This window comes from Phyllobates terribilis, unplaced genomic scaffold, assembly GCF_046119375.1.
Source record: "Phyllobates terribilis strain yellow unplaced genomic scaffold, ASM4611937v1 Scaffold_5__5_contigs__length_657084704, whole genome shotgun sequence".
Lineage (NCBI taxonomy): Eukaryota > Metazoa > Chordata > Amphibia > Anura > Dendrobatidae > Phyllobates > Phyllobates terribilis.
In genome coordinates this window covers 41,333,344-41,399,849 of record NW_027362765.1, presented here as the reverse complement: position 1 = coordinate 41,399,849, position 66,506 = coordinate 41,333,344, and the positions used below count along the sequence as shown (strand labels likewise).

The 66,506-nt window shown below is 46.6% G+C and overlaps 1 protein-coding gene and 2 long non-coding RNA genes across 4 annotated transcripts; 1 reads left to right on the top strand and 2 right to left on the bottom strand.

Annotated features, from left to right (window-relative positions):
- Window positions 1-16,450: 16,450 nt before the first annotated feature.
- On the bottom strand, window positions 16,451-33,126 carry LOC141270652 (uncharacterized). Its single transcript, XM_073680739.1, has 7 exons — window positions 33,058-33,126; window positions 21,537-21,685; window positions 21,228-21,407; window positions 21,022-21,145; window positions 20,841-20,938; window positions 19,380-19,482; window positions 16,451-17,596 (listed from the first exon to the last, which is right to left on the bottom strand). Exons 2-7 carry the CDS (start codon window positions 21,612-21,614, stop codon window positions 16,533-16,535), a joined length of 1,647 nt encoding a protein of 548 aa, XP_073536840.1. The 5' UTR covers window positions 21,615-21,685; window positions 33,058-33,126; the 3' UTR covers window positions 16,451-16,532.
- A 221-nt stretch (window positions 33,127-33,347) lies between these two features.
- LOC141270707 (uncharacterized) lies at window positions 33,348-54,941 on the top strand. Its single transcript, XR_012321729.1, has 3 exons — window positions 33,348-33,467; window positions 50,804-50,857; window positions 54,110-54,941. It is a non-coding gene; the product is annotated as an uncharacterized lncRNA (long non-coding RNA).
- On the bottom strand, window positions 51,206-63,752 carry LOC141270705 (uncharacterized). Of its 2 annotated transcripts, none has more exons than XR_012321725.1 (4): window positions 63,683-63,752; window positions 51,695-51,820; window positions 51,512-51,607; window positions 51,206-51,406 (listed from the first exon to the last, which is right to left on the bottom strand). It is a non-coding gene; the product is annotated as an uncharacterized lncRNA (long non-coding RNA). The 2 variants fall into 2 exon arrangements; XR_012321726.1 differs by lacking the exon at window positions 63,683-63,752 and adding an exon at window positions 63,153-63,500.
- Between the last annotated feature and the right edge of the window lie 2,754 nt (window positions 63,753-66,506).

The following is a 66,506-nucleotide window of genomic DNA, read 5'->3' as shown; positions in this document are numbered from 1 at the left end:
TCGGCGTCTCTGCCTCCTGCCGGGCAGAGACGCCGTTCCCCTCACCGCCACGGCCCTGTTCTGGCGTCTTCCGGCTTACGTCCTGCAGCTACTGTGGCGCGCTCTGCGCGCAGCTTCCCGGGCACTGTGCTTAGGGCGCGCGCGCGCTCCCTCCCTCTTAAAGGGGCCGCGCACGCCGTCCTAAAAAGTCCCCGGCCAATGGCCGGAGGACTTCCCCTATTTAAAGCACCTCCTCCAATATGGAGGTGCCTGTGCAATGGTTGTTGTTCCGTGTGCTAATACTTGCTTCAGCCCTCAGGTCCCACTGCCTGTCAGTCCTGCCCACCAGTCTGCCTGTCAGTCCTGCTCGCCAGTCTGCCTGTCAGTCCTGTCTGCCTGCCAGTGCTGCTCGCCACTCTGCCTGCCAGTTACCTGCCGTGCTCACCAGCCCGCTTACCTGGAAGCACCTGCCTGTTACCTGTTGTGCTCGCCAGCCTGCTTACCTGGAAGCACCTGCCAGTTACCTGTTGTGCCCGCCTGCCTACCTGGAACACCTGCCTGTTACCTGTCGTGCCCGCTAGCTTGTGTATCCAGACCACCCGTCAGCCTTCCAGCTGTGCTCATCCGCTGTTCCGGACAGTTCCCGCCATCTGACCCGTGGGAATCACCTGCTCTCACTCAAGGTCGGTCCCAGAGTGGCACCTGGTCCCCCTGCTCGGTCCCTCCCTAGTTCACGGAGTCGATTGAGCCGCCGTGCGACTTTGGTCAGGCCAAGTAGATACTTAGTCACGCCCCTCTGGTCTCTCCTTGCACCGAAGCACAGAGGTTCCACCACCTAGACCCGTAACACCTCTTAACACGGTGTCTGATAGGGGAGTGCAATTTGACTCCAAATTCTGGAGTTTTTTGTAGGAAACTGGGGATTGACTTGTCATTTTCCTCTGCCTGCCACTCTGAAACCAATGGTCAGACAGAAAGGACAAATGAATCTTTGGAACAAATTTTAAGGTGTTTCGTTGTGACTCATCATGAGTACTGGTCTTCATTCTCCCTCTTGCTAAGTTCACCTTTCGCAGTTGGGCCAATCAGTCCACTGGAACCTCGCCTTTTCTACTAATTATGGTTTTCATTACCATTTCAGTGAATTTTCTAGGATAAAATTTGAATGTCCTGGGATTGAGCTCGCCATACTAAAATTTGGTGATATCTGGAGGGAGATTCAAAAGAATATTGGGGTTGCTCAGAAATCCCTCTTAAAGGAGTTTGTCCCTTCAATTTTGTCTCCCTCATCCGCGTATCCTCCGGTTTCAGGCAATGACAGTTTAGATTAACAACAAAGTTCCACAACTGGAATCCTGAGAATTATTTTCGGTTATTTAAGTCCATATGTAGTGCCGGCGTCCCTGCCCTCTGCTAGGCAGGGACGCTGCTCCTCTCACCGCTCTGCTCCGTGCCCAGCATCCTCCCCCCGCTCTGCTGTCAGCGCGCGCTCCGTCCCGGCGTCCTCCTCCTGCTCTGCTCTCAGCGCGCGCTCCTTCCCGGCCCCTGTGCTTAGGGCGCGCGCGCGCGCGCTCCCCTCCTCTTAAAGGGGCCGCGCGCGCCGCCCTAAAGAGTCCCCGGCCAATGGCCGGAGGACTTCATCATATATAAGGCACCTCCTCCAAAATGGAGGTGCCCGAGCAATGTTGTTTGCACCTGTGTCTCACCTGTGCTTCAGCCCTCAGGTCCCGTTGCCAGTTACCTGCCAGTTACCTGCCTGATTCCTGCCAGTTACCTGCCTGATTCCTGCCTGAATACTTGTTACCTGTCTGCCAGTCTGAGGTCCGACGGTCTGCCTTACTACTCCTGTCAGTCTGTCTAAGGACCAGCCTGCCCGCTCACCTGGGAGCGCATATCAGCTACCTGCCTGCTTGCCTGAGGTCCGACGGTCTGCCTTACTTCTCCGGTCAGTCTGTCTATGGACCAGCTTGCCCGCTCACCTGGGAGCGCTTCTCCGTTACCTGCCTGCTTGCCAGCCCGGAGGCTCCGTTGTCACGTGCTGTGACCACCAGCTATCTCAGAGACTCTTGCCCGCTCACCTGGGAGCGCATCTCCGTTACCTGCCTGCTTGCCAGCCCGGAGGTCCCGTTGTCACGTGCGGTGACCACCAGCTATTCCAGAGACTCTTGCCCGCTCACCTGGGAGCGCTTCTCCGTTACCTGCCTGCCTGCCAGCCCGGAGGCTCCGCCGTCACGTGCCGTGACCACCTGCTATTCCAGAGACTCTCGCTTGCTCACCTGGGAGCACCAATCTACCATCTGCCTGCTAGCCTACCCGGAGGCTCTGCCATCACAGGTCGTACCTACCCCTCACCCAGAGACTGCCCTGATCACTTGCCGTATCTCCCTGTCCGTTCACCCAGAGACTGCCCTGATCACTTGCCGTATCTCCCTGTCCGTTCATCCAGAGACTGCCACCCGCTCCCTTACAAGGGCCGCCCCCTTGTATAGTAGCTCAGAGGTTCCGCCTCCCGGACCCGTTACAGTTTGCTCGGGCCATGGAACCCGGTGGCACCCAAGCTCCCTCGCTCACGGACCTGTGTCATGAACTATCCCGTCAAAGGTCCCAACAGGAGTCCATCCTGGGTCACCTGCGGAATGTCAATACTCGCCTGGACACTCTGACTGCACTACCTGCAGCCACTGCCAGTACCATGACTCGCAACCCGGCAGCTCCGCTACCCACTAATACCATGGTAACCTATCCCGGACCCCGGCTGTCTGCACCTCCTCGCTTCGGAGGTGACTCCGCCCAGGCTCGGGGCTTCATAAATCAGTGCACCCTGCACTTTGAACTTTTGTCCCATCAGTTTAATTCCGACCGGGCCAAAATTGCCTTTATCATGTCCCATCTCACCGGGGAGGCCCTGGCCTGGCTAAATCCTCTATGGGAGAGAGGAGACCCCCTGGTGTCCAACTTGCCTGCTTTTCTCTCAGCTTTCCGGAAAGTCTTCGACGAACCCGGACGGAAGACCTCATCCGCATCCTCTCTGCTACGCCTCCGTCAGGAGGGTCTCACCGTGGGCCAATATGCCATACGGTTCCGCACCCTTGCCTCGGAGCTGGCCTGGGATAACGACGCTCTGGTATCCGTCTTCTGGGAGGGTCTGTCCGGTCGTATTAAAGATGAACTTGCTGGTCGGGACATTCCTACCTCTCTCGATGATCTAATAACCCTTGCCACCCGGATTGACCTACGGTTCCAGGAGCGTGCCAAAGAGGTCACCCGTGAGAGAAGGATTCCACATTTAGCTCCTACTTTCCAGAAACCCGTCATTCCCTCCGTTTCTCCCCAGGTACACTCTCCTGAGCCTATGCAGGTCGACCAGACCAAGATGGTCAAAACCCGTCAGGACTCACGCCGTGCCGAGGGGAGCTGCTTCTACTGTGGCAGTAAGGAGCACCGGATCCGTGCCTGCCCGGAGAGGTCGGGAAACGCCTGTGTCTAGGTTCGCTCAGAGAGGTCCACCTAGACAAGAATAAATCCTCTCCATCCCTGCTGTTGTCTGTTTCGATCATCTACGGGGAGAACCGTTATTTCGAACTAGCCCAACTTGACTCTGGAGCAGCCGGGAACCTTATTTCACAGTCCCTGGTTGAGAAATACCGCATCCCCACCAAACCTCTGGCTGTACCCTTGTCTGTCGCTGCCGTGGATGGGGGCCTCTTACCTCGCCCCATTCAACTCATCACCGAATCCATTACCCTGCAGGTGGGAATGCTGCATTCTGAAAGTATCTCCTTTCATGTTCTGCCTGGACTCTCTCACGCCCTCTTGCTAGGTCTGCCCTGGCTCCAGAGACATGCACCCGTGCTAGACTGGCAAACCGGAGAGGTCCTTCGCTGGGGACAAGACTGTCATAAAACCTGCCTGGTTCCCGTCCATCCCGTCCGTCCCTCTCCTACCCCAGCTAATCTACCTGGACTTCCGATTCCTTATTGGTCTTATGCAGATGTCTTTAATAAAAAGGAGGCAGAGACATTACCACCACATAGACCATACGACTGTCCCATCGATCTGCTACCCGGTACTACTCCTCCCCGTGGGCGTATCTATCCTTTATCCACTGCTGAGACCCGGTCAATGTCCGAATATATTGAGGAGAATCTGGCCAGAGGATTCATCCGGAAATCTACCTCCCCGGCGGGAGCAGGCTTCTTTTTCGTCAAAAAGAAGGACGGCTCTCTCCGTCCCTGTATAGACTATAGAGGCCTAAACCTGATCACGGTGAAGAATAAGTACCCCCTTCCGCTCATTCCAGAATTATTTGATCGTCTGAGGGGGGCTAGGATCTTCACCAAACTGGACCTTCGTGGGGCGTACAACCTGGTTCGTATTCGTCAGGGGGATGAATGGAAGACGGCATTCAACACCCGGGACGGCCACTATGAATACCTGGTAATGCCCTTTGGTCTCTGTAACGCTCCTGCCGTCTTTCAAGAGTTGGTCAATGACATCTTCCGGGACCTTCTCTACTCCTGCGTAGTGGTGTACCTGGACGACATCTTGGTCTTCTCTCCGGATCTCCAGACTCACCGGAGGGACGTTCGTCAGGTCCTGCTCAGGCTAAGGCAGAACCATCTCTACGCTAAATTTGAGAAGTGCCTCTTTGAGCAGACCTCGCTTCCGTTTCTGGGCTACATTATCTCTCAGACCGGCCTACAAATGGATCCTGAGAAACTGTCTGCCATCGAGAAATGGCCCCGACCGGAGGGGTTGAAGGCCATTCAGCGATTCCTGGGCTTCGCCAACTACTACCGCCTCTTCATACCACACTTCTCTTCCCGGACGGCCCCAATTTCTGCGCTCACCCGTAAAAGTGCTAATCCCAAAGAGTGGCCACCCGAAGCAGAGGAGGCCTTTCTTTCCCTTAAACAGGCCTTCTCTTCCGCCCCGGTGCTGCATCGCCCAGATGGCAACAAGCAGTTCTTCCTGGAAGTTGACGCCTCCTCCTCTGGAGCCGGAGCGGTACTTACTCAAAAATCATCTTCCGGGAGGATGGTAACTTGTGGCTTCTTCTCAAAACTCTTCTCCTCCTCTGAGCGCAACTATTCCATAGGAGACCGAGAGTTATTGGCCATCAAACTGGCATTGGAGGAGTGGCGTTACCTGCTCGAGGGGGCTCTTCACCCGGTAATAATTTACACTGACCACAAGAACTTGGCTTACCTCCAGCATGCCCAGAGACTTAACCCGCGCCAAGCCCGGTGGTCCTTGTTTTTTGCTCGTTTTGATTTTGTCCTTCATTTTCGCCCGGCTGACAAAAACGTCAAGGCGGACGCCTTGTCTCGATCCTTTCTGGTGTCTGATCTCGAGGAGGATCCGAAACACATCATCGATCCCGCCAGAGTAATGCAGGTGGCTCCCGTGAGTCTAAATCGTCTTCCTCCTGGTAAGACGTTCGTACCAGTACCTGATCGGGAGAAGATCCTACACTGGGGTCATTCGTCTAAACTAGCTGGCCACGCCGGTCAGAAAAAGACCCTCCAGCTTATTACCCGGCACTACTGGTGGCCTAACCTGCACAAGGATGTAATTGACTTTGTTTCTGCCTGTGTGTCCTGCGCCCGCAACAAAGTTCCGAGACACCTGCCGGCCGGCCGCCTCCTACCTCTGCCAGTACCTGCTGCCCCCTGGCAGCATATAGCGATGGACTTCATAACTGATCTGCCCGTCTCTGCCGGTTGTACGGTCATTTGGGTGGTCGCTGACCGCTTTTCCAAGATGGCTCACTTCATTCCACTGCCAGGTCTTCCGTCTGCACCCGAGCTGGCTAAAGACTTTATTCGCCACATCTTCCGTCTTCATGGCCTGCCCCGTCACATCGTGTCGGATCGAGGAGTACAGTTCACTTCCCGTTTCTGGAGAGCCACTTGTAAATTGCTGGACGTCACCCTGGACTTCTCCTCCGCTTACCACCCACAGTCTAATGGTCAAGTGGAGCGGATCAATCAGAACCTGACCAGTTACCTTCGGCACTTCGTTAATGCCCACCATTCTGACTGGGTGGATCTCCTGCCATGGGCCGAATTCTCGTACAACAATCACGAGAGCGAGTCTTCCTCCAAATCCCCGTTTTTTGTAGTCTACGGTCAGCATCCTCGGATCCCGTTTCCCATCTCCACCTCGGTGGACAATCCGGCTGCGGAATCTCTTGTTAACAAATTTTCCTCCATATGGGAGAGTACCCGGTCCGCACTCCTTCTGTCATCCGAGCGTATGAAAAGACACGCTGACAAAAAACGTCTGGACCCTCCTCAATTCCGCCCTGGGGATAAAGTCTGGCTCTCGTCCAAATATGTCCGGCTCAAGATCCCTTCCTATAAGTTAGGGCCTCGGTTCATCGGCCCACTGGAGGTCATCAGTCAGATCAACCCGGTGGCCTATAAATTGAAACTCCCGGCCAACTTACGGATCCCTAACTCCTTCCATGTATCTCTCCTCAAACCTGTGGTGCTTAACTCTTTTTCCAAGTCTACAGGTACGCCTCCTGCTCCGGTTTCTGCTGAGGACGAGTTTGAGGTAGAGAACATTCTTGCCACCAAAAGGGTAAGAGGAAAGACCTTTTTCCTGGTAGATTGGAAGGGGTTTGGTCCTGAGGAGAGAACGTGGGAGCCCCGGGAGAACATCCATGCCCCTCTCATCCTAGCTAAATTTCTGTCCGGCCTAAAAAAGGGGGGGCCTAAAGGGGGGGGTACTGTAGTGCCGGCGTCCCTGCCCTCTGCTAGGCAGGGACGCTGCTCCTCTCACCGCTCTGCTCCGTGCCCAGCATCCTCCCCCCGCTCTGCTGTCAGCGCGCGCTCCGTCCCGGCGTCCTCCTCCTGCTCTGCTCTCAGCGCGCGCTCCTTCCCGGCCCCTGTGCTTAGGGCGCGCGCGCGCGCGCTCCCCTCCTCTTAAAGGGGCCGCGCGCGCCGCCCTAAAGAGTCCCCGGTCAATGGCCGGAGGACTTCATCATATATAAGGCACCTCCTCCAAAATGGAGGTGCCCGAGCAATGTTGTTTGCACCTGTGTCTCACCTGTGCTTCAGCCCTCAGGTCCCGTTGCCAGTTACCTGCCTGATTCCTGCCAGTTACCTGCCTGATTCCTGCCTGAATACTTGTTACCTGTCTGCCAGTCTGAGGTCCGACGGTCTGCCTTACTACTCCTGTCAGTCTGTCTAAGGACCAGCCTGCCCGCTCACCTGGGAGCGCATATCAGCTACCTGCCTGCTTGCCTGAGGTCCGACGGTCTGCCTTACTTCTCCGGTCAGTCTGTCTATGGACCAGCTTGCCCGCTCACCTGGGAGCGCTTCTCCGTTACCTGCCTGCTTGCCAGCCCGGAGGCTCCGTTGTCACGTGCTGTGACCACCAGCTATCTCAGAGACTCTTGCCCGCTCACCTGGGAGCGCATCTCCGTTACCTGCCTGCTTGCCAGCCCGGAGGTCCCGTTGTCACGTGCGGTGACCACCAGCTATTCCAGAGACTCTTGCCCGCTCACCTGGGAGCGCTTCTCCGTTACCTGCCTGCCTGCCAGCCCGGAGGCTCCGCCGTCACGTGCCGTGACCACCTGCTATTCCAGAGACTCTCGCTTGCTCACCTGGGAGCACCAATCTACCATCTGCCTGCTAGCCTACCCGGAGGCTCTGCCATCACAGGTCGTACCTACCCCTCACCCAGAGACTGCCCTGATCACTTGCCGTATCTCCCTGTCCGTTCACCCAGAGACTGCCCTGATCACTTGCCGTATCTCCCTGTCCGTTCATCCAGAGACTGCCACCCGCTCCCTTACAAGGGCCGCCCCCTTGTATAGTAGCTCAGAGGTTCCGCCTCCCGGACCCGTTACACCATATACATAGCACATTTCCTCTCTCAAACAGAGGCCAGGGCCCCTAAGAAAAGACTTTGAACGAGTATGTTCAACCGTAAAATCCAATTTTATTAGATTCAAAAATTAAAACATGATAAAAACCAAACACAATGCTTCACTAATATGAGCGGGCTAGTAAATAAGCACATTAAGAAATATATATATATTGTATCCCAATGTCCCAAAGAATAACATAGATTTCTATTTCATAATATATAGTTCACAAAATGTGACCATGCTGCTACCTCATTGAATAAATAAAAACAATATTCGATTAATACCATAAAAATACCTGTATCTGAAAAGCAGCTGTCACTATAAATTGAAATAATTGGATTTTACGGTTGAACATACTTGTTCAAAGTCATTTCTTAGGGGCCCTGGCCTCTGTTTGAGAGAGGAAATGTGCAATGACAGTTTAGAGTATGAGGTACAAAAAATTATGGATTCTCGGAAACTCCATAATTCCCTCCAGTATTTCATCTATTGGAAGCAATACGGACCAGAGGATAGGTCCTGGGTTCCAGCCCGAGCTATGAAGAATGGTCACCTGGTCAGCGTCTTCCATTCTAGGTTTCCTGGGAAACCTAGCGGCCCAGTGGCCTACCCTAGAAGAGGGGGTACTGTTACGATTCCTCCACTCATTGTGGTGAGTGGAAGCTCAGCCGTCCAATCTGGGACAGGGTCGTGCTGATCTTTGTTGCCTGACCTTAGATTTACCTTTGATCATCCATTTGCCTAGCCCCTTTGTCTTGATCCGCTACCTTCTTCGAATCCTGAACCGGGCTGTGACCTGACTACGCCTTTGACTCACCCCTCTGTTTAGGACGTACCCTCTTGGCTTTCAACCTCGGACTCCTTGACTTACTCACCTCATGTCCTGTTCATGAGTAATGACTAGCATCACACTTACCTGCCTGATTGTATTCTAGAAACAGAAAAGTTTGCTCTGGAAGGGATAATGCTATAGAGTTGTCTTTCAGACATTGGTCAAGAACCCTTAGTTCTATTGATGGGAAATCTTGATGAATCAGATCTTCTGCTTTTTACTGACGAGGGGTAAACATCCCAAAACATGTGTCTACAAATGGAATGCCTGGTTTGTCTTCTTGTCCTAAGTCATGTGGTAAAGCTCGTTAAAGGGATTTAAGGATTGTTACATCCAATAGGTGGCTCTAGAGTTCAAGTAATTTTCCTCTCTGAAGAAGCAATTTGCATATTGAGCATACCAATATATTTTGGGCTATTGTATACTACCAACTTTGACTGGGGAAGGCCCTGTTCTGTTTCAGCATTATTGTGCCCCAGTGTACAAAGTAAGGTCTATAAAGCTTAAGCGTACGTAATTTAAAAAAACTTGACTGGCATTCACAGAACCTGGACCTCAACCCCATTGCGATGAACTAGAACAGAGATTTGTGAGTGTCTGACCTCATGAATGCTATTCTGGATGAATGGACAAAAAGTTCCAGAGACACCTGGCAAAGTATTATAGAAACTCTTCTCAGAGGATTAGAAGCTGTATCTGCAAATTAACCAATTCCGTATTAATGCCTATGCATGTAGAATGAGATGTCATAAAACATCCTGTAAATTTAATGTGTAGGTGTCCCAGTACTTCTGTCTGTTTCTATCATATACACTCCCCAAAATTGAAATTGTAACACCAAGAAGAAAAAGTCAAAGAATTATGGAAATCAAAAGATGGACAGACATGTTACTGATCTGCAAATGATGACAAAATGGAAACAACATTTTCATATCATCTCGATTTATTTAGTATGGAGTACACTCCCTGCTAGAAGTTATGTCGCTTATCCATGTTATGTAAATAAGATCTTATAACCGGACGTTAAATTCATCCATTGGTTTTATAAATTACTCTTTTGAAAGCTGAAACCCTCCCAAATGTGGTTTAGGTTAATAAAATAAATTGGCATCAATGCTGAAATATTGATCATTTAATGAACACAGAATGGTCAGATTTTGGCAAGACAAAAGTTTTGTCGCCCACAGAAAGTAATGTGATATTCAAACAAATAATTATTTTAAAATACAAATATATGTTGCATAGCATTGGTGAATGAAGTTGTGGTGCTATTAGAGTCATATTTAATATTTTGTGTGACTTCCATGAGCTTGAAGGACTGCATCCATACGGTTCAACAATGATTCATACAATTTATTAATGAAGTCATCAGGAATAGCAAAGAATGCTATCTTGCATGCCTCCCAGAGTTCATCTAGATTCTTTGGTTTTGTCTTCCAAGCTTCCTCTTTCATCCTACCCCAAACATGCTCAATGATGGTCATGTCCGGTGACTGGGCTGGCCAGTCCTTGAGCACCTTGATCTTTTTTTCCTGGAGGAACTTTGTTGTAGAGATGGATCAAAAACCTTGGTACCAGTGACCACAATATCATTTCATTTTGCTTAATTTCATAATTCGCAAATGAAAAAAAATCAACTTAAAATTGGTGAACCGACTATTGTAGCTATTCAAGCAGTCCCATGCGAGTAAGCCTGTAGGCAGAGTTAAAAGAAGGGTAGGGTTACATGTGTGTAACTTGCCCTTGCCTTGTGGTCGCAAAACTTATTTTAAGCTGTGGTTTTGCTGTAAGCAGAGGTGTAGATAGGGGTTCAGTTCAAGGGGCGAAACATTTGAGTTGATCCCTGACTGGTAACCTTGATTACAACAACGGTGGCACACTGATATTGCCGCCATATGTTGACCATAGAGTGGTAGATATCAGTCCTGCAGAACATACAAGTGATTACAGTACAGTTATAGATGGTAAATTACAGGTGATGTTCTTTCTGATGGAGTCGTTCATTTGTCTAGTCTTTTCCTTCTGGCTCAGACCGATATGACAACTTCTTCCTGCCACGACTTGTCTAAAGATTACAACAAAGTTACATTTTATTTTTCACATTTCAGGCACCGTCCACATCTATTCCCAACCTGCACAAACTCCTCACCCTACTGATACCCCAATACTGAGCCACTGCAGACAAGTGCCCCTATTACTGCATCTGCTGTTTGTCACCTTAACAGTGCTCCTCTTAGTCCCCCACATAGTAATGCCAACTACTGTGCCTCTTATGTAGTAATAAAGGCTCCTTTGTGCCTTCTAGATGGTAAAACTGCTCCCTAGAAAATATTAATGCCCTGTGCAAATGCCCTAGAAAACAGTGTCCACATTTTGCCCCTTTGACGACCACAATACTGAGTGCTCTTATAACAATGCTTCTTAAGTACCCACTTAACATTTAATAATGTCCACTGAGTCCCCCAGTATACAGCTCCTCTATCACAATATGATGGTCCCCATAGCTCCACTATATACAGTATGATGGGCCCACAGCTCCCCTATACACAGTATTATACCCCCATAGCTCCATTATATACAGTACGATGTCCCCACTGCTCCCCCAAAACACAGTATAATGACCTCCACAGAAGCCCTCAGACTGTATAATGGCCCCCACAGTATAAACCTCACTAGCCCTCAAACTGTATAATGGTTCCCACAGTAAGCCCTAAACTTCATAATGGCCACTGCATTAGCATCCAAACTGTATAATGGCCCCCAAATTAGCCCCCAAACTGTATAATGGCCCCTGCATAATGACCCCCCGCATTAGCCCCCAAACTATATAATGACCACTGTATTTTTTATTTTTTTTAATATATAATTTTTATTAACTTTTTCAAAAAGAAACAAAACATACCAGATTAAGGTGATAATCAGATACCTGTTCGCAGACACTGTATAAAGAGATAGTTCTTACATATTTGATTGGTAAAGCAAAACAATATAAGAACTTAATAACAATGTAACTTACATCAGTTTAATTAACATGCAATCCAGTTGATACTCTGATTTATTGAAGGCATCTTGTTAGATTAGACCACCTATGTTAGTATTATTGACCTTCACCAAATGATCCCTCCATTCCACTCTCTCCCCTTCCTCCCCCTCAATCCAGGCGTAATGGACCTAGGCTATCCCCAAGATCTTCCAGAATATACCACGCTGTGGAAGTGAAGGGTTCCACCATTTTCTTTTTTTTTCAATAATGAGCAGCAATTTACAATAAACTGTTTCCATTTTAGAAGAGATTTGCCAGCTTGCGTTTCCTTATTACTAAGGGTGTCTTGTTGCTCTATTCCCATAAAATGTTTCATTTGAGCTGTTAACTCTTCAATGTGGGTGGTGTTGGGTTCTAGCCAATATTTAAGTAATTGGTGTTTTTGCCAGGATAAGTAGGGTGTGGAGCAATTTCGGAGGGTTTCCCCTCTTCCCATCAGGGATTTCTGTGTTGTTCCAAAAATGTAACAAGGCTAGATAAGAGGACCCCATATGGTGTCGATCATAGCTGATACTTGTCCCCAATATGAAACTGAAGCCGGGCATGACCATAGGCCATGCATGAGGTCGGATAGTGGAAGGTGGTATTTAGGGCAAGCTGTTAGCCTGTTTGAAAGCGGGTCTTTTTTAGGTATGTTAAATGCACATATGGTGCCATGTATGATTTTATATTGCGTTTCTCTCCATGCTTCGTTTATAATGTGCTTCTTATTAAATTCCAGCCTGACCTGATCTTATCAGAGATTTCCACATCCTCCAACTGTTGTCTGAAGAAAGTATCTGGGTGAACTCCTAGTTGATTGTATCTCATTACAGAATAAAGGACAGAAATTGAAGGGGTACCCATTGGAGACAACAGAATGACATCGACATTTTGGGAGACCTCAAAGGTCACATCTTTTAAATTGGCCATAATGGATAGTTTGATTTGTTCATATTGGAAATAATGTTGGGGAGGTAGATTCTGTCTAAACACTCGGTATATGTCATCCATCTTTGCTCACTTGAATGGAGAAGATGAGATACGTTGTCTACACCTGCTTGTCGCCATTGTAGAAATAGTTTATTTTCATTACCCTGGGGGAATTCTGGGTTTTGCCATATCGGGAGGTGCTTTGAAATCCTGAAAGACCGTATTTTTTCCTGACTGCCTTCCATGCCGAAATTGTGTCCCTAAGGATTGTTGACTTTTTAACTGCCATTGGGAGGGAGGTAAATCGAGAATGAAGGAGGGCAAGGAGGTCAAGGGGGTATGCATAATCGGTTCCAACGTGTAGTCAGAATATGTGCGACTCTTATGGAACCAGTCTATTATATACCGGAAAAGGCAAGCAAGATTGTAATTTCTGATGCTTGGGAAATTAATGCCTCCGTCGTCTTTGGAAGCCATAAGTTTGCTCATGGGACGTTTTCCTTTCCAAATAAAGTGACTGAAGGCCCTATTGAGTATAGTTACGTCCGTGTGTTTCAGGAGTAGTGGTAAGGTTTGCAGTTGATACATAATCCTGGCTATACTGATCATTTTTACCAAATGTGCCCTACCCATAAAAGATGGAGGCAAATTTTGCCATGACTTTAATTGATTGACGATTTTTTTTTTAAAAGAGGAGGGTAGTTTAAGGTGTATATAGATGAAGGCAAACGGCCTATTTTAATTCCCAGGTAGGTGATATGTGAGGGTGCTAGGGATATACCATTTAAAGACCCATCTGGGCAGAGTTTTGTTCCCTTCTCGGTTAATGGGAGTATTTCACATTTTTTAAGATTGATTTTAAACCCTAAGAGCCAAAATTTGTAAGTAAGTCTAATACTATAGGTAGATGTTGGGAGGGGTCAGACATAAATAAAATGACATCAGCAGCAAAAAAAGCCGCCTGAATTGATTTCCTAGTAAACTGAATGCCTGTGAAAGTGCTTGGATCAGACAAGATGCAGACTAAGGGCTCCAGAGCTAAGTTGAAGAGGAGGGGGGACAACGGACAACCCTGCCTCATTCCTTTCTCAAGGGGGAATGGAGTGGACAAGAAACCCAGAGTGTAAACCCGAGCCCTTAGAGATGAATATAGATTACGAATGTAGTTAAAGAAGGGGCAAGCTAGTGACATTTTTGTTAAGACCATATATGAGGCGCCCCCTGGGCCGTGGGGTACTTGGTAGCTGGGCCGGTCGGTGCTAGGGGATGTCACGGTGGCAGTGACCCGGTCCGTGACCCAGGGCGGTCAATTAAAGGGAAAGTAAAAGGGAATAAAGTTTTCAGAGATAATGTTCGCGATGCCACCTGTGGTATGCGGCTATATGGGGCCGCCGCTGCGGTGCAGATCCACTGGAGCTGATGGTGACACAGCAGAGTTGGTTCAGCTCTCCACAGGCAGAGCTAAGCTCCAGGGCAGTGTAGATGATTTGAAGAGTAAATGTTGTCGGCAGGGACAGTGTCGTGCAGAGCTGAAGATGGCGCAGCAATTATTCAAGGACACAGTGGGGTGCAGTCTTCAGGTTTTACTCACGGTTGTTCAATTCTCCAGGTTACAATGGCCAGTGTGTAACCTCCCACATCGTCCTGTGTCCTCCGGGGTAGGGGTTCAGCAATCTCTCAAGTATCTCAGGAGAACCTTTCCCCTGGGCTTCACAAATGTCAATATGGCGAGAAGAGGCTGGCTGCTTTTGCCCACTACGAAGGAGGTAGCGGTCCATAAACACAAAAGTTGGTATTTAAAAAGATAGCCTTCAACTAGGTGACGACAACAAAGACCTTGAGGGTTCTGAATTTGGGGATCAGATGGTTAATTGGGAAACCATAGGGGAGAACATAAGCAGTTAATTAGAATTCACATGATCAGCGCCTGAACCGGAAGACTTACAGATTCATATTTTGTAGGTTGTTCTTATTTCATGGTCATCAGAGCAAACTGCCTATTGTCCATTTATAGATTTTATGCCACACCGTGGCTGGGTATTATAAGGTAGCAGTAATAAATCATGGATGCAGTACCGGGTTAAGACTGACTATGGTGTTATTTTGCATATATCCACAAGATGACGCCAGAGACTCTGCGATGGTGATATTAGAGAGCTTCAGTATATTAGGAAATGGAGAAAAGGAGCCCACTGCAGCATTTTCATGTGCATCGGCTTTTTTTTTCCACCTATAGAGCAGTATCTATGTGTCTATAGAGGTTTTATAGTGGAAGGGTGATACCACATATAGGACCCGGTTCTATTGGATTGCCCAGTGTGGATTTATTGTGGCCTCTGTCAGAGTCTGTGCTGTTAATAACAAGCTTCTCCTCGAGTTTCACTCTCCCCAAGAGGGCAGGCATTTCTATGGTGAGAAACCCCCTCAGGCAGCAGATGCGGCTCAGGGTCTTACCGGACAGTGACTCAGCAGTCGCAGCGCTTCTCTCCGGTCACAGTCTCTTGTCCTTTGCGAGAGGAGGGAGCCGAGCCCCAACCAATCCTCAGAGCGTCCGCGTGACCACCCCCAGTCAGGACCGCCGGCACCCTCCTGGGCACGCTCCGGGACTGCCCAGCAGGAAAGACCGCGGCTTCAGGGATCCAGGTACGCCCGACCTCAGAAATTGGTACCGCTGCTCTTGGAGGCTCTCCACGGGATGCCTTCCGATCCTGGGTTGTCATCTGAGATGTTAGAACGGTGGATGGACCCAAGAAACTTGTTTTAATTGCTGAAATTGAGAGTTAGACTCGGGGAGCTCCCAGCTTGATGTCCTTCTCCTTCAGCAGCTATACACGCCCCCCTTATGATCACTGTATTAGCCCCTAAATTATTTAATGCGTCCCACCATAATCCGGAATCCTGACGAGTCCTCTAGGTGGCCCAACGCGCTTTCATAGTTCTGACGCACGCACAGGATGTCAGACTCCCAGGGCGGCGTGATGACGTTACCATGCCGGAACTATGGTTATGTTCCCACGATGAGTACCAGCCAGCGGCCTCAATGCTGTGGAATAGTGGCTGGCAGCTTCCGCTCATTATGCAAATGAGCGGCGCCATTTATTTATTTTTTTACATGCGGACTTTCCTATGCATAAGCTCGCAGGGTCAAACCCGCATCGACTCTGGATCGTGTGCACATACCCAAAGACATTCTGTGCCTCGCCAGTTCTGTAGACTGCAGATTTAAAGCGACCTGCAGTCTACAGAATGGACAGCGGTAGTGCAGGGAGACACAACTGAATGAATGAATCGTCTGCGATCCCCTGCTGTATTGTCTTTTGCTTCCTCCCCTGCCCAGGAGCTGTGGTATGTTCCGCACACGGTCAGACACAGCCAATTTTTAAAATGAACTTTTGTTTGTGGGAAAACCCCTTTACCTGTAATGGCACTGAACCCTTTCCCCAACATTCCCAGTAGCTACACTACAGGCTGTAAGTAAAACCAAATTGTTGTGTGCAACTTGCATTGAAGTCTATGGCAAGCATGTTGCTTGCAACTTGTAACCAGCGACAGAAAATCTGTGTAGCCCTAGCCTAATTCTCTCTGTGATTATTGCCTTGAATCTCAGCACTGTCTCAGGAGATAAGTTTAGGGATTATGTCATGAAAAGCTCTACATTTATAAAAGTCAATATATTTAGCTGAAAGCACACAAAATGGAGTATAAAGACATACAAAAGAGTGACCAATCAACAACAAGACATCATTTCTGATGAAGAAAATTTAATTTTCAAATAAACTATTTTAAATTTGAAGATGCTTCTCCACTGTATGAGCTCGTTGATGCTTTACAAGAGTTGTTTTGAAGACAAAACATTTCCCACATTTTAATTATGGATATGGCTTCTACCACATGTGACTGTTTTGATGTGCAAGAAAACTTGCTTTCCTTGTAAAATGTTTCCCACATTTTAAACATGAATATGGCTTTTCCTCTGTGTGAACTCTGTGATGTGTAATAAGACTCGATTTCACTGTAAAACATATCCCACATTCTGAACATGTAAATGGTTTCTCCCCTGTGTGAACTCTCTGATGTACAACAAGATTTGATTTGGTGTTAAAACATTTCCCACATTCTGTACATGAAAATGGCTTCTCCCCTGTGTGAATTCTCTGATGTCTAACAAGATGTGATTTACTTCTACAATACTGGCCACATTCTGAACAAGGATATTGCTTCTCTCCAGTATGACTTCTCACATGGCTATAAAGATCTGATTTCTTCTTAAAACAATTCCCACATTCTGAACATGAAAATGGTTTCTCCCCTGTGTGACTTCTCTGATGTGTAACAAGTTGTGATTTCTGCTTAAAACATTTCCCACATTTTGAACATGAAAATGACTTTTCTCCTATGTGAGTTCTCTGATGTGTAACAAGATATGATTTCTGCTTAAAACATTTCCCACATTCTGAACATGCAAATGCCTTCTCTCTTGTGTGACTTCTCTGATGTGTAACACAATTTGATTTCACTGCAAAACATTTCCCACATTCCAGACATGAATATGGTTTCTCCCCTGTGTGAGTTCTCTCATGTCTAACGAGAGTTGATTTTAGATTAAAGCATTTCCCACATTCTGAACATGAAAATGGCTTCTCCCCTGAGTGACTTCTTTGATGTCTAACAAAATCTGACTTCAGGTTAAAACATTTTTCACATTCAGAACATGAAAATGTATTTTTTCCTGTGTTAGTTTTTTGATTTTTAATATCCTGTATGTGACTTTTATTTTTCTTAATAATCTGTGGTAAATCAGAAGAAAGGAACTGAGTAAAATGATCTTTGCTGTGAAGGGCTGAGGATACAACTGGGATAATGCAATGTTCTTCATGTGCATCCTGTTTGGCCAAAAGATCATCTGATTTCACATCTGAAGTTCCCTTTAATGGCTCAGTAAAATCATCTGCCAAGAATAAAACGTTATTACTTTTTCAATAATATAACCTTAAACATAATATTTTTGTATACAATTTAGTATAACATGTCTATTAAAAATGCAAGTCATGTAGCAAAATGCAATTATTCACTAAGACATTGGTGACAAAACAGTTCCCATTCTTACCGGACGCCACAGAGCAAGGACCAGTATTTTATAATATTAGACTTGACTGCGCTGAGGCCAGCATTCTCATAGGTTCATGTTTCAGTGCCCCTCCACTATTTTGTAGTAAGACACTCAGAGGAGAATTATAAAGGGGCCTGTTAGTAATATTAGGTGGTATTTTTCTAGATCATTCCTTGACAGCTGCATGTACTTTTGTGCAGAATGAAGGAGCAGTATGATCATGGATGAAGAAGTCATGACCTTGGAGAATGTGTAAGACTGGGATACTATTTTTTTAAACCCGTGACTTTCCCAAAGTCAAAAATAGGGTTTTGTCAGAGGATGTGATAAAATACTAAAGCAAGCATTACTTGCCGAATGATGAGCAAGTTATGACTGATCACTGGCCCACCCACACACTTCGATCTCCCCAAATTCCAAAAAAATCAGAGGAATAGATGAATCCACTAACTACTGCTGAATGAATTTATTGTAACAGATGACATACCAGCATCCTGATCAAAGCTGTGGGACATAATATAGTGGTAATAATTGTGTTATTTCCTAATAGTTATGATGACAGAAATTTAAAACCATTATTAAAATATATCTTATAGCCTTCACTTTTCAAAACACTTATAATCCACTCAGTTATAATATGAAAAAAAAATAAATCTGGTTTCCCACTGTGCACAATTATATTACTTAAAAATGTTGGAGGCCCATACGGTCATGGCCGAATGTGTTGGCACACTGGAGTACTGGATGGAAGATTTTGCCTTTATACGCGTAATATTTACCATGCAAAAGTAGCAGTCATAACATGGTTTTGAGGCTCTCGCCACACCACTGGAACTCCAAAGCTGAGACTTTTTCTCTGACCCTTAGTCTACTGTCTTAGGTTTTCAACACGTCCTGTACACTTTATGTGGTGCACAAGGTTTTTCCTGGTCACCGAGTTTAACCCCGAAATAAGCCTGTTAAGCTTTACACACAAAGCCACATAAATTTGTCCCTTGTTTGGGTGTTGTAAAACAACCACAAATGTTAGAATATAATCAGGATCATTCTTGCACCGTCCATGAACTGTTCGCGTGTTGGATGACAAATTCAACAAAAATCTTTCTAACAGAGTTAAATTTGCTGCGACTTGTAAGCCACTTGAACGACTGAAGGCTGCCGCAGGTTCTCACACTGCTTACACAGCTATAAAATTCCCGACTTAAGCAGTTATTAACTGCTTACTAAGAACTCTTCCTATTAGTTAAACAGATTGCATATTCAGCATTTCTTTTTACATATTCAGCATATCTAAATAATATAATTCTTATTATATATAATGAAAAGTTATTACTGTAACAGTTCCATAGTAAACAATTTTTGTGGAAAAACTGGAAGGGACTGGAGGAAACAGATGTGATTTTTGGATTCAGCACACCGAAATTCATAAAAATCACATGTTATCTTGTAGTCAACAAAACTAAGCAGTAGACAAGTGGTAATTATATCCAGATTTAATTGGTATTTTGGCTGGACAAAAGAAAATATACAACTAAAAAATTGAGAGACAACAGCATAAAATTGTAGCATCTGGTGAATGAGACAAATCTGTGACTTCTCTGCATTTGTGGTTACTACTCACCTGGGTAGTCATATGTAGGAATCTCCTCCTGATATTGATCATTGCCAGTCACATATGTCTCTGTAGCATTAATATGGGTCAGATCTTTACCCTGGAGCAAATACTGAAAAAGTCACAGACAGATGGAGAAGTCACATCTATGATCAGCTCTAATCCTGCCATCTCCACCGTTCTCACTACACAAGTATAAAACATACAGGTGCATCTCACTAAATTAGAATATCATCAAAAAGTTCATTTATTTCAGTTCTTCAATACAAAAAGTGAAACTCATATATTATATAGAGTCATTACAGACAGAGTGATCTATTTCAAGTGTTTATTTCTGTTAATGTTGATGATTATGGCTTACAGCCAATGAAATGACAAAAGTCATTATCTCAGTAAATTAGAATAGTTTATTACAACAGCTTGAAAAACGTTTTTTAAAATCCAAAATGTTGGCCTACTGAAATGTATGTTCAGTAAATGCCCTCAACTCTTGGTCGGGGCTCCTTTTGCATCAATTGCTGCATCAATGTGGCGTGGCATGGAAGCGATCAGCCTGTGGCACTGCTGAGGTGTTATGGAAGCCCAGGTTGCTTTGATAGCAGCCTTCAGCTCGTCTTTATTGTTGGGTCTGGTGTCTCTCATCTTCCTCTTGACAATACCCTATAGAGAATCTATGGGGTTAAGGTCAGACGAGTTTGCTGGCCAATCAAGCACAGTGATACTGTTGTTTGTAAACCAGGTATTGGTACTTTTGGTAGTCTGGACAGGTGCCAAGTCCTGCTGGAGAATGAAATTTCCATCTCCAAAAAGCTTGTCGGCAGAGGGAAGCATGAAGTGCTCTACAATTTCCGGGTAGATGGCTGCGCTGACTTTGGTCTTGATAAAGCACAGTGGACCTACACCAGCAGATGACATGGCTCCCCAAACCATCACTGATTGTGGAAACTTCACACTAGGCCTCAAACAGCTTGGATTGTGTGCCTCTCCACTCTTCCTCCAGACTCTGGGACCTTCATTTCCAAGTGGAAATTAAAACTCTGGGACCATGGAGTGTGTCAATGACTGCTTTCTGGACATCTGTCAAGTCAGCAGTCTTCCCCATGATTGTGGAGCATACTGAAACAGACTAAGGGACCTTTTCAAACGCTTAGGAAGCCTTTGCAGGTGTTTTGTGTTAATTATTTTACTGAGATAATGACTTTTGTGTTTTCATTGGCTGTAAGCCATAATCATCAACATTAACAGAAATAAAACACTTGAAATAGATCACTCTGTTTGTAATGACTGTATAGGATATATGAGTTTCACTTTTTGTATTGAAGAACTGATATAAATTAACTTTTTGATGATATTCTAATTTAGTGAGAGGCACCTGTATAAAACTGGTGGATAAAACAAGACTGAGCACAAGACCTTCACAGCCGACTATACATCATAGGGGAGATCTCATGACACCTCCTGTTAATCTACCTGATGATTCTGAGGAATACCGGGATCTTCTTGTTTACAGTCCTGTGGAAGAAGAGGACGGGGACATCTCTCTGGTGTTGTCCTCTTACTGGATACAACTGGAGGAAAAACATACAGGGACTGAATTCATTCTCTACATACAGATAATTATAGGCCATGTGTATTTAGTCCTGTCTATTACCTGGTGGTGTGAGGGGCTGGGGAACCTGTATCATAATCTCCTTGTACAGATCTTTGTGTCCTTCTAAATACTCCCACTCCTCCATGGAGAAATAAACAGTGACATCTTGATATCTTATAGGAACCTGACACAAACAATGATACCATCATCTCCCGATCCCTTCATAGCGTTACTGTATAATGTCCCAGCATTCCCAGCAGTGTCACCTCTCCAGTCAACAGCTCAATCATCTTGTAGGTGAGTTCTAGGATCTTCTGGCCATCGATGTCCTCATATATCAGTGGGTGAGGTGGAGGCCCCATGATTGGTCTATGGGGTCTTCCCCATCCCTCAGACACAGGGGCCTGACAGTGCTCACTAGAGGTCTTCTTCACTACTGTGTAATCCTGGTTATGGAGAGACACATTAATAAATCTCACTGCAGACATTTCCAGAGTCCTCACCTCTCCAGTTCTGTCCATCTGTTATTCCCATAGATAAGAATGATGTAATGTGACGTCATCAGAATCTCTCACCTCTCCAGTAAGCCGGAAGAGGATCTCTAGGGTGAGGTGAAATATCCTCTCCGCCATCTCCTCCCTGTCTCTTTCCATCCTTGACGGGTCAATCAGGAATATTCTCTTATATAGAAGATCTCCACTGAAAAAATCCGATACTGTAGGGACTTGAATGGGAAGAAGATGGTGATGTAACATTATAAAGATCGCATGTAATAATACAATTACTAGAGATAATAAGGGGAAACATGTGAGGAGTTTTAATGTGTAGCTGATTGGCAGCAGCCTTCATACTTCCGTCAAATTGAACTGTGAAGGCTTCACCTCAGCACAGGAAGCACACAGGTGTCAAAGGACAGTCAGGTGAGTGCCAGGAGACACAGACCCAACATCAAGTGGACAAGCCAGTCTGTGAAGTGAGTGTACCTTTTTTTTTATAAAGATTAATTTATCACAACGCAACTTGCAATTTGACAGGGCAACCAATCACAGCGCAGCTTTCACTTTCCCACAGCTGTTCATGAACATCGCTGTTATAACGAGGCCTCGTCTCTCTTCCAATAAATTTCTATCACGGTTTAAAATCCACAATCTGGTCCTATAATGTGACGTCTCTTGTGTTTTCTCCCATACTCTGCTCTACAGTCTTCTCCTCCAGGATAAGTGGCCTCATTACAAAATCACGATGAGGCTGGGGAGCAAGTAGCGCAGATAGGGTTTTATCCATGATAAAAGGATATAAAACAAGGGGTGGTCGCTCACTTTGTTTTGTTGCAATTGCAACAATGAAAACACGTGAACCAGCTGCTGCAACCGCGGGTCATGGACCAGGAAATAGTGGAAGGAGTTTGTCAGCAGCGCAGGAAAAGCCGCCTATGTCCCACAAAAGGACACGGAGAATCAATGAAGATAAAAACGATTATTTATTCCGTGGTGTGGATCTACACGTTTCGAGGTTATCCAACCATTCTGATGTGATTCAATCCTGAAGAAGAGGTTGGAAAACCTCGAAACACGTAGATCCACACCACGGAATAAATAATCGTTTTTATCCTCATTGATTTTCCACATCATTTTGTGGGACATTGCCAGCAACACGGGAAAAGCCGCCTATCTCCTTCCAGTATCTCATTACAGGACCGACGCCACAGACATTTCATGGGAATCACTTTATTCTAAACTATTACAGTCAAAATTAGGGAAATTACAGGTTTTTCATTTCTCCTGATTTCTATGGATATAAAACACCAAGGTTACTTACCGGTAGCCGGTTTTTCCAGAACCCATGACAGCATACCTGAGAGAGGATCCGCCCTTCAAGGACAGGAAACCATCTGAAATAAAAGGGCGGCACCTCTCCTTCAGTTGGTTACAGAGCATTGAGAGGACCTCCATAAAAAAGAGTTAAACACAAATCCAACACCACATCAAATAACACCCAACACACGTGCACACCCATAAGGTGAGAAAGAAGGGGGGAAATATACGGGTGCTGTCATAGGTTCAGGAAAAACCGGCTACCGGTAAGTAACCTTGGTGTTTTCCCTTCACCCATGACAGCACACCTGAGAGAATTTTGGAGAAGAAACACCTTAGGGAGGGACCACCGCTTGTAGCACCCTTCTACCAAAGGTTAAGTCAGATAGGCAGGATAGATCCAAACGGTAGTGTTTGAAAAAGGTAGATGGTGATGACCATGTAGCGGCCTTACAGATTTGATCTATCGATACCTCCGCCTTCTCTGCCCACGAGGTAGCCACGGCCCTGGTGGAGTGAGCTTGGATGCCGTCCGGGATCGGGGTGTTACTTGTAGAGTAGGCTAAGCAAATGGCCTCCCTAATCCATCTGGCTATAGTTGCTTTCATCACCCCATACCCCTTCCTACTCCCCTGGAAGGCTAAAGTCAGGGATTGGCTACGCCTCCACTGGCTAGTTACCTTTATGTATTGTAATAGAGCCCTTCTAACATCAAGGTTATGAAACTTTTGCTCCCCTGGGTTCTTTGGGCTGTTACAAAAGGAGGGCAGAACAATTTCCTGAGATCTATGAAACTTGAGCGCAACCTTAGGAAGGTAGGCTGGATCAGGCCTCAATACTATTCTATCCTCAAATATTTGCGTATATGGAGGATTTATGGATAGGGCCTGTAAATCACTTACTCTACGGGCCGATGTTAAGGCTACCAAAAGAATTGTTTTGAGAGTTATGTATTTTGCGGACAACTCCTGAACTGGTTCAAAGGGTTCCATAGTTAGTGCGTCAAGTACTAAATTTAGGTTCCATGGAGGAACTTTGGGTATGGAGATTGGCCTAGATCTACCGCAGGATTTAATGAACCTTGTAATCCATTTATTGGCTGCAAGGTTATGGTTATATAGCGCACCCAAGGCAGAAACCTGGACCTTAAGTGTACTGGTAGCTAGACCTAACTCAAACCCCTTCTGTAAGAACTCCAGGATGGATTTAATTGGAGGTTTTTGGCTTAATGGCTTTCCTAGAAAATGTAGAAATTTTCTCCATGTTCTACCATAGATTTTGGTGGTTATGGGCTTTCTACTTTTTAATAGAGTAGACACTAAACCTGATGAAAACCCTTTGCCCATCAATATTGCCCTCTCAAATTCCATGCTGCTAGGTGGAAACCCTTCAATGGAATATTGGTCCCTGAGCTAGAAGGTCCAGGGTCTCTGGTAGGATCCATGGGTCTGATTGTGACATCATCCTCAAAAGGGAGAACCATGGTCTCTTTGGCCAGAAGGGGGCTATGAGAATCACTCTCGCTTGATCCTTTCTGATCTTCCTCATCACCAGAGGTATCATAGCTATTGGTGGGAATGCATAGGCCAACTTGAAGCTCCAAGGAATCTGGAGAGCATCTATTGCCAAAGGGTTTCCCCTTGGGTCTAGTGAGCAGAATTTCTTCACTTTCCTGTTGTTTTTGTCGGCGAACAAATCTATCTCTGGTAGACCCCACAGCTGTACTATCTGACGGAATACTCTGGGATTCAGGGCCCATTCCCCTTGTCTCAACTTGTTGCGGTTTAGGAAGTCTGCTTTCGCGTTGTGTATGCCTCGTATGTGTAGCGCTGTGAGAGATAGAAGATTTTTCTCCGCTATTTGAAAAAGCCTGCCTACTGCTTCCAGAAGAGAATAAGATCTTGTTCCCCCCTGGTGGTTTATGTAGGCCACAGTGGTTCTGTTGTCCGACATAACCCGAACATGGCGACCCTGGAGTAAAGGGAGGAAGCCTTCAAAAGCGTTTCTCACCGCCCATAGCTCTTTTAGATTTGATGACCCCTCTTTCTCTAGGAATGACCAAGGCCTTGAATCATGTGATTTTCTAGGTGTGCGCCCCACCCTGAGTTGCTTGCATCGGTCGTGATGATGTCTTGTACTGGTGTGTCCCACTGGACCCCCCCGAGATAAATTTGACCTGTCTGTCCACCACAAGAGGGCATCCCTGGTTCGCAAGGAGAGATGTACCTTTCCTTCTAAATACCCTTTTAACAATCTTTGTGCTGACAAGATTTCCCACTGAAGGTTTCTTGTGTGAAATTGGGCCCACTTGACCGCCGGAATGCAAGATGTTAGAGTACCTAGCAGGGACATAGCCTTCCTTAAGGACATGTCTGGGGTGTGTATGGCTGCTGACACCAAATTTGTGACTTTGTCTATTTTGCTGTCGGGTAGAAGACAAGTCTGACTCTCTGAGTTTAGGGTAAACCCCAGAAAGGCCTGGATCCTTAAGGGCTCTAGACTTGATTTTTGGGCATTGATCATCCAGCCTAAGTTCTGCAAGACAGCCATGACTTGATTCAGTTGTGAAATACAGTGGCTCTCTGAATTCCCCACTATAAGGAAGTCGTCCAGATATGGTATTATAACTGTATTCTGAATGCGGAGAAAGGCTGTTACCTCGGCTATCAGCTTGCTGAATACCCTTGGAGCAGTCAACAACCCGAAGGGAAGAGCTTGGAACTGGAATTGTCTGAGACTTCCTTGAATGTAAAGAGCAACCCTTAGATACTTTTGATGACCTGGGTGAATTGGGACGTGATAGTACGCATCTTTGAGATCTATCACTGCCATAAAGCAATTATGAAAAAGAAGCTTTATTGTTGAGTTTATTGATTCCATTTTGAACGTATGGTTGTTTACAAACCGGTTGAGGCCCTTTAGATTTATAATAGTTCTGAATGAACCGTCCATTTTTTTTATTAAAAAGAGAGGGGAATAAAATCCCCTTCCTTTTTGACTGACCGGAACCTCGCATAGCACTTGCTTGTTCAACAGGTTCAAGATCTCTGATTCTAGGGCCAGTTGTTCGTCTGGGGATTTTCTCAGCGGAGTTATCACAAACGAGCGGTATGGCTGCTGAACGCATTGAATCCTTAGTCCATCTCTCACTATGTTGAGCACTCAGGGACTGGAGGAAATGTTTTCCCAGGCATGAAAAAAATGAGAAAGTCTCCCTCCAACTTGTGGCCTGGCGTCATTGTGGAGGCTTTTTGGAGGCAGCGGAGGGACCCCCGAACATATATCCGGACTCTTTTTTGTTCTTAAAATCCCACTTTCTTTTTTCTCCCGGGGGGCGACCTCTACTAAATTTCCCCCTCAGAAAATAGGTCTTTCTGGCATCCGCCGAAAACCCAGGGAACCTTCCTTTTCTGTCACTTGCTTTCTCAAGGACATAGTCCAATTTTTTGCCAAAGAGAAATTGGCTGTCACAGGGGATAGAACACAGTCTAGACTTTGATTGTAAGTCCCCAGGACATCCCTTGAGCCACAGAGCTAGTCTAGCCGCGTTTGATAACCCAGCCAACCTAGCTGCCAGTTTTACTGAGTCAGCAGAGGTATCTGCTAGGAAGGCAGCTGCACCATGCAACAGGGGGAGGCTGGCTAGAATTTTTTCCCTTGAGGTCTTTTTATTTTTCAGCTGATCTTCCAACTGCTGTAACCATATCATAAGGGAACGAGCGTTACATGTTCCTGCAATGGCCGGCTTTAGACCTCCTGCTGCGGATTCCCAGGAATGTTTTAAAAAGGTATCCGCCTTCTTGTCTAAGGGGTCTCTAAGTACCCCTGAGTTTTCAAGAGGGAGTGCCAATCTTTTTGATGATCTAGACACCGCAGCGTCAATTTTTGGCACCTTGTCCCAGTTCTCAGAGTCCTTTAGGTCAAAGCGATACTTCCTCTTTGAGGATGAAGGCAAGGCTCCTACTTTCTCAGGTTTCCTCCATTCTCTATTGATAAGTGCCTGGACCTTAGCGTTCACCGGGAAAGTGCGTTTTTTCTTTTCTTCTAACCCTGCAAACATGATATCTTCTAGGGACTTAACGGATTTATCTTCCTTTAACCCCATAGTGGTTCTGACAGCCTTTACCAATTTGTCTGTGTCTTCTATAGGGAAGCATGGTCTCCCCCCTCTATCGCTGTCTGAAGAGGAAGAGGATGAGGATGAGGCCCCACTATGATACTGTCCATCCGATAATACAGAGGAGTCAGAGTCAGAAGAAGGATCAGATATGATTTTCCTTCTTTTTTTTCAAAATAGTTTTAAGGGAGCCCTCTACCTCCGATCTGATAACCGATCTGAGGCTGGCTGCAAAATCCGGGGTACCCTCACAAATAGTTTTCTGAATGCAGTCCGAGCAGAGCTCATTCTGCCAGTCTATTGCTAGCGGGCATTTGCATATGGCACATTCTCTGTTCCGCTTCTTGGCGGTTACTTTCCTGGGTTCCTCCTGGTGATTTAAACCCACAGTAGGAGCCCATTAGCAAATATATCTAGTGACATTCACGAAGATCACTCACCCCGCCACTGTGGATACCGGAATTGAAGGCTTTTTCAGGATACGCGACGCATCCCTCCTGGAGACCGTGGAGTCCTGAGAAGCTTTACCCCTCTGACTCGGGACGACTGCTGCTCCTTCCGCTGGACCCTCTAGACCGGCGAGCAGACAGAGGTGGCGATGAAGGCGGTAGCGACGGTGGCCGTGGCGACAGCTGCTGTTGCTCCATGTCAGACATTATGACGAGCAGCGTTCTGACCCCATGTGCTCCTCTTTATAGGGAACCGGGCGAAGTCAGCAACCTCCTGGTCCCTGCGGTCTCCTTAAGGTAATTAGGCCCCTCCCCTGGTGCCATTCTCCCCTTGCAAACGCCGCCAGCATTTTTGCCATGCCGGCTGGCATTATACAGGGCTCCGCCATGTTTTCCTTCGGCGCCGCCCCCGATGTCATCGGGCACGCCCTACCCAGCGTGCCCCGCACCATGACGTCAGAGGCACATGACCGCGTTCACATGGACGGCCGGGGGAGGGCGGCACGGCGGTGTACGCCCAGGACCTCTGCACCGCCTGCGCCAGCACATGCGACAGGTCCCCGGGGAACCTGCGGACGGCTCTACTAGCACCTGAAGGCCGGCGCCACGGACAAAACCGCCCGCTCTTCCAGCGCCAGGAAAGGCCTGGGTAAGTTTTCTTCAGCATAACAGCCGACTGATTATTTCGTGAGGATTCCCATCAAGGACAGGAAACCAACTGAAGCGGGGGAGAGGTGCCGCCCTTTTATTTCAGATGGTTTCCTGTCCTTGAAGGGCGGATCCTCTCTCAGGTGTGCTGTCATGGGTGAAGGGAAAAAACAGACGTTTCCATTCCCTCTAAATCTCCACCCCTGAGAGAAAGCATCATCTGTCCCCAAACCAGAGTAACCTCCCCAGTATACATGATCACATCCAGCGTTATATTACTGTTCATATACACATGGCAGAAATGGGGAGAGGGGCACTATCTCCGGGAATGAAGTTGTTAATGTCCCCTGTATACATGAGCACATCCAGCGTTATATTACTGTACATATACACAAGGCAGAACTGGGGGAAGGGGGCACTATCTCCGGGAATGGAGGGGTTAATGCCCCCTGTATACATGAGCACATCCAGCGTTATATTACTGTACATATACACATGGCAGAACAGGGGGAAGGGGGCACTATCTCCGGGAATGGAGGGGTTAATGTCCCCTGTATACATGAGCACATCCAGCGTTATATTACTGTACATATACACATGGCTGAACTGGGGGAAGGGGGGCACTATCTCCGGGAATGGAGGGGTTAATGTCCCCTGCATACATGAGCACATTCAGCGTTATATTGCTGTATATATACACATGACAGAACTGGGGGAAGGGGGGCACTATCTCCGGGAATGGAGGGGTTAATGTCCCCTGTATACATGAGCACATCCAGCGTTATATTACTGTACATATACACATGGCAGAACTGGGGGAGGGGGTACTATCTCCAGGAATGGAGGGGTTAATGCCCCTGTTTACATGAGCATATCCAGCATTATATTACTGTACATATACACATGGCAGAACTGGGGGAAGGGGGGCACTATCTCCGGGAATGGAGGGGTTAATGCCCCCTGTATACATGAGCACATCCAGCGTTATATTACTGTACATATACACATGGCAGAACTGGGGGAAGGGGGCACTATCTCCGGGAATGGAGGGGTTAATGTCCCCTGTATACATGAGCACATCCAGCGTTATATTACTGTACATATACACATGGCAGAACTGGGGGAGGGGGTACTATCTCCAGGAATGGAGGGGTTAATGCCCCTGTTTACATGAGCATATCCAGCATTATATTACTGTACATATACACATGGCAGAACTGGGGGAAGGGGGGCACTATCTCCGGGAATGGAGGGGTTAATGCCCCCTGTATACATGAGCACATCCAGCGTTATATTACTGTACATATACACATGGCAGAACTGGGGGAAGGGGGCACTATCTCCGGGAATGGACGGGTTAATGTCCCCTGTATACATGAGCACATCCAGCGTTATATTACTGTACATATACACATGGCAGAACTGGGGGAGGGGGTACTATCTCCAGGAATGGAGGGGTTAATGCCCCTGTTTACATGAGCATATCCAGCATTATATTACTGTACATATACACATGGCAGAACTGGGGGAAGGGGGGCACTGTCTCCGGGAATGGAGGGGTTAATGTCCCCTGTATACATGAGCACATCCAGCGTTATATTACTGTACATATACACATGGCAGAACTGGGGGAAGGGGGCACTATCTCCAGGAATGGAGGGGTTAATGCCCCCTGTATACATGAGCACATCCAGCATTATATTACTGTACATATACACATGGCAGAACGGGGGAAGGGGGCACTATCTCCGGGAATGGAGGGGTTAATGCCCCCTGTATACATGAGCACATCCAGGGTTATATTACTGTACATATACACATGGCAGAACTGGGGGAAGGGGGGTACTATCTCCAGGAATGGAGGGGTTAATGTCCCCTGTATACATGAGCACATCCAGCGTTATATTACTGTACATATACACATGGCAGAACTGGGGGAAGGTGGCACTATCTCCGGGAATGGAGGGGTTAATGTCCCCTGTATACATGAGCACATCCAGCGTTATATTACTGCACATATACACATGGCAGAACTGGGGGAAGGGGGGTACTATCTCCAGGAATGGAGGGGTTAATGTCCCCTGTATACATGAGCACATCCAGCGTTATATTACTGTACATATACACATGGCAGAACTGGGGGAAGGGGCCACTATCTCCAGGAATGGAGGGGTTAATGCCCCCTGTATACATGAGCACATCCAGCGTTATATTACTGTACATATACACATGGCAGAACTGGGGGAAGGGGCCACTATCTCCAGGAATGGAGGGGTTAATGCCCCCTGTATACATGATCACATCCAGCGTTATATTACTGTACATATACACATGGCAGAACTGGGGGAGGGGGCACTATCTCCGGGAATGGAGGGGTTAATGTCCCCTGTATACATGAGCACATCCATCGTTATATTACTGTACATATACACATGGCAGAACTGGGGGAAGGTGGCACTATCTCCGGGAATGGAGGGGTTAATGTCCCCTGTATACATGAGCACATCCAGCGTTATATTACTGTACATATACACATGGCAGAACTGGGGGAAGGTGGCACTATCTCCGGAAATGGAGGGGTTAATGTCCCCTGTATACATGAGCACATCCAGCGTTATATTACTGTACATATACACATGGCAGAACTGGGGGAAGGGGCCACTATCTCCAGGAATGGAGGGGTTAATGCCCCCTGTATACATGAGCACATCCAGCGTTATATTACTGTACATATACACATGGCAGAACTGGGGGAAGGGGCCACTATCTCCGGGAATGGAGGGGTTATGCCCCCCTGTATACATGAGCACATCCAATGTTATATTACTGTACATATACACATGGCAGAACTGGGGGAAGGGGGCACTATCTCCGGGAATGGAGGGGTTAATGCCCCCTGTATACATGAGCACATCCAGCGTTATATTACTGTACATATACACATGGCAGAACTGGGGGAAGGGGCCACTATCTCCAGGAATGGAGGGGTTAATGCCCCCTGTATACATGAGCACATCCAGCGTTATATTACTGTACATATACACATGGCAGAACTGGGGGGAGGGGGCACTATCTCCGGGAATGGAGGGGTTATGCCCCCCTGTATACATGAGCACATCCAATGTTACATTACTGTACATATACACATGGCAGAACTGGGGGAAGGGGGCACTATCTCCGGGAATGGAGGGGTTAATGCCCCCTGTATACATGAGCACATCCAGCGTTATATTACTGTACATATACACATGGCAGAACTGGGGGAAGGGGGCACTATCTCCGGGAATGGAGGGGTTAATGCCCCCTGTATACATGAGCACATCCAGCGTTATATTACTGTACATATACACATGGCAGAACTGGGGGGAGGGGGCACTATCTCCGGGAATGGAGGGGTTATGCCCCCTGCATACATGAGCACATCCAGCGTTATATTACTGTACATATACACATGGCAGAACTGGGGGAAGGGGGGCACTATCTCCGGGAATGGAGGGGTTAATGTCCCCTGTATACATGAGCACATCCATCGTTATATTACTGTACATATACACATGGCAGAACTGGGGGAAGGGGGCACTATCTCCGGGAATGGAGGGGTTAATGTCCCCTGTATACATGAGCACATCCAATGTTATATTACTGTACATATACACATGGCAGAACTGGGGGAAGGGGGCACTATCTCCAGGAATGGAGGGGTTAATGCCCCCTGTATACATGAGCACATCCAGCGTTATATTACTGTACATATACACATGGCAGAACTGGGGGAAGGGGGCACTATCTCCAGGAATGGAGGGGTTAATGCCCCCTGTATACATGAGCACATCCAGTGTTATATTACTGTACATATACACATGGCAGTACTGGAGGAAGGGGGCACTATCTCCAGGAATGGAGGGGTTAATGCCCCCTGTATACATGAGCACATCCAGCGTTATATTACTGTACATATACACATGGCAGAACTGGGGGAAGGGGCCACTATCTCCAGGAATGGAGGGGTTAATGCCCCCTGTATACATGAGCACATCCAGCGTTATATTACTGTACATATACACATGGCAGAACTGGGGGAAGGGGCCACTATCTCCAGGAATGGAGGGGTTAATGCCCCCTGTATACATGAGCACATCCAGCGTTATATTACTGTACATATACACATGGCAGAACTGGGGGAAGGGGGCACTATCTCCAGGAATGGAGGGGTTAATGCCCCCTGTATACATGAGCACATCCAGCGTTATATTACTGTACATATACACATGGCAGAACTGGGGGAAGGGGGCACTATCTCCAGGAATGGAGGGGTTAATGCCCCCTGTATACATGAGCACATCCAGCGTTATATTACTGTACATATACACATGGCAGTACTGGAGGAAGGGGGCACTATCTCCAGGAATGGAGGGGTTAATGTCCCCTGTATACATGAGCACATCCAGCGTTATATTACTGTACATATACACATGGCAGAACTGGGGGAAGGGGCCACTATCTCCAGGAATGGAGGGGTTAATGCCCCCTGTATACATGAGCACATCCAGCGTTATATTACTGTACATATACACATGGCAGAACTGGGGGAAGGGGCCACTATCTCCAGGAATGGAGGGGTTAATGCCCCCTGTATACATGATCACATCCAGCGTTATATTACTGTACATATACACATGGCAGAACTGGGGGAAGGGGGCACTATCTCCGGGAATGGAGGGGTTAATGCCCCCTGTATACATGAGCACATCCAATGTTACATTACTGTACATATACACATGGCAGAACTGGGGGGAGGGGGCACTATCTCCGGGAACGGAGGGGTTAATGCCCCCTGTATACATGAGCACATCCAGCGTTATATTACTGTACATATACACATGGCAGAACTGGGGGAAGGGGGGCACTATCTCCGGGAATGGAGGGGTTAATGCCCCCTGTATACATGAGCACATCCAGCGTTATATTACTGTACATATACACATGGCAGAACTGGGGGAAGGGGGCACTATCTCCGGGAATGGACGGGTTAATGCCCCCTGCACCCAGTAATGGGGTCTCCACATACCTCCACCTGCAGAGCCGCCACCACATATATGGCTGTTCTGTGCGCACAGGACCTGTGATGAGGTCACAGGAGGGGAGGAGTCAGGGGTCACATGATCAGGGGCCTCAGTGGATGCAGGACTCTGCTGTGCTGGTTGTCATGGTGCTGGATGAGGTGAAGGTTATGTGTGGGGTCAGGAGGGGTTTACAGTGTGGATGTAGCGGAGCCACCACGGTAGCGTCTAGATTGGAGTTGATTTCTTGAGGGGGAGGAGTGATTTCATTCTATCATGACGTCACCGGAAGGGGCGGGGCGTTCTTAGTCCAGTGGACACTATTCCATCGTGAAGCTGCTGCAGTGCCCTTGTGCCTGGACAGGAGGGCTGGTGGTGATGAGGCTTTCGTGTTCAGTGTTGTGCTGTGAGGACTGAGGTGGGGAGAGCTGACCATGTGAATAAAGCTTGTAGAGGCGTCTAGTGGTGTGCGTGTCTAGTGTGAGCGGGTATTTGGTATGTGGAGGGTCATCCAGGGGGCTGTGTGGCTGGTGTGAGGAGCCATGGGTTATGTAGAGGGGCATCCAGGGGGCTGGTGTGAGGGGAGGCATGCAGAGGGGCATCCTGTGGGCTGTGTTGGTGTGAGGGGGCATGGGGTATGTAGAGGGGCATCCAGGGGGCTGGTGTGAGGGGAGGCATGCAGTGGGGTATCCAGGGAGCTGGTGTGAGGGGTGGCATGGGGCATGCAGAGGGGCATCCAGGGGGCTGGTGTGGGGAGGCAAGGGGCAGGCAGAGGTGTATCCAGGGGGCTGGTGTGTGGGGAGGCATGGGGTATCCAGGTGGCTGGTGTGGGGAGGCATGGGGCATGCAGAGGGCCCTGCAGGCGGCTGGTGTGGGGAGGCAGAGGGGCATCCAGGGGGGCTGGTGTGGGGGGAGCATGGGGCATGTAGCTGGGCATCCAGGGGGCTGTGTGGCTGGTGTGGGGGGACATGGGGTATGTAGCGGGGCATCCACTGAGAAGGGATTATTGCAGAGGGCTTGCACAGGAAAAGGGGTGATGGTGCATGTTGATGTGCTGATGCTGCATGGACAGGGCTGCTTTTTGGGTGTGCTTGCACAGTGAAGGGGGTTATGCAGGTATGTTGCTACATGTTGATGGGTTTGCACTGATGCTGCATGTTGGCGGTTGCATAGGGTATTTGCTGCATGCACAGGGCTGCTCGCAGTGTGGATTGCATAGTCAAGGTGGTGATGCATGATGGCGCTGCATGTTGGGGATTGCAATGGGAAAGGGGTTATGTTGCAACAGGCTAGTCTAAAAAAAAAATAAATAAAAGTGATGTATGGCATTGATCTTGCACAGAGATTGTGCTGATGATGCATGCATAGGGCTTCACTTTGGGGGGCTTTCACACGTAGAGTGATGGTAGTACATGTAAATGTCTGCGTGTAGGGGGGCTTGTGTGACGACTCAGCATCTAGCCGTTTGTGTAGAGTGTGAACGGTTCTTGATTAGGCCAGACTACAAATATTGTTCCTTTGTTTGGTAAATCAAGATATGTTAGCCATTGTTTCATGTCAGATGGACCGAAGTCCTAATTGTGTTAATTTGAGAAAAACCAAAAACAAGCAAAATACCCAAATATCTGGAAATAAATGGATAAATCGCACAGTGCAAAAATGATAATAAATAATAAAGGGTTTTTAGTTAACATAATTTTGATCAAAATAATGTAAAAGCCATCCCACCACGTCACGGTAACCCTTATGGGACAGTTCTAACTCTAATATTAAAACCTTACCATTTGTTAAGTGACATACATATGGATAAGGGCAGAGAGACTGAACCCCTAGTAGAAGTATAGACCTGAGAGGCAGAATGAACTTTTCAGCTCAAAGGGCGGCCACACCCTTATATGTACTAAAGCACACTAAAATACAAAGAGAAAAACTGAGTCTGAACTGAGATGTAAATTGATGTGCATGCAAAATGTAAATGCATATCAATTTACGTTTCAGTTCTGACTCTCAGGTTTTTTTTTTGTATTTTAGTGTGCTTTAGTACATATAAGGGTGTGGCCACCCTTTGTCTGAGTTGAAAGGTTCATTCTGCCTCTCAGGTCTATTCTTCTACTAGGGGTTCAGTCTCTAATTTTTGATCAAAATTATGTTAACTAAATACCCTTTATTTATGTGATGGGAGACCTATCAGGTTCCTGCAGGATGAATATTGGAATGGTCTCTTGCCCAGAGGGATAGACAGGGTACCTGGAGCGGTGAAGTTCCTGCCCTGGTAGGTCCTCTTCTTCCTGCAGACTCCACGGCGGGGCTCATTGGGGGGCACCTCCGTGCGCGTTGCGGTCAGCGTGACATCCCCTCGATGGTCCGCTCCGTGTGTGGAACCGCATGCGGGTAAACCCCCCCCCCCCCCTTCACTAAAAGAGATCGGGGCCGTCCCGGCGGGGAACGTGCAGGCGCGGCCCTGAGACGGCGGGTACTGCTACGTGCAGTGTTCTGCCCACCCCAGGGGGAGGGGGAAAGGTAGGCCCCCCCCTATTCCACACAGGTACCTGCTTGGCCAGTATAAAATAGGCCTGGTTACATGCAGAGGTGCTTCCCAGCCCTTTGTTTTTTTCATGACAATGGGAGATACACAGGAACTTTCACCTCAGCAAGAACAACTGCTGCAGGAGCAGCCCTCTTTGGAGCCCTCACTACGGGCAGTGCAACGTCGTTTCCGGACCGGGTCCAGCCGTTGAGCTAAGAAGCTCACCGCTAAGAGCAGGAAGGAAGGTCCTGTCGTTCGGCGTAATCCTCCGCCGGTTAAGAAGGATTCCTCTGCTTCTACGGTACCGCATATGCCAGGGGGTAAGTGGAATCTTCGTGAAAGTTCTACTAATTGCTTCCCTTTTTCTTCTGTCTATGAAATCCTTTCAGAGCAAGAAATGTTCGTTTAAATCAAAGCATAAAGAATGTGCCCTATGCTGCAGCCTGATGCATATATTAAAAAGTTGTGCCAGCCTTGTATTGACCAGGTGATGACGGAAGAAACCCCAGGGTTTTCTTTGGGTCTAAAACCTCTAATTAAAGAAGAAGTAGGCAAGGCTTTGCGAGGGAATTGTGAGGTCAGGCATTCCCCTCAGGACCCTCGACCAGGCCCAAATTCCGACATCTCAGACATTTCTTCTTCTTCCCTATATTCCTCTGATAGCGAATCTGAGAGACAATGTTTTCCTTTAAATGACGTGGATGCCTTGGTGAAAGCTGTTCGTTCTACTATGGGCATTGTGGACACTAGACCAGAGAAGTCTCTGGAGGATGTTATGTTTGGAGGATTAGGTCAAAAAAAGAAAGGATCCTTCCACATGAATACAAAGATTAAGGATCTCATTGAAAGAGAGTGGCAAAAGCCAGACAGAAAGGGCAGCATCCCTCTCTCTTTCAAAAGGAGGTATCCGTTTGATGATACCGCATGCTCCTCCTGGTCAAAGGCACCAAGGCTTGATGTGGCCGTTGCTAAAACATCAAAGAAGGCTTCCCTCCCCTTCGACGACATGAGAGCTTTAAGAGATCCCCTGGAGAGACGAGCAGATACCTTTTTAAAAGGTACTTGGGAGATCACTACAGGAGCCCTGAAACCAGCAGTGGCTGCCACCTGCACGTCCAGAGCCCCGATGGTCTGGCTGGAACAGCTAGACAACCAATTGAAAGAGGGTGTCCCCAGGAAGGAGATTATTTCTTCTCTCCCCATAGTCCAGGGTGCAGCGGCCTTTCTCGCTGACGCATCTGCAGACTCTGTTAGACTAGCAGCGAAATTGTCAGCTCTTTCAAATGCTGCTCGGCCAGCCCTTTGGCTAAAATGCTGGCCTGGAGATGTACAAACAAAATCTAGACTCTGTACAATTCCTTGTGAGGGTGAATATCTTTTCGGCCAGACCATGGATGATCTGTTTGAAAAAGCAGGAGATCCTAAGAGGGGCTTTCCGTCTGTACCTCTACCCTTTTTAAAAAAAATTCCTTTCGGAAAAAGAAGTTTGTCCGAAGATGATTCTTTAGAAAACAGGAGAAATTCGAGGAAAGAGGTCGCAAAGGTAGAGGCCTACTCTTTGTTCTTCTTCCAGAGATAAGCAGAAGCCAGGGGAATCACAATCCACCCAGGTGGGAGGGAGATTGTTGTTGGTTTTTCTGGCTTGGGAATGTATTTCACATAGCAGTTGGATTTTAGGCCTGATTAGTTTTGGTCTTTAAATTTCAATTTCAAGCCCTTCCTTACAGGAGATTCATAATTATTCCCTCTAGTTCCTCCCCAGACCGGCAGACTGCCCTCATATCGGAAATACAAGACCTAACAAAGAAAAACGTTCTGATTGAGGTTCCGAAAACAGAAGAGGGAGACTTATTCTACTCCACGCTCTTCTTGGTTCCCAAGCCGGATGGGTGTTTCAGGACTATCATAAATTTAAAATCCTTAAATAGGTTTCTTAAAATAAACACCTTCAAAATGCAATCATTAAAAACAATAATAAAATTGCTTTTTCTCCACTGTTGTATGGTAGTCCTGGATCTTAAAGACTCCTATTACCATGTTCCCATTCATATTGATTAACAAAAGTATTTAAGATTAGCCATCGAAATTAAAGGGGTGGTAAAACACTACCAGTATACCGCTCTTCCCTTTGGGTTGGCTATAACCCCGAGAGTTTTTACTAAACTGGTGTCAGAAGTTATGGCCCACATAAGAGCGAAAGATATTTTAATAATCCCTTACCTCGATGATTTCCTGATAGTGGGGAATTCCTTTGCACAATGCGAGGCCCACCTTCAGGTAACAATTTCTGTCCTACAAGACCTAGGTTGGTTTCTAAATCTGGAAAAATCTAGGTTGACTCCACAAAAAGCCCAACAGTTCCTGGGGGTCATTTTAGATTCAGATAGACAGTTATGTCATTTATCAAATGAAAAAATTGCAAAAATCCAGGGATTAGTGAAACATTGTATGGATAGACCCTCCATGACACTGCGCAAAGCCATGTCATTATTAGGGACCCTGACCTCAAGTTTTTCTGCAGTGCGCTGGTCCCAATTTCACTCAAGGGCTCTTCAATGGGATGTGTTATATAATGACTCAATCCTAGATGGACATCTAGACCGGGAGTTTACCTTGGCACCTCGCTCCTTACAATCCCTTCGCTGGTGGTTAGTATACACTAATCTTTCTAGGGGAATCCCTTGGGAAAGTAAACCTACGGCAGTCTTAACTACAGATGCAAGTGCTACTGGTTGGGGAGCCCATTTTGAAAACAGCTTAATTCAGGGAACCTGGTCAGAAAATGAGGTACAGTTTTCCTCAAATGTTAAGGAGCTTTTGGTGGTTGACTATGCGCTCAATGGGTTCATTGTATATTTACAGGGCCAGGATGTCCGTATACTCTCGGACAATCAAGTCTCAGTAGCGTATATAAATAATCAAGGGGGGGGACCCGTTCAAGAGACTTAATGAGAGTAGCAGACAGACTTCTTCAGAAAGCAGAATATCATTTTCTCTCCCTTTCCGCAGTTCATCTAAGAGGAAAAGAAAACATCAGGGCAGATTTTCTCAGCCGCCAATCCTTAAAAGAAGGAGAATGGTCCTTGAACCCTCGAATATTCTCCAAGATTGTGGAAATGTGGGCTCTTGCAGCAGTGTACTTGTTCGCGACGAAGTCCAATCGGAAGGTGACAACATTTTGTTCTCTAAACCCCAGAGGAAAAACCCCTGGCGGTGGACGCCTTCATGATTCCCTGGGAGTTTCCTTTGGCGTACGCTTTCCCTCCTATGGTCCTGCTTCCGTCAGTCCTAAGAAAGATCAGGACAGATGAAGCCAGAATGATCCTCATATGCCCCTTTTGGCCCAAGAGGCCATGGTTCTCTTGTCTCCGCAGGATGTCAATATCAGACCCCTGGATCCTTCCGGAAATCCCGGACCTTCTTACTCGGTCCGGTTTCCCATCCTCCAGCCCCAAATCTCCATTTAACGGCATGGAATTTGAAAGGGCACTGTTAACCAGCAAAGGATTTTCCTCAAATTTAATAAACACTCTATGTAGCAGAAAGCCCGTTACCACCCGCATCTATGCTAGAACTTGGAGAAAGTTCCTGTCCTTTGCAGAATTCAAACTAGAGGATGGGATCCCTATTGGGAAGATACTAGAGTTTCTACAGCGGGGTTTAGAACGGGGCCTAACCACTAGTACTTTGAAGTTTCGGCTTTAGGAGCCTTATTTGCGTTTGATATAGCAGCTAATTATTGGGTAGCACGGTTTTATAAAGGCCTCTTTCAGATGTAGACCTATCATTAAATCCAAACCCTCTCCGTGGGATTTAAACCTAGTCTTAAATGCCTTGACTAACCCCCCCCCCCCCCTCACTTCGAACCTCTAGATTCAGCCACCCATAAAATTATTCTTCTTAAAACAGCCCTGTTAGTGGCCCTAACTTCGGCCAGAAGAGTAAGTGACATACAGGCCTTTTCTATATCCCCACCATTTACCCAAATTATGGATGATATAATTGTGTTAAAGCCTGATCCGGCTTTTCTTCCAAAAGTAGTCTCACAGTTTCATAGAACTCAAGAGGTAAATCTTCCAAACTTTTGTCCCCCCCCCCCCCCCCCCCCTAAAAATCAGAAAGAGGAGAAACTACATACATTAGATGTTAGAAGGTGTGTGCTTAAATATCTGGAGGTTTCACACAGTTTTAGGAAAGATAGTTCCCTATTTATATGCCATCAGGGGGCTAGAAAGTGTTGTAAAGCTTCAAAATCTACAATTGCGAGGTGGATTAGAGAGGCCATCTCCCTCGCCTACTCCTCGGGGGATAGGGAAGTACCTGAAGGGTTGAGGGCACACTCCACCAGAGCAGTAGCAACTTCCTGGGCCGAGAAGACCGAGGTTTACATCGAAGACATATGTAAGGCTGCCACCTGGTCTTCTCCCTCCACCTTCTATAGGCATTATAGATTGGATTTGGGTGACTCTTCTGATCTCACCTTTGGGAGAAGGGTGCTTCAAGCGGTGGTCCCTCCCTAATCTCCTTTCGTCTCTAATTCTCTCGTGGTGCTGTCATGGGAGTACGAATAAAGCCTTAGTTACTTACCGGTAACGGGATTTTTCGGAGCCCATGACAGCACCCTTATATTCCCTCCCTACACTGGTGTTTTTTTGCACTCCCGTAGAGTTATTTTTCTTTTTGCACCTTCGGGGGAAGTTACTTAGAGTAATTGGCTTAAAATGAATTTGTTTTGTTGTTCTTAACCTTGGCGGTCCTCTCATGCTCTGTTAACTAAACTGAGGCGGGAGAGAGGTGACGCCCTTTTTAAGCTGTAGGTCCATGATGGGCGGATCCACTCTCTCGTGGTGCTGTCTTGGGCTCCGAAAAGTCCCGTTACCGGTAAGTAACTAAGGCTTTTTGCACTGTGCGATTTATCCATTTATTTCCAGTTATTTGGCTATTTTGCTTGTCTTTTGGTTTTTCTCTGTCTAGTAGCCTTATGTGAACATGCTTTTACATTTTGCATGCACGTTTCAGTTCAGACTCTCAGGTTTTTTCTTTATGTGTTAATTTGTAGATTGTCTGACACGTAGATTTCCTCAATCCCTCTGCCTATATGTTCACCTTCCATCTTTCTCTTCTTTAAGGCTGCGGATCTCCCCTGTGAAGCCTCCAGCAGTTGTTCCCCCATCATTTTTACATTCCACCTCCTTAACCCCTTCAACCCTGGGATTTTGCGTTTTTGAATTTTCGTTTTTTGCTCCCCTTGTTCCCAGAGCCATAGCGTTTTTATTTTTTGGTCAATATGGCCGTGTGAGGGCTTAGTTTTTTCCGGGACGAGTTGTACTTTTCAACACCATTACTAGTTTTACCATATCGTGTACGGGAAAACGGGGAAAAAAATTCCAAGTGCGGTGAAATTGCAAAAAAAGTGCAATACCACAGATGTGGTTTTTTTACCACGTTCATTGAATGCTAAAACTGACCTGCCATTATTATTCTCCAGGTCATTACGAGTTCGTAGATACCAAACATGTATAGGTTCTTTTATATTTAAGTGTTGAAAAAAATTCCAAAGTTTGGTTTAAAAAAAAAATAGCGCCATTTTCTAAGACCTGTAGCGTCTCCATTTTTCGGGATCTGGGGCTGGGTGAAAGCCTATTTTTTTTTTGCGCACCGAGCTGAAGTTGTTATTGATAACATTTTGGGGTAGATCCGATGTTTTGATAGCCCGTTATTGCATTTTATTGCAATGTTGCGGCGACCAAAAAATGTAATTCTGGCGTTTAGAATTTTTTTCTCGTTACGCCGTTTCCCGATCGGATTAATTCTTCTTTTATATTGATAGATTGGGCGATTCTGAACGCGTCGATACCAAATATGTGTATGTGTTTTGTTTTGTTTTTTATTTTATTTTGAATGGGGCGAAAGTGGGGTGATTTAAACTTTTTTTTTTTTTTTTTCACTTTTTGCTTGCTTCTATAGTCTCCATAGGAGACTAGAAGCAGCAACTGTCCGATCGCCTCTGCTACATACAGATGATCAGCAGATCACCTGTATGTAGCAGAAATGGTCCTGTGCTATGAGCGCCGACCACTATGTGGCGCTCATAGCGACCCGCTTATGACAACCACTGGAGTCTGCTGCAGACTCAGGGTTGTCATGACCACCCATCGGTGACCCGCGATCACGTGACAGAGTCACCGATGGGCGGGGTAAGTGACGCGCTTCCGGCGCGGCGCTGTTAAATGCCGCTGTCAGAGATTGACAGCGGCATTTAACATGTTAACAGCCGCGGGTGGATCGCGATTCCACCCGCGGCTGTTGCGGGCACATGTCAGTTGTAATAATCAGCTGACATGTGCTCGGTTCAGTGCCGGAGCCCTCATTGAACCGGGGGATTACAGCCTGTGCGTACTAATACGGCACAGGCTGTAAAGGGGTTAATATCCTGATGAAATCTTTCTCCTTGCTCTTAGCTAACAGCACCAATGTTTTCAGGAAAGTTGTTCAAATGGGAATGTAAAAAATGTAATGTGGTGGCAGGAGAACTCTTGTGGGATAAAATAAACTTTTGGAAACTGTTCTTGAGTCCAGGTTGCAAAGATGTTCTCGTTGGTCAAACTTTTTTTTGGCTCCAGTGATGAGTCCTATCCCGGTTGTCACATTCACACAAAAAGCATGGGCACTTCGTGTATCCTCCTTGATACCCAAGGAGCAAAGAGAGAACTTACAGATCAACACGTATTGGTCATCCTTTATCCTCTTGGTTAAGGTAAATTTGTCAGTAGGTTTTTCTCATTTAAGCTGCAGCTACCACCGTAAGGCCATATATACCTTATTCCATAAGGCTGTATACAAGTCCCCAGGACGATCTGTATAACTTCAAAAACGGCCTTTATTCTCACTGGAGGGGCAGTCTGGTCTGATGGGCCTTGCTGATCTTGGCACAACGCCTCCTATCTTGTGAATGGCGTCCTCCTCTTCTTCATTTGGATAACGCGTCCTATGTCATACACACAGTCTCCTCCATTGCGCTCCTGCACAGGTGCACTTCTCTCTGCACGGCTGAGGGCAGAGAAAAGTATCGTAATGTGCCGGGAAAGCTGAAAGAAAGCCAGCCTTATCCCAAGATCTATTCATAAAAATGTATTTTGTTTGTGGAAAAAACATTCAAAGCAGATCTTGCCTCCTTGTGTCACCTGATCCATGTGATTTCTCCTCTTACTCCTGCACGCCATGACGCGCAATATAAATTCAGAGTCTTCGTATCTCAGAAGTGCTCCATTGATTGTGGATGCCTGATCCGTGACATCTTAGTGTACTACATATAGACCTCATTCTAATGGCAGTAACTACGATCAACATGTTTTGTGTAATGTTACATTTTTTGTTACGTTTTGTATTTAAAAAAAAAAAAAAGTTTTAAAAAAAAACAGCAGTATCTACACAACTGTCCACAATAATAGATCTGCAATAATGTGGATCTTGTTCCTCCTGCAGACTATTTTATTAGGTCACAGCAGTGTTTCTATGGCAATCTTGGTGCATCACGACCTTCTGTGGTGGTCTTGTGTTCCAGGCGGCCTGTAGAACTAAAGTTTTAGTGGTCATTGTGACGGGGTGTGTGACAGAGCAGGAAGGGACACCAGGCCGATGATCAATCCAACGAGATTTATTTGAACAGGGAAAATGGAACAGCACAAATGAAGGTAATTCTGCTAGTCTGCAATGAGTCCACAACAGCAGAAACAATTTGATATGCTCGACCGATGATGCATTTGAAAACCAGGCTAAGGATCTTACATCACGCTTTATTGAGAGGGGGTACAGTAAGCATTGTATTAAAAATGGATATAGGAGAGCGAGGTCCATCCCCGGAATACACTATTACAGTCTATAACAAAATCGAAAGATGGTCCTGGCCAACTTAGATTCATCTCCACTTATAATCAGGACTATTGGCTTATGAGAACCATTCTTGAGACATTGGTCTGTTACTCACTGAACCGTCACTTGCCTCTCATTTAACAGCATCTCCTCAAATGACACCTAAGCGTTGTAAAAGTATTAAGGATATTTTGGTCAAAAGCCACTATGTTCCACCAAGATCCAATCCATTTGGAACAAGGGGGCTGATAAATGGCTGTTTCCCGTGCGGTCGCTGTGTGGCGTGCGCAAATGTCTCTCGCATCTCCCGAGTTCTCAAAAGCTTCTGGGAGCTGCCAATATACAATCAATTATATTACATGTGGAACATCTAATTTGATATATTATGCCACATGCGGTTGCGGTAAGATCTATGTGGGATTAACATCCAGAGAATTGTGGGTGAGGACTAGAGAGCACGAGAGGGACATTTGCGCCGCGAGGACGGGGGCCGACACATCCTCCTTAAAGACGATACCACGTCATTTTAAAATCTGTCATGGGAAAAATCCTAAAACATTTATGGTACGTGGTATTGATGTCATCCATAGTGACAGTAGGGGTGGAAACGTAAAAAAAACAACTTCTGGCTCAAAGGGAAACCAAATGGATAGTGGAACTGGGAACAATGACGCCAAATGGCCTTAATGAGGCCCTGAGCGTCACCCCATTTCTTTAATAGATATAATCTTTGTGGTATTTTTATACAATTGTATGTGTTGATTTTAATTTGTTTTCTTTCTCATTTGTAACTTTCTCCCTCCATAGTCTATATGTACCATCTATATGGATCACCTACATATGGTTAATCAATATGAGGATACTACGAGCAACAATTAAATTGGCCCAAAAAATAGATTTTCTTACTGACAGAATCGTGTTGCAATTATAGGAAAATGATACTGCTTACTCTAACACATTCTTGCATTATTAAGTAGTTGCGTTACTATACTTGTCTAAATGCGTTGCTGTGTTATTCTCTTTAGCGAGCGCGTGGGTGCTGTGCCACCCCTTGCCTCTGCGTCATGCACGGCATCTGCATGGTGTATGCGCATGTTCGGGGGCCATGGCAACGTGTCCTGGTTCCCTGTCATGCGTGGTTCACCTTGATGGCCGTACGTGACGCAACTGACTCGGGCGGTTCAGCGCGCATGCGCCGATGGACCAGGAGATGATTGGTCCGTTCTGCAGGTCCTGAAGTATATTTAAACATACATGGAAGGTCCTATTAAACAATCCCCCAGAGGAAGCCATAGGATATACCACGCAAAACACTCGTCTGGGTCCTTGTTTATTCTGGGTGCTGACACCTCATCTAATATGGGTAAGAGTGCAATATAATTCTTTAGCATTTTCTCATAGGCCATATGGCACATATCCATAGTGATTAAATATGCCATAGTTTTGTACTAGTGCATAAATGACTTGAATACAAGCACTTCTTGCACTTTGTCCCAATAGTTTAACATATATTATTATGTTGTATATGTGTCACCCAGTTTGGTTGTCTGTGTGTCGTCCTTTTTAATCATGTTTGTCTTTTCTGTATATTGTTTACAATAAAGTTTTTTGATTCTTTGCCATATACTCTGTATTTGGTTCCTTTTTGCTATATAACAGCAGAAATAAGTCCTTGGATGAGTTCAATGGATCCAGCAGATGAGGGACACAACACAATCCCACATAGCAGCTTCTACCAATCCACATACGCCACGAGGATCTGGCCGCAACCTGAGACCCTCCAGGGTTGGGAGTCACCACGCAACTGACTGGGCCAAACATGAGTCTATTGTTCTGTATACTGAGATCAGCCCCTGGATGGGGGAAGGGTTCACACCCACTAGATGCAACAAGAGATGTTGACCTAGGCCTGATTACATTACAGTCCATGGACACAGGCAGGGGAGAGACACACTGTTAAGGCCCCGTCACACTTAGGGACGCTACAATGATCCCGACAATGATACGACCTGTCAGGGAGCGTTGCTGCGTCGCTATGTGATCGCTGGTGAGCTGTCAAACAGGCAGGCTCACCAGCGATCAGGGGAGCAGCGACATCGTGGAAAGAATCTTTCCACGATGTCCTGCTCCTGGTTACCAGCCTGCTGAAGCAGGATCAGGCTGGTAACCATGATAAACAGCGGGTTACTAGGGGCACACGCGCACTTAGTAACCCGCTGTTTATCATGGTTACCACTCTGCTACGGTGAGCGGGAGGTTACCGCTCACCGTAGCAGAGTGGTAACCATGATAAACAGCGGGTTACTAAGTGCGCGTGTGCCCCTAGTAACCCGCTGTTTATCATGGTTACCAGCCTGATCGCTGGTCACACACAGCAATGTGTGCTGACCAGCGGGAGAGCAAAGACCAAAAAATGGTCCAGGACATTTTGCAGCGATCAGTGACCTCACAGCAGGGGCCTGATCGCTGCAAAGTGTCACACATGGCGACATCGCTGGTGAGGTCGCTGTTGCGTCACCAAAACCGTGACACAGCAGCGATCTTGCTAGCGATCTCGCTATGTGAGACAGGGGCTTTAGTCAATATTGCATAAAACATAAGTTGTTGAGGTTAGGACCACCAGGAACCCCAATGTTACTTAGGAAAGACTATGTCCATGTTTAATAAAGTAATTTTCACGTATGCATAGCACAGGTCTGTCCGTCCATTAATGGATTCTGTATGGGACTAATAAAAAATAGGCGAGCGCTGTGATGGCCTATGTCATTTATGTACATAAATGCATACAAAATATTAACTACTCGAGCTAAATTGCTGCATTGTCACCTTAGAGAGCTATGCACCTGATTATTGTCTTGATGAGAGGGCGGAGGTGAAGGACGCAGCTCCTGATTCATTAAGAGACATATTCATCAGAAGCGTCTGATGACTGGACAGCGCCTCCATGCGCTATGCCACTTACTGGAGTAGGATTTGTAGCGACCACCGCTGCTCATGATGAAGTTGCCAAACAGCAGTCATCACAACCCTGCCCACTTACCGATAAAAAATGGCATTAGAAAGCAAAAAGTTGTAACATTTTTACATAGTCTACAGTTGCATCCAAATTATACGATTGAGCATTTTATAACAGAATTCTGGAGTAAACACTATGATGAATAGGGTCCTATGGGTTTGTTCTGTTTAAGCTGAGTTGATGCAGGTCTGTGCTATGACGTCAATTCAAGTTAAGAAACTTTATCTACAGGTGCATCTCACTAAATTAGAATATCATCAAAAAGTTAATTTGTCAGTTCTTCAATACAAAAAGTGAAACATATATAGAGTCATTACGAACAGAGTGATCTATTTCAAGTGTTTTATTTCTGTTAATGTTGATGATTATGGCTTACAGCCAATGAAAACACAAAAGTCATTATCTCAGTAAATTAGAATAGTTTTATAACAGCTTGAAAAATTATTTTAAAATCCAAAATGTTGGCCTACTGAAATGTATGTTCAGTAAATGCACTCAATACTTGGTCGGGGCTCCTTTTGCATCAATTACTGCATCAATGTGGCGTGGCATGGAGGCGATGAGCCTGTGGCACTGCTGAGGTGTTATGGAAGCCCAGGTTGCTGTGATAGCAGCCTTCAGCTCGTCTGCATTGTTGGGTCTGGTGTCTCATCTTCCTCTTGACAATACACCATAGATTCTCTATGGGGTTAAGGGCAGGTGAATTTGCTGGCCAATCAAGCACAGTGATACTGTTGTTTTTAAACCAGGTATTGGTGCTTTTGGCAGTGTGGACAGGGGCCAAGTCCTGCTGGAGAATGAAATATCCATCTCCAAAACGCTTGTCGGCAGAGGGAAGCATGAAGTGCTCTAAAATGTCCTGGTAGACGGCTGAGCTGACTTTGGTCTTGATAAAACACAGTGGACCTACACCAGCAGATAACATGGCTCCCCAAACCATCACTGATTATGGAAACTTCACACTAGACCTCAAGCAGCTTGGATTGTGGCCTCTCCACTCTTCCTCCAGACTCTGGGACCTTTTGGAGTGTGTCAATGACTGCCTTCTGGACATCTGTCAAGTCAGCAGTCTTCCCCATGATTGTGGAGCCTACTGAAACAGACTAAGGGACCTTGTTAAATGCTTAGGAATCCTTTGCTTGTGTTTTTTTTTTGTTAATTATTCCAATTTACTGAGATAATAACTTTTGTATTTTCATTGGCTGTAAGCCATAATCATCAACATTAACAGAAATAAACACTTGAAATAGATCACTCTGTTTGTAATGACTCTATATAATATGAGTTTCACTTTTTGTATTGAAGAACTAAAATAAATGAACTTTTTGATATTCTAATTTAGTGAGATGCACCTGTATTATTAGAATTATCACACCAGTACACCTGTTTTCTCATTTGCAAGATTTAAGTAAACCTTGTATGATATCTTTAACCCATCGATCACTATAAGCCCTCTGTTTTCCATGGATATCCATATTACGGACTGTATATACGTTTCTTATGCCTGGACTGCGTACCCCTCGGTGAAGACAGTGAGTTTTTTTGGGGCAGCTTATGGTCGTCTCAGGATATGAACACCCCCTGATCTGCTTGAAAATATAACTGAAATAAAATGTTGAGAAAAAATTTCAAATATCAAGTTGACCCTTCGAGTCACTGTCTTGTAAATCTTTATCACTTCTCCACAGAATTGGTGATTGGTCTGAAATCACTCAGGGGGTAAAGAGACTCTGTCATCACAGAATAACTAATCAAACCAATCACAGCCCCTCAGTATATCATGGCACCCTGTATTTTGATTGGCAGCAGTAGCTTTTTAGACTCGAGTGGGGGTCTCAAACATTTGGCTACAGAGGCTGCTTCATGCAGCCCGCAGGCACCATACACCTTGAGGATTGTGGCACGTCAGCACCTTTTCAGTGGAACACATTGCAGGCGCTGTGCACAGACAAGTTCTTTGCTCAGCTATACCAATGCCAACTGTGGGTCAATCACAGGCCAGCAGCTAATGTCTGCAGAGGACCAGGATGGGAACAGTACTAGAAGATGAGGATCAGGATCTTGACATTACTACAAAAAGGGGACCAGGAAGGGACACTTTACCATGAGATAGGGAGCCGAATGATGAGATTGCTACAAGAAGGGGCCAGGTTGGAGGATATTTCTACAAGATGGCAATGATGGGGGACAATAAAACAAGATGAGGACCTTGATGGGGGACATAAGCACAAGATAGGGACCCTGAAGGGGACATTACTACAAGATGTTGGCCAAAATTAGTATATGGCGCTAATAGTAAGTTCGTATTACAAAAAGGGGATAAAATGTAAAAGAAAACAAAAAAAACCTAAATATTGGCTTAAATTTTTTAGTGCCAATAAAAATGCTTTTTTATAAATAAACTAAAATAAAGCCAAAAACTTGCACACTTATTATCGGTCATCTGCAATGACCCAAGCTATAAAATTATTATACCCCATAACAGAAAATAAATAAATCTTCAAAAAATATTATAAACAAGTGATCAAAAGGTGTATACAACCCCTGGCAAAAATTATGGAATCACCGGGCTCGGAGGATGTTCATTCAGTTGTTTAATGTTGTTGAAAAAAAGCAGATCACAGACATGGCACAAAACTAAAGTCATTTCAAATGGCAACTTTAGGGCTTTAAGAAACACTAAAATAAATCAAGATTAAAAATGTGGCACTCAGTAAGGGTAATTTTTTTTTCAGACCAAGCAGAGGGAAAAAATTTATGGAATCACTCAATTCTGAGGAAAAAAATATGGAATCATGAAAAACAAACACAAAAAGAACACTCCAATACATCACTCATATTTTGTTGTACCACCTCTGGCTTTAATAACAGCTTGCAGTCTCTGAGGCATGGACTTAATGAATGACAAACAGTACTCTTCATCAATCTGGCTCCAACTTTCTCTGATTGCTGTTGCCAGATCAGCTTTGCAGGTTGGAGCCTTGTCATGGACCATTTTCTTCAACTTCCACCAAAGATTCTCAATTGGATTGAGATCCGGACTATTTGCAGGCCATGACATTGACCTTATGTATCTTCTTTCAAGGAATGTTTTCACAGTTTTTGCTCTATGGCAGGATGCATTATCATCTTGAAAAATGATGTCATCATCCCCAAACATCTTTTCAATTGATGGGATAAGAAAACTGTCCAAAATGTCAATGTAAACTTGGGCATTTATTGAAGATGTAATGACAGCCATCTCCCCAGTGCCTTTACCTGACATGCAGCCCCATATCATCAATGACTGTGGAAATTTTCATGTTCTCTTCATGCAGTCATCTTTATAAATCTCATTGGAACGGCACCAAACAAAAGTTCCAGCATCATCACCTTGCCCAATGCAGATTCGCGATTCATCACTGAATATGACTTTCATCCAGTCATCCACAGCCCAGGATTGCTTTTCCTTAGCCCATTGTAACCTTGTTTTTTTCTGTTTAGGTGTTGATGATGGCTGATGTTTAGCTTTTCTGTATGTAAATCCCATTTCCTTTAGGCGGTTTCTTACAGTTCGGTCACAGACATTGACTCCAGTTTCCTCCCATTCGTTCCTCATTTGTTTTGTTGCGCATTTCCTGTTTTGGAGATAAATCGCTTTAAGTTTCCGGTCTTGACGCTTTGATGTCTTCTTTGGTCTACCAGTATGTTTGCCTTTAACAACCTTCCCATGTTGTTTGTATTTGGTCCAGATTTTAGACACAGCTGACTGTGAACAACCAACATCTTTTGCAACATTGCGTGATGATTTACCTTCTTTTAAGAGTTTGATAATCCTCTACTTTGTTTCAATTGACATCTCTCGTGTTGGAGCCATGATTCATGTCAGTCCACTTGGTGCAACAGCTCTCCAAGATGTAATCACTCTTTTTTAGATGAAGACTAACGAGCAGATCTAACTTGATGCAGGTGTTAATTTTGGAAATGAAAATTTACAGGGTGATTCCATAATTTTTTCCTCAGAATTGAGTGATTCACAATTTTTTTTCCCTCTGCTTGGTCTGAAAAAAATTACCCTTACTGATTACCACATTTTTAATCTTGATTTCTTTTAGTGTTTCTTAAAGCCCTAATGTTGACATTTGAAATGACTTTAGTTTTGTGCCATGTCTGTGATCTGCTTTTTTTCAACAACATTAAACAACTGAATGAACATCCTCCGAGCCCGGTGATGCCATAATTTTCGCCAGGGGTTGTAGAAAAGAAATATGGTGTCCCTAAAAATGGCACTTTGTCTTGCTAAGAATGAAGCACAACCCCCCCTCACCCCACCACACCCAAATTATTGTTTTTTTTCTAGGTGCCGACGATTATACCCCATCAAGTCTCATACACCTGGACTAGAGAAAAGCAAGTATGTGGTAAAGTGCACTGAACTGTTAGGCACAACAAGGGTGCAACGAGTGCCTGTACTTCATTTGAGCAGTCTTTTTTGTTTTTTATGACAGAATTCCTTTGCAGAGTTACTATCATTTAGGCAGAGTGCACGTGGTTATAATAATAGACGAATAAAATAGTGTGTAGGCGCTGGTAGGTGGGCCTGGATATTACCTGCTGCGAGGGATAGACAACCAACCACAGGTTGACAATATTGGAAAAGTCCAATGTATAAAATAAAAATGATTAAAATATCCTGCGCTGGTAAGGTTTAGGCCGTATAAAAGAAGGGGGAGGGTTTTTTAGGACAAGGTGGAAAATAGGAGAAGATGATAAAAAAGTTTTTAATTTGAATATTAAATCTCACATAAAATGACATTAAATCACAGTGGAGGTTAAAATATTAAAATATTAGATAGGGATAGATGGTGGGTCTTTTGGGGTGGAGGCTTTATGTGAGTTCCTTGTAATTGTAGCCTCATGGGTTTCTAGGCCAGTTTTAGAAGGGTTGTAGTCTGGATGGTTCCTGGGTGTAAAAAAGAGAGAGAAAAGGGGAAAGGAGGGGTTAGTGACCAGATTGTTCCCCGTAGGCTTGGAGTGGCTGATCTCACTGGTGGAAGAAGTGATTTACCTGCTGTCGATCTGAGTAGATTTCCAGGTGTGGATGGCTTGTGCTTGGGGTGATGGACATTTCTTGATGTTTAGGCAGCGGGATTAGAGAGTACTGCTAATGGATATAGAGTAAAATTAGTTATGCCTGTGACGCAGTGCAGAGGGTCTAAATGGCACATATGAAGGAATGCAGTTATTTTACCCGTAAAGGAGGGGGGTTCTGTGTAGGTTTCAGGACTGCACTTGATGGTGTCTGCGGTCTTGATATTTGTCCGGTTCCGGGTGACGGACAGCTAGTGTGGATCGCAGTGCTTGAGGCTGCTTGTTGCTGTTGGCGAATAGTAAAAGGGTTTTGTTATACCTGTGGTACAGTGCGGGGGGTCTGAGAGGCACAGGTGAGAGAATATCAACCTCCACTGTGGTTATAATAATAGTCTAGCGAGTCCATTCCGAAGTCATGAGTGATTGTGTGCTTCTCACACATGCCTAACTTAGCTGTTTTTCTGTTTATTTACCCCAATCTGGTCAATAAATGAATGCAGAATAATGTTTACTGCTCATTTCCAAGGGATCTTGGTGCAAGCCCCCCAAAAAATGCTTCTGTGCACAGGCCCGATCATTATTATTTAGATATGTGTTATGATCTGGAACATGTACTAAGGAAAGAATAGTAATTATGGATAAATGCGATTATATTACAGAAATATTTAGACAATTAGAGGATGAATCCACTTACAAAAAACTACCTAGAGATCCCACCTCCCAAATTCAACAAGAAATAGCATTAGTTCTACAGCGTTTCTTACTAGCAGGCATCATTGACACGAAAACATGTGATTTTCTAACCAACAAACACCCCATTATTCCAATATTTTATGTCTTACCTAAAATTCATACAAATCTAACTAAACCTCCAGGTCGACCCATAGTAGCATCCACCGATTCTGTTCTGGCACCTCTGTCAATCTTTTTAGAAAAAATACTTACTCCGTTGACCCAAAAGAGCCCCTCTTATCTATTAGACATTGGAGCCTTTCTTAATGCCCTCATGGAAATCCACCAGATTCCCTCTGAGGCCTTACTAGTCACTTTTGACGTCTCCAGCCTCTACACATCGATCCCCCAGGCTGATGGAATCCGTACAGTTGAAGCCATGCTGAGGGATGCACAACTAGATCCGGCCGTCATTGATCTATCTTTAGAACTACTATCTCTGGTTCTAACAAAAAACTATTTTCTTTTTCAAGATACATTCTTTTTACAAACCACCGGGACTGCAATGGGATCGAACGTAGCCCCCCCTTATGCAAATTGCTATATGGCAGCCTTTGAAGCACAAATCATCTACCCTCATCCCCTCTTCCAGAGACATTCCATACTCTGGAAACTCTATATAGATGATATCTTTTGCATATGGGGGGGGCTCCCAGGACACCCTTACTGAATTCCTTATTCACATGAACTCAGCCTGGCCCAATCTGAATTTCACCATTAATTCACACTCCAAACAGATTAATTTTCTAGACACACTAGTCATCAAGGACGATCAGGGTCTCCTGAAAACCGACATCTACCGGAAGCCGACTGACCGCAATACTCTGTTGCACTTCTCTAGCAACCACCCCAAGTCAGTAAAACGAACCATCCCCAAATCCCAGTTCCAAAGGGTCAAAAGAATCGTTACCGACACAACACTACGGGACCAGCGACTACGTGAGATGTCCACCAAATTCCAAGAACGGGGTATCCACCACAATTACTAAAACAACAACAATACCCACAAGTACGTCCAAAGATGGACAACTCTAATCGCATCCCGTTCGTCCACACGTTTCATCCTACAGCCTACATACTACATAGGACAATCCGCAGACATTGGAATATCCTCAGGACAGGATATCCCACCATCACCGAATCTCAGAAACCCTTTCTACCCTGTTTCAAAAGGGCTCCCAATTTAAAAGATTCCCTAATACGAGCCGACGTGGGTCCAGTCACATCTAGCCCACGCCAGAGACTGTTACAAACACAGAAAAAGGGCACATTTCCCTGTCTTCAGTGTCATCAGTGCAACAACGTCCTGAGAGGTGACACAATCCATCATCCCCATACCGGCAAGAGATATCCGATAAAAGGATTTTTCACATGTGACACAAGCTTTGTGGTTTATCTCATCAAATACCCCTGTGGTTTGGTATATGTAGGCAAGACCACGCAACCCATCAAAGATAGAATATCAAAACATAAATCCACCATCAGATGCAAACAGTTATTACTACCCATTCCTCACCATTTTCACACATTAGGACACAGTGTTGCACAACCTAAGTTTCAGATAATTGAACATATTCCGCAACCCCGTCGCGGCGGCAACCGCATCCAAAAATTAAAACAACGAGAAGCCTCTTGGACCCATGAACTGCAGTCCTTAGCCCCAAGAGGGCTTAATAAGGACTATGACCTTCTGTCATTTATGTGAACTCTCACTCTGAAGACTGGGAATCCTTAGTGATGCTTAATATGACATCATTTGATGCTGTTCCCTTCCCCAATAATGTGACAATATGTTATTCAATTATTCTGTGCTATATACTAATGCGTATTTTCTTTATTACAGATCTGAATCAGGGTCTCCGTCTACCTCTCCCCTGCCTCCTCCCCCTCCTGCTTCACGCGCAGTTCACACCCACAGAAGGTGACATACTCTATTATGCCTGTGTTAGACGCCTCCCGCCCGGTGGAACGCACTGTGACACGCAAGGATCTGCGCATCTGCGTGCTCCAGCCAATCACGCACGCTCTCTGAAGCTCGCAACGTCACTTCCTGTGACGTCAAGGGAAGTCGCGCATTACATTACCGTCCTACTACAGGACACTGGCCTCATCCATCACCCTTAAGCCCGCCCCCTCCCCTATTTCTCTCTGCACGCCACCCTCCTTACCAGCAGACCATTAACCAGCGGTGGATACCGCGACTGTCTGTCTGGAGGCAACTTTTCTCCGTGCACCAGGTATGCAGGATTAACCAGGTAACTTCCACACCCCTCATTACATCTAGTTATACTTACCTTATGTATCATATCCACAGGACATTCCTCCAAGGGCACTGTGCTCCCTATTCCTCCCTCCGCTCCCCTACTTATTAGCATTTGGTATGTTACTATTTTTCCCTTTTTTTGTTATACTATGACTGCTTGTATACCATATCTCTTTATAAAGTTGCTCTGTGATACTGTGAGCTTCCTTGTCCATGCTAAATGTGCATACCAATATAGGCACTTGTTTGACCCAATGTTATATCTCATGTCTTATGTCTATTCTGTGATCTATGTATACTAATGAATTTATGTTATACTTATCTCTTTACCTGCAGTACACTGACGAAGGTCCGTAAAAGGGGCCGAAACGTTTGATGTGGACTGCTTAAATAAAATATTACCTATTATTCAGCTAATGGTGTGCCGAGATTTTTACTACTATGTTCCTAGTGAACAGACCCGCCTTAGTCCTTGGCTAGTCTGAACGAAGTCCTATAGATTTAAGGAAGGGATCCCTAAAAGAACTAAGGACTGGGACAAAAATGGGACACTTCCTAAACAGAAGTTGTTGCAGAACACATAAAGACAAACTGACAAAAAGTACTAGAGGTCCCAGAGGACCAAGCGAACTTGACAGAGAAAGGCACAGAAGCACCAGGCTAGAGAAACAGTAAAACACTGAAGTCCAGAACAGCCAGAAGGGCGGAGCTGGAATATAAAGGCAGATGGTCACGTGACCGCAAACCACAAGATAGAAAAAACAAACAGGAGGGTTCTAACAATATGTCCGTTAGGCAAGCTATACTACTGTGCCCAGAAATCATGTACCTCAGTGCTACAACTCCGATCTAGTTACCTCTGGACTGAGACATCTAAATTGAAGTAACCGTACAGAGGACGTCCTTATACACAGTACAGTGCACAGAAATCATGGACCTCAGTGATGCAACTCCGATCTAGTCACCTCTGTACTGGGACATCTAAATTGAAGTTACCGTACAGAAGACGTCCTTATACACAGTACAGTGCACAGAAATCATGAACCATAGTGCAGCAACTCTAATCTAGTTACCTCTGTAATGAGACATCTAGATTGAGGTTATTGTACAGAGGACGTCCTTATACACAGTACAGTGCACAGAAATCATGGACCTCAGTGCTGCAACTCCGATCTAGTCACCTCTGTACTGAGACATCTAGATTGAAGTTACTGTACAGAGGACGTCCTTATACACAGTACAGTGCACAGAAAGCATGGACCTCAGTGCTACAACTCCGATCTAGTCACCTCTGGACTGAGACATCTAAATTGAAGTTACTGTACAGAGGAAGTCCTTACAGATATTACTGTGTTCCCAGATATTATGAACCTCAGGGCAGCAACTCCAATGTAGTCACCTCTGTAGTGAGACGGCTAGAATGGAGTTGCTGTACAAGGGGCGTCCTTATACACAGTACAGTGCACACAAACCATGAATCTCAGCACAGCAACTCTGATCTAGTTACCTCTGTACTGAGACATCTAAATTGAAGTTACCGTGCAGAGGATGTCCTTATAGACATTACTGTGTGCCCAGATATTATGAACCTCAGGGCAGCAACTCCAATTTAGTCACCTCTGTAGTGAGACGGCTAGAATGGAGTTGCTGTACAGGGGGCGTCCTTATACACTGTACAGTGCACAGAAATCATGAACCTCAGTGCAGCAACTCCGATCTAGTCATCTCTGTACTGAGACTAGATTGAAGTTACTGTACAGAGGATGTCCTTATAGACATTAATCCAAGCAAAGTGGTATCAAAGTTTAGTTAAAATATAACCTTCACTTAGTGCAATTAAAAGGGTACAATAATATGTCACCCAGGAAGACAAAAACTAACAGCATACAAACAAACTCAGAGGGGATGATGAGTTGAACCCTCTCCTCCCTCTTTTTTTCACATTACTGATGCCTTTAATGCAAAGCATCAATAATAGGACCTAGAACTCAGAGCTATCTTTAACTCATTAGATTTGAACTCAAGATGGTCCTGACTACAGACATCCCTCACCAGGAGATGTCAGGATACATTAGCTCGATTAAAGTTTCTACTTGGATATACCTGATAAAAGAATCAAAAGAGCTGTGTGTGTGAAAAAAACGTTGTGAAATGACAAAGGAACGACCTCACCGGGTTTAGTCACTGTCCACACTTTCTCTTTAGTACTCTTGCAGCTCTATACCCTCATCATGTGACATACCAGCCTACGGACCAATTGTCTCAATAAATCGCCATCTCAAGTGTGTTTTCTCCCGACACGTTTCATCGGCCCCACCATCAGGGGAGTTAGGCCATACAGGGATCACCGTTTCCAGGTGACTCCCTTATAGACATTACTGTCTGCCCAGATATTATGAACCTCAGGGCAGCAACTCCGATCTAGTCAACTCTGTAGTAAGACAGAATGGAGTTGCTGTACAGAGGACGTCCATATACACAGGAAAGTGCACAGAAATCATGGTCCTCAGCGCAGCAACTCCGATCTAGTCACCTCTGTACTGGGACATCTAGAATGGAGTTTCTGTACAGAGGACGTCCTTATACACAGTACATTGTGCCCACAAATCATGGACCTCAGGGCAACAGCTCAATCTTGTCATCTCTGTATTGAGACATCTAGATTGGAGTTGCTGCAGGATGTTTTATTATTTCTTGGCAGACATTATATAAGATTACAGCCACAGTTCATGAAGAAACAAATTTTGCATGCCAGTATTAATAAAAAGGTGAGAGGTAGAAAGCTGCGCCACTTTTTTTTTTGTTAAATTAAAAAATTAGTTTTTTTTATATTATCACTTTTCATAGTTTAAAAACTTACACAAAACTGTGATTGTTCATGTTTGACAAAATGTTACTTTTCTTGTCTGTCCACCAGTCCTGTCCAGCACCAGCATTTTGAAGAGCGGGTGGACATTATCATAATTTACATCACAAAAGTGGCAAAAATTATCACATAAATGTTGTCTGCACACTCTTCAGAAATGTCAGTGCTGTGGCTGGGATTGGTGGAAATACAGTAAAAGTCAAATTCGGGCAAAACTGAACAATCAGTGCTGTGTGTAATTATGTATGTCACAAAAAGTAACAATACATACATATATACATTTATAATTCCTATGCCACTAGATTGGAATCTATGAGGAGCTCCTGGAATTAACTCCATTCTGGAGGTTTCAGTCATGAGTAGTGTTGAGCATTCCGATACTGAAATATCGGGTATCGGCCGATATTCACTGTATCGGAATTCCGATACTTAATTCCGATACTTTTATAATATCGAATACCGGAATCGGAAGTTCCCATAATGCCTGCGCTCTGCAGTGTCTGTGAAGGATGACAAGCTGGGTGGCAGCGCTCAGCTGAGATCCAGCCTGTCATCAGAATGCCATCCCAGCGTGGGAGAATTCTCCTGATTGTTTAAAAGCCGGCGGGCGGTAAAAAGCCGCCGGCTTTTAAACAATCACACAGCCCCATACTGCTTCCCCGCAGCCTCCCACCCCGATCCTCCGCTCCCCTCACCACCTCCAATCCCAATCGTAAATTAGGACCGGGCGGGGAGCGCAGCACCAAGGAGTGAAGGACCCGGGCGGGGAAGCCGGCAGTGAAAAGACTTCACCGCCGGCTTTCCCGTTCTGTGCTGCGCTTTCCCGCCGGTTATTTCAAATGAACAGCTGAGGTATCAGGTGATGCCGATCAGCTGTTCATTTGAAGTCGCCGCGGTGCCCTCAGAGGGTTCATGTGAGTTCATGCTTGACTGCATTGCATGAACTCACATGAACTTTCCCACGGCCGCACAGGTCAGCCTCACCTCCCGGACCCGTCATGATTAGTGTGTGTGCGGGGTGTGTGTGTGCGCGGGGTGTGTGTGCGGGGTGTGTGTGCGGGGTGTGTGTGCGCGGGGTGTGTGTGTGTGCGGGGTGTGTGTGCGGGGTGTCTGTGCGGGGTGTCTGTGCGTGCAGGCAGACATAGGCCGATGTGACACTACTACTCCCATCGGCCTATGTCTGTCCCCCGTCCACTCGTGCCAGCAGGATCAGCTTGATGGGAGCAGTAGTTCCCATCAGCCTGATCCTGCTATTTAAATTGCCCTACTGTGTCCCCAATAAATGTTAGATACATGTCATTGGTGGCCAGTGGTTACCTAAAAGAAATTAGTTCATACATTACCTGTCCCCGCCGATCGCCACCTAAAATAAAGTAAAAAATAAAAAACTACACCTATACTCACCTAGACACCTAATTCCCCGAAGCCATCGATCTCCTGTAATAAAATATAAAATAATAAACCACAACCTTATCCTTACCCCTCCGTAGTAGTCCACGAGTGTCCCACGAAGATCTCCAGTTTAGAGCAGCCACATAGAATGTGACCGCTCTGAACCGATGCCGCCGCTAGAATGACGGGGCCGTAAGAGTTCACCGGAGTTCAGGCAGCGCTGCTCCGGTTAGCTCCTTTACGGCACTGCTGTATCGTGAGAAATTCCCACGGTACAGCAGTGCCGTAAAGGAGGTCTCCGGAGCTGCGCTGCCTGAATGCACTCCGGTGACCTCAGTCAGTGGCTCCTGCTGCCGGGAGCGGACGTGTTCCCGGCAGCGTGAGCTTACAGCAGCCATGCACAGCTGTCACCTTCTCCAGATGTGACAGCTGTGCATGGGAGATCAGCGCAGGAACGTGGACAGGTAACTATTTTTTTTTAGTAAACTAAGAATTAAATAAAATGGTGTGTTTTATTTCAAATAAATTATTTTTTTCTGGGTGTAGTGTGTTTTTTCTTTTTAACACTTTGTAGGTTAGTAATGGGGGTGTCATATAGACGGCCATCATTACTAACCTGGGCTTCATGGCAGCTGGCGCTGACATGAACCCCACCACTATTACCCCCTGCCACCGCACCAGGGCAGCGTGGAAGAGCGAGGCTAAGTGCCAGAATTGGCGCATCCTATGGATGCGCCATTTCTGGGGCGGCTGACGGCTGGTGTTTCTAGCCTGGGAGGGGGCCAATATTCATGGCACCCTTCCTGAGCTATTAATATCAGCCCCCAGCTGTCTGCCTAGCCTTTGCTAGCTATTAAAATAGGGGGGACCCCACGTCATTTTTTTTGGGGGGGTCCCCCATTTTAATAGCTAGTAAAGGCTAGGTATTCAGCTGGGGGCTGATATTAGTAGCCTGGGAAGCTCCGTGGGTTTTACCCCCTTCCCAGGCTTCAAACATTTGCCCCAGCCGTCTGCTTAACCTCCGCTAGAGCCTAAAATTAAGGGGATCCCACGCCATTTTTTTTTAAAATAAATCCTTTATTTTAACACTAAATGACAAGTACAGTAATCAACACTGTCACTGTACTTCATATATATGTGACTGACATGTTTCTATCTATCTAATCTATGTATGATTCTCTATTCTTTCTATTCTAAATTGTCGGGTACAGATGCTGAATTGCCGGCCGGCTTTTTTAAAGAGACGGTGCACGAAAACACTAATATTTTTTTAAATAAATCCTTTACACTAAATGACAAGTACAGTAAGCAACACTGTCACTGTACTTCATATATATGTGACTGACATGTTTCTATCTATCTAATCTATGTATGATTCTCTATTCTTTCTATTCTAAATTGTCGGGTACAGATGCTGAATTGCCGGCCGGCTTTTTTAAAGAGACGGTGCACGAAAACACTAATATTTTTTTAAATAAATCCTTTACACTAAATGACAAGTACAGTAAGCAACACTGTCACTGTACTTCATATATATGTGACTGACATGTTTCTATCTATCTAATCTATGTGTGAAGCTCTATTCTTTCTGTTGTAAATTGTCGGGTACCGGTGTATGCGCTGATGAATTGCCGGCTTTTCATGTCATTCTACATTATTCTTAGTTGTTTTACTTCATGTATAATTAACCTACAAGGAAAGAAAGGGTTTATTTTCATTCCGATATTTGTGTCCCATTGACTTGCATTGGTTTCCGGTATCGGAATCGGCGATATCCGATACTTTTTGGGTATCGGCCCGATCCAATCCGATACGATATTTCCTGATATCGGAAGGTATCGCTCAACACTAGTCATGAGCCTCTAGATTGGATTTGGTCCAATGAGGACATCACTCCAGCAACTCCATTCTAGTCAGGTCAGCAATGAACTGTACAGAATAGAGGCTACAGGGAGATCATCTAAAAATCCACTCCGATCTAGACGGCTCACTAGTGAATCAGCTAGAATGCAGTTGCTAAAATGAGGTCCTCAAAAAAGCCACTCCGATCCAATGTGGTAAATTATGAGGACTCTCTTGGCTGTTACGTTTATCCCTGCGAGGCTCCGCCACTGTTTGAAAAACTGAATCCCAGTCACCTCAGCACCAAACTGTACAGAATGGAGGCTGCAGAGAGATCTTCAAAAAATCTACTCCGATCTAAACGGCTCACTGGTGAATCAGCTGGAATACAGTTAAAATGAGATCCTCAAAAAATCCACTCCAATCCAATGTTGTAAATTATGAGGAGTCTGTTGCTGCACTCTGATACGCTTCTCCCCGAGAGGCTACACTCTCTTTAAAAAAAAATTGATTTCAGTCACCTCAGCACCAAAGTGTACAGAATGGAGGCTATGGGGAGATCATCTAAAAATCCACTCGGATCTAATGTTGTAAATTATCAGGACTTTCTCGGCTGCGCTCTGTTACTTTACTCCCTGCGAGGCTCTGCCCACTCTCCGAAAAAATCGATTCCAGTCACCTTAGCACGAAACTGTACCTAATGGAGTTGCTAAAAGAGGTCCACAAAAAATCCACTCCGATCTAGACGGCTCAATGGTGAATCAGCTAGAATAGAGTTGCTAAAATGAGGTCCTCAAAAAATCCACTCCAATCCATTATCGTAAATTATGAGGACTCTGTCGCTGCGCTCTGTTATGTTTATCCCCATGAGGCTCCGCCCACTCTCGAAAGAATCAATTCCAGTCACCTGAGCACCAAACTGTACAGATTGGCGGATACAGGGAGATCCTCAAAAAATCCACTCCGGTCTAGATGGCTCACTAATGAATCTGCTAGAATGGAGTTGCTAAAATGAGGTCCTCAAAAAATCCACTCCGATCCAATGTTGTAAATTATGAGGACTCTGTTGCTGCACTCTGTTACATTTATCCGCTCGAGGCTCCGCCCACTCTTCAAAAACTCGATTCTAGTCACCTCAGCATCAAACTGTACAGATTAGAGGCCAGTCTAGACAGTTCATTAGTAAATAAGCTACAATGGAGTTGCTAAAATGAGGACCTCAAAAAAATCCACTCCAATCCTATGTTGTAAATTATGAGGACTGTCGGCTGCGCTCTGTTATGTTTTTCCCCGCGAGTCTACACCTACTCTTTGAAAAACTCAATTCCAGTCACCTCAGCACCAAACTGTACAGAAGGGAGGCTACAGGGAGATTCTCGAAAAATCCACTCCGATCTAGACGGCTCACTAGTGAATCAGCTACAATGGAGTTGCTAAAATGAGATCCTCAAAAAATCCACTCCAATTCAATGTTGTAAATTATGAGGAGTGTGTTGCTGTACTCTGTTACGCTTCTCCCTGTGAGGTTCCACTCTCTTTAAAAAAAAAAATTGATTTCAGTCACCTCAGCACCAAAGTGTACAGAATGGAGGCTACAGGGAGTTCATCTAAAAATCCACTCTGATCCAATGTTGTAAATTATGAGAACTTTCTCGGCTGCGCTCTGTTACGTTTCTCCCCACGAGGCTCCGCCCACTCTCTGAAAAACTCGATTCCAGTCTCTTCAGCACGAAACTGTACAGAATGGAGTTGCTAAAAGAGGTCCACAAAAAAATCCACTCCGATCTAGATGGCTCATTGAAGAATCAGCTAGAATAGAGTTGCTAAAATGAAGTCCTCAAAAAATCCACTCCAAACCATTATTATAAATTATGAGGACGCTGTCGCTGCGCTCTGTTACGTTTATCCCCGCGAGGCTCCGCCCACTCTCGAAAGACTCAATTCCAGTCACCTCAGCACCAAACTGTACAGAGTGGACGCTACAGGAAGATCCTCAAAAAATCCACTCCCATCTAGATGGCTCACTAGTGAATCAGCTAGAATGGAGTTGCTAAAATGAGGTCCTCAAAAAATCCACTCCGATCCAATGTGGTAAATTATGAGGACTCTCTCGGCTGCACTCTGTTATGTTTCTCCCTGCGAAGCTCCGCTCACTCTTTGAAAAACTCGATTCCAGTCACCTCAGCACCAAACTGTACAGAGTGGAGGCTACAGGGAGATCCTCAAAATACCCACTCCGATCTAGACGGCTCACTAGTGAATCAGCTAGAATGCAGTTGCTAAAATGAGGTCCTCAAAACATCCACTCCAATCCAATGTGATAAATTATGAGGAGTGTGTTGCTCTGTTACGTTTTCCCCCGCATAAAACTGAACGATCAGCGCGGTGTGTGATTATTTATATTACAAAAAGCGATAATAAAATGCAAGTTTGATCATGAAAAAAAAAATTGCCCTTTGGAAATACATAATAAATATAACAGTTTGAGCAAGTACCTAAAAAATAAAAACATGAAATCATTACAATTCTAAAGCGGATATATATCTACAATGTGTGTACATTCCAATTCCACTACATTGCAGGCTATGAGGATCCAGGAATCTGCTCCATTCTGGACATTGGAGGTGATTTTTTGAGGAACGTCACTGTAGAAACTGAACTGTGTAGAATGGAGAAGCTGCAGAGAGATCATCAAAAGATCAACTCCGATCCAGTCACCTCACCAGTGAATCAGCTAGAGTGGAGATGCTGGAATGAGGACCCCAAAATATCCTTCCTATCCAGTCACCTCACCAGTGAATCAGCTAGAGCAGGGATCCTGGAATGAGGACCCCAAAATATCCCTCCGATCCAGTCACCACACCAGTGAATCAGCTAGAGTGGGGATGCTGGAATGAGGATCCCAAAATATCCTTCCGATCCAGTCACCTCACCAGTGAATTAGCTAGAGGGGAGATGCTGGAATGAGGACCCCAAAATATCCCTCCGATCCAGTCACTTCAGTAGTGAGCCGCCTTGAGTGGAGCTGATAAAATGAGGCCTCAAAAAATCACCTCCAAACTAGATGCAACCGAGCCGCCACCACATACATGGCTGCTCTGTGCGCACAGGACCTGTGATGATGTCACAGGAGGGGAGGAGTCAGGGGTCACATGATCAGGGGCCTCAGTGGATGCAGGACTCTGCTGTGCTGGTTGTCATGGTGCTGGATGAGGTGAAGGTTATGTGTGGGGTCAGGAGGGGTTTACAGGGTGGATATAGCAGAGCCGCGTGTGTACGAGGCGTACGGAGCGGAGCCGCGCGTGTACGAGGTGTACGGAGCGGAGCCGCGCGTGTACGAGGTGTACGGAGCGGAGCCGCGCGTGTACGAGGTGTACGGAGCGGAGCCGCGTGTGTACGAGGTGTACGGTGCAGAGCCGCGCGTGTACGAGGCGTACGGAGCAGAGCCGCGTGTGTACGAGGTGTACGGAGCGGAGCCGCGCGTGTACGAGGTGTACGGAGCAGAGCCGCGCGTGTACGAGGCGTACGGAGCAGAGCCGCGCGTGTACGAGGCGTACGGAGCGGAGCCGTGCGTGTACGAGGCGTACGGAGCGGAGCCGCGCGTGTACGAGGCGTACGGAGCGGAGCCGCGCGTGTACGAGGCGTACGGAGCGGAGCCGCGCGTGTACGAGGCGTACGGAGCGGAGCCGCGCGTGTACGAGGCGTGCGGAGCCGCGCGTGTACGAGGCGTACGGAGCGGAGCCGCGCGTGTACGAGGCGTACGGAGCGGAGCCGCGCGTGTACGAGGCGTACGGAGCGGAGCCGCGTGTGTACGAGGTGTACGGAGCGGAGCCGCGCGTGTACGCGGTGTACGGAGCAGAGCCGCGCGTGTACGAGGTGTACGGAGCAGAGCCGCGCGTGTACGAGGTGTACGGAGCAGAGCCGCGCGTGTACGAGGTGTACGGAGCGGAGCCGCGCGTGTACGAGGTGTACGGAGCGGAGCCGCGCGTGTACGAGGCGTACGGAGCGGAGCCGCGCGTGTACGAGGCGTACGGAGCGGAGCCGCGCGTGTACGAGGCGTACGGAGCGGAGCCGCGCGTGTACGAGGCGTACGGAGCGGAGCCGCGCGTGTACGAGGCGTACGGAGCGGAGCCGCGCGTGTACGAGGCGTACGGAGCGGAGCCGCGCGTGTACGAGGCGTACGGAGCGGAGCCGCGCGTGTACGAGGCGTACGGAGCGGAGCCGCGCGTGTACGAGGCGTACGGAGCGGAGCCGCGCGTGTACGAGGCGTACGGTGCAGAGCCGCGCGTGTACGAGGCGTACGGAGCGGAGCCGCGCGTGTACGAGGCGTACGGAGCGGAGCCGCGCGTGTACGAGGCGTACGGAGCGGAGCCGCGCGTGTACGAGGCGTACGGAGCGGAGCCGCGCGTGTACGAGGCGTACGGAGCGGAGCCGCGCGTGTACGAGGCGTACGGAGCGGAACCGCGCGTGTACGAGGCGTACGGAGCGGAGCCGCGCGTGTACGCGGTGTACGGAGCAGAGCCGCGCGTGTACGAGGTGTACGGAGCGGAGCCGCGCGTGTACGAGGTGTACGGAGCGGAGCCGCGCGTGTACGAGGTGTACGGAGCGGAGCCGCGCGTGTACGAGGCGTACGGAGCGGAGCCGCGCGTGTACGAGGCGTACGGAGCGGAGCCGCGCGTGTACGAGGCGTACGGAGCGGAGCCGCGCGTGTACGAGGCGTACGGAGCGGAGCCGCGCGTGTACGAGGCGTACGGAGCGGAGCCGCGCGTGTACGAGGCGTACGGAGCGGAGCCGCGTGTGTACGAGGCGTACGGAGCGGAGCCGCGCGTGTACGAGGTGTACGGAGCAGCGCCGCGCGTGTACGAGGTGTACGGAGCAGAGCCGCGCGTGTACGAGGTGTACGGAGCAGAGCCGCGCGTGTACGAGGTGTACGGAGCAGAGCCGCGCGTGTACGAGGTGTACGGAGCAGAGCCGCGCGTGTACGAGGTGTACGGAGCGGAGCCGCGCGTGTACGAGGTTTACGGAGCGGAGCCGCGCGTGTACGAGGTGTACGGAGCAGAGCCGCGTGTGTACGAGGCGTACGGAGCAGAGCCGCCCGTGTACGAGGCGTACGGAGCAGAGCCGCGCGTGTACGAGGTGTACGGAGCCGCCCGTGTACGAGGTGTACGGAGCCGCGCGTGTACGAGGTGTATGGAGCGGAGCCGCGCGTGTGTACGAGGTGTACGGAGCCGCGCGTGTACGAGGTGTACGGAGCCGCGCGTGTACGAGGTGTACGGAGCCGAGCTGCGCGTGTACGAGGTGTACGGAGCGGAGCCGCGCGTGTACGAGGTGTACGGAGCGGAGCCGCGCGTGTACGAGGTGTACGGAGCGGAGCCGCGCGTGTACGAGGTGTACGGAGCAGAGCCGCGCGTGTACGAGGCGTACGGAGCGGAGACGCGTGTGTACGAGGCGTACGGAGCGGAGCAGCGTGTGTACGAGGCGTACGGAGCGGAGCCGCGTGTGTACGAGGTGTATGGAGCGGAGCCGCGCGTGTACGAAGTGTACGGAGCAGCGCCGCGCGTGTACGAGGTGTACGGAGCAGAGCTGCGAGTGTACGAGGTGTACGGAGCAGAGCCGTGCGTGTACGAGGTGTACGGAGCAGAGCCGCGCGTGTACGAGGTGTACGGAGCAGAGCCGCGCGTGTACGAGGTGTACGGAGCGGAGCCGCGTGTGTACGAGGTTTACGGAGCGGAGCCGCGTGTGTACGAGGTGTACGGAGCGGAGCCGTGTGTGTACGGAGCAGAGCCACGTGTGTACGAGGTGTACGGAGCGGAGCCATATGTGTACAAGGTGTACGGAGCGGAGCCGCGCGTGTACGCGGTGTACGGAGCAGAGCCG

Excerpts from the sequence above, each read along its gene's own strand:
- LOC141270652 (XM_073680739.1), bottom strand. The coding sequence starts at position 21,614 with ATGGAAAGAGACAGGGAGGAGATGGCGGAGAGGATATTTCACCTCACC. Across the intron at positions 21,408-21,536 it reads TCTTCCGGCTTACTGGAGAG|GATTACACAGTAGTGAAGAA; the intron begins GTGAGAGATTCT and ends CTCCATAACCAG. Across the intron at positions 19,483-20,840 it reads GTATTCCTCAGAATCATCAG|TATTTGCTCCAGGGTAAAGA; the intron begins GTAGATTAACAG and ends TGACTTTTTCAG.